General features: G+C 37.8%; 1 protein-coding gene across 1 annotated transcript; it reads left to right on the top strand.

The window, feature by feature from the left end:
- Nucleotides 1-18,133: 18,133 nt before the first annotated feature.
- Nucleotides 18,134-67,989, top strand: LOC131848638 (cadherin-87A-like). Its single transcript, XM_059198560.1, has 44 exons — nucleotides 18,134-18,161; nucleotides 18,964-19,082; nucleotides 20,181-20,267; nucleotides 21,138-21,269; nucleotides 24,129-24,251; nucleotides 25,913-26,047; nucleotides 26,772-26,964; nucleotides 27,872-27,984; nucleotides 28,590-28,787; nucleotides 33,353-33,505; nucleotides 34,334-34,521; nucleotides 35,255-35,417; nucleotides 37,376-37,525; nucleotides 37,943-38,110; nucleotides 38,780-38,903; nucleotides 39,672-39,863; nucleotides 41,075-41,310; nucleotides 42,200-42,353; nucleotides 42,998-43,195; nucleotides 44,513-44,752; nucleotides 45,580-45,770; nucleotides 46,297-46,483; nucleotides 47,142-47,359; nucleotides 48,262-48,459; nucleotides 49,358-49,517; nucleotides 50,140-50,275; nucleotides 51,147-51,334; nucleotides 52,247-52,423; nucleotides 53,384-53,500; nucleotides 55,462-55,761; nucleotides 55,814-56,972; nucleotides 57,093-57,649; nucleotides 57,719-57,824; nucleotides 57,949-58,179; nucleotides 58,212-58,523; nucleotides 58,656-58,934; nucleotides 59,067-59,411; nucleotides 59,536-59,760; nucleotides 59,879-59,992; nucleotides 60,613-60,770; nucleotides 63,381-63,486; nucleotides 64,858-65,047; nucleotides 65,686-65,799; nucleotides 67,463-67,989. Exons 1-44 carry the CDS (start codon nucleotides 18,134-18,136, stop codon nucleotides 67,535-67,537), a joined length of 8,937 nt encoding a protein of 2,978 aa, XP_059054543.1. The 3' UTR covers nucleotides 67,538-67,989.
- Nucleotides 67,990-72,089: the final 4,100 nt, after the last annotated feature.

The following is a 72,089-nucleotide window of genomic DNA, read 5'->3' as shown; positions in this document are numbered from 1 at the left end:
GAAGCTCTATGGTGAGTGTCAATTGTCATAGTTGTCATCAAAGAGTTTATACATCTGCTGTCATTGTTATTGGTGTAGAACTGTAGATTTGTATACATTGTGGTGTAACGTTGCTCTAAAGATATTTGCGTATTATATATACAATTTCTAAATTGGGTAATAATAAAATATACTGTGAAAACATAGAATACATGAAAACAGACAAATTAATCGTAATACATATAGTTACATACCGTGAGTACTTATTAAATTAAGTGACATAATAACCACATCCACCATGTCCCATATTTTACTAAAGAAAACAAACAGTGTTTACTACATAATCAAATATTTGTTCAATGAGACTACAAGAGGTACTAACCAAATGGGATGGCAGAGATGTTGATAAAAAATAAAAAATTTTGATGTGCAAAAATGACAAATTTTCCAAAATTGTGAAACCAATCTTTATACTCAGTTCCCAGGCGTTTTTCAAGAGTATAAAAAGGAGTGAAAGTGTCATTGGTTCTGAATTAGTTTGCAGAGTAAACAGGCAGATTATAAGAAGAGTTAATTTTTGTGGTATACCTACTATAGATCACAGTTTAAACTTGTAGTAGTACTTATATAAGAATATAAGATAATTATAAATTTACATGTAAAATTTCTCAATTATACATCCACTTCATTAATATGATTGTTTTATTTTAATGCAATATTGAAATTTTTAGAAATATTTCCACATTAAAGTGCAGTACATTAGTAATACTTCGTTTCATTAGTTTAATGCAATTATAACCTATGTCCAGATTAATAATAGCAAATAGTAAAGCTGAAAATTTCAAAGTGACATGGTATGTTGTCTACATGTCCTAATTTATTTATTAAACAATAGGTTAATAATTTGTGATGTACATATTTTTATTTAAAAAAATAATGACTAAGGATTCCTATTTTTTTTAAATGTTAGTATAATATAAATAACACATGATTATAAAATATTTAACCGTTAAGATATAACACATAACACTTGGAAAATAGAACATTAAATATAGTAAAATCATATCCAGTTAATGTAATCCATACTAAACATTATGTTTCTTATATAAATGGAATGGCAAACAAGGTGATGGCACATCTGGTAGTAAATGGAAAATGTCACCTATATACATGAACAACACCATAGACTATTACACCATTATTAGATACTCTGCTCTCTCTAAACTCATTATTACTATTCCACAGAACTAAGAATTCATGCCTGTACCCTATACTTTTTCAGCCATATCTCACCTTTCAATCTAAATATAATTTTCAATGAAAATTACATGGCGGTTGAAATAGTTGCCACAGAGGTACCACATACAGACTTTAACTTTAATAAACTTTGTACAAAGTCTATCTTGGAGCAGTTGAATAAGTGTCATTATAGAAATACACATAACAAACAAGATATTTACCTTATTATGAGTTGCATGTAGCAACTCATTACAAGTGTTGGCAACCCCTTCAGAGATCTTCTTGGGCTGTGGTTTACGGCCACGAAGTTCTTTCTTTGGACGACCAACATTTCGTTTCATTTCCATCTACAAGAATATTTTTTATTAGAGTTTATGATAGTTTGCTATATATGTAACCAATAGGTTAAGCTTCTGTCACTGTCTTGATGAATCGAAAAACATTGGATAGTCATAATATATCATATCATAGCAACACATTAATGTCTGGTTGCAGGGATGGTGCTCCAGTGATATATCACTACTCTAAGAAGCTTTTGGATTATTAAATATTTTGTTTTTTGCAAAGGTGTTAGTACATCAATTCTCCTAACTGCCTGTTAGAATATTTAACATTTCACAAGATTGTCATTCCTCTACTCCATCATTGGAGTGGTCAACCACATTATCAGTGTTTTATTCAACTCTCAATGTCTATGCGTTAAATAAAGATTTAAAAATCAACATTTTTATAAAAAGTAATCACTTAAACTCTCAATAGTAAAATATGGAGCATAAAACTTTTTACTTAAAATACGTACCTTTGTAAAAATAGTAAAAAGTATTCCAATAAGTAAGTAGATAATCTAATTATATTATATAACTAAAATCATAAATAATTAATAAAAATAATCACTTACCCTTGTAATATTCTTCAACTTCAACAAGTTTTAACACTTTTAACCAATTCTGTGTCAGTTATTTGATCGCGTTAGCGCCAAATTAAAATTTTCTCCTTCGATTTCCCGCTCTTTTGTTTTTTTTTATAACAATGTATTTTAAAATTCGAATCCATTCTTCTTTTTGAAAATTATCAGAACTGTTAATATTTTTTTTTATTTTCATTTTAAAATAGTTATTGACTTTTAAATTAATTAACAATTATTCTTTTAGACAAATATTTTTGAATTGTATTCTAAAAAATATTTTTTCAAACACAAATATTTATTTTAATTGAAATTAAAATGGATTTAACCTTTCTTAAAAATTATTGTTAATTTACAAGCTATATTATGTAATAAAATAAATGTAACTAATAAAAAAAAAGATATAGGTAATTCCAATTCATCCATCAATAAATATGTCTATATTATATTAAAAAAAAAATACTCAACAAATTTGAACGTTATGCCTGAACAGTAAAATTTATTTTTCATTTAATTTACAAATTAAGCAAACAAATTCTCTCATGAGACCTATAATTATTTTATAGTCTGTACTGTTCTGTTATGAAGTGCTGTGGTCACGAAACAAAACTTTATTATGTAATATTATCTTATCTGTGGCTGTATCCATGTAGTGGGCTTAAGGACAGGCATTAGACATCTGTAGAATTTATTACCTGTACCTACTCTCATTCTACCGTTGTTCCACTTAATTATTGTTGTGTGTGAAATTATCTAATAGCTATCATAGATGTTATTTTTTTTCATTTCACATTTCTTAATTTTTTTTCTAGTTTATACAGTAATTTTTATTTGAACTACGTGAAGAACACACTCATGTTCGTTGATAATCTAATAAGAAACATTAATAATGTAAACATCGCCTTCATACATACTGCTGTAGTTTTGTCATTATGTTTTCATACTTACCTGTAATCGAGACAATCGAAAGAATAAATCTACCACATATGCTAAATCAAACTTTTTATTACCATAAAAAAATATCTTAAAATGTATGTACTTAAATAATTTCTTCTGTTACTGTATGTGAATATATTAAAAATGAAATAAAAATATATAGAAATTAAACTGCCTAAAAACATGGTTAATAATATTAAAGTTTTTTATTTATACTTAATAATTACCCAACATTTAATTAAGGACGTAACCACCTACTTTCTTTATTTCACGCTGTTATTTATTTAGAGTTTCCATTCCTCAATAGAAGTCAGTTCGCTGCAGGGATGATTGGTGCCACAAAACTGAATTTTAAAAATATTTTAAAATTGTCATAACAAATAAAGTATCCTAATTAGGCCGCCATCTTGGATTTTTCCTTTTTAAATACTGTGCACTTTGGTGATAGAAACATTTCATACAAACATTGTACAGAGCCGAGGTTACATACACCTAGGAGTTCCTTAGTACGGTTTACTATAAAAATCGATGTATGGTGTTGCCAGGAGATTTTGATAAAAACCACCTAGGACCCTTTGAGGGATAATTTTGGACCAATGCTCATCACTGTTTTGTTCAAATTGACGAAAAAAAATTCCACGTTTTTTTACTTTTCTTCGAAATTACCCCAAAAAAGGGAAATTTTTTTGGACCAGGTAATATTTCCCACCGAGAGTTTCCATTGCTGTATAGAAGTCAACTCGCTGCAAGGTTTAGTGGTACCCCAAAATTGAATTTTTAAAAGTCCCTAAAAATGTCGACATAAATTAAGTACCATAACTCGGCCGCCATCTTAGATTTTTACTTTTTAATACTTTTGACATATTCACCCTAGTGACAGAAACATTTCGTTCATACATTGTATAGAGCCTCGGTGACTCCTTCTAAGAAAACTGATGTACGATGTTGCCAGATAATTCTGACAAAAACCACCTAAAATCAATAGAGGGATTGTTTTTGACAGATTTTCATCGTACTTTTGTTTGAAATGTCCAAAAAATATTTTCCCACTTTTTAGGACATATCTCAAAAATTACCCTAAAATCGGGGAAAATTTTTATACCAGGTAATACTTTGTGTTGAGACACATCATATCTCCATAGAAGTCGACTGGCTGTGGGGTTGCCAAGTGTCCTAAAACTACATTTAAAAATATCCCAAATTTTCTCCGAAAAGCAAAACTCCCTTATCTCTGCCGCCATTTTGGATTTTTACTTCTTAATACTTTTGACGTATTCACCCTAGTAACAGAAACATTTCGTCCATACATTATGTAGAGCCTCGGTGACTTCTTCCTGTACTATTTCCCTAAGAAAACTGATCTGAGGTGTTGCCAGATAATTTTGACAAAAACCACCAAAAATCCTTAAGGGGATGACTTTTGACAGATTTTCATCATTCTCTTGTTTGAAAAGTCGAAAAAAAAATTTCCCACTTTTTAGGACCTATCTCAAAAATTACCCTAAAATCGGGGAAAATTTTTATACCAGGTAATACTTTGTGTGGAGACACATCATCTCTCCATAGAAGTCGACTCGCTGCGGGGTTGCCAAGTGTCCTGAAACTACATTTAAAAATATCCCAAATTTTCTCCGAAAAGCAAAACTCCCCTATCTCTGCCGCCATCTTGGATTTCTAAAATTTCATAATTTTCCCTAGGGGCCGGGTCCTTCGGCTATCCGACGCCGCACAGTGCGTTGAGCTAGCACACTCGTAGGTACCCTATCAATTTCAGTTTTTAAAGCTATACCTCAATTTCAAAATTTGTCCCATGATGTATGGGTGTTGCCAGCAAATTCTGACAAAATCCACCTAAACCCCTTCAGGGGACGATTTTTGGTAGACCAACAAGACTTTTTCATTTAAAATGTCGAAAAAAATTTTTCCCACTTTATGGGACTTTTCTCCAAATTTAACCCAAAATCGGGGAAAATTTTTAGCCCTGGCAAATCTTCTTACTGGGACTTACCCATGTCAGTAGGTGGCGTTTAGCTACGGGGTTGCCATGTGCAGCAAAAACGCGATTGAAAATATCCCAAAATTTTTCCAAAAACTAAATCTCCCATAGCTTGGCCGCCATCTTGGATTTCTGAAATTTCATAATTTTCCCTAGTGGCCGAGTCTTTCAGCCTCCCAATGCCCTACAATAGGGATCGGTAGCATCCCCGCAAGTACCCTAGGAATTTCAGTTTTTGGAGAGACACCCCAATTTCTATTTTGGTCATACCATGTATGGGTGTTGCCAGCAAATTCCAACAAAACCCACCTAAAACCCTTTAGGGGATGTTTCTCGATAGGCCTTGATGCTTCTTTTGTCAAAAATGTCGAAAAAATTTTTTCCCACTTTTTGGACCATTTCTCCCAAATTACCCCAAATTCGGGAATTCTTTTTAGCGCTGGCAATACTTTATACCGAGACCCATCATCGCCCCATAGAAGCCGACTCGCTGCGGGGTTGCCCTGTACCTAAAAAATGACTTTGAAAATAATCCGGATTTTTAGGACCAATTTCACACGCCCCCAACTCGGCGGCCATCTTGGATTTTCGAAATTTCATAATTTTCCCTAGAAGTCGAGTCCTTCGAGTTTCCTATGCTCCACAACCGGTGTCGCCAGTACCCCCGCAACTACCCTGGGAATTTCGGTTTTTGAAACCCTAGAAAATTTTCAACCAGTTTTTGGCAATTTTTTCGCGGCCATCTTGGATTTTAATTTTTTGTTTTTACGCCACATTCTGGGTCCCGCCGAGACGTGCCAAATCACTCTTTGAACGGAATCGATCCGAGCGAAACTGTAAAAGTTAGCCGCCATCTATGTCCGCCATCTTGGATTTTCCCAAATTTCGGAATTTTCTCGTGGTCACCCTAGCCAAAGGAACATTTCCCCCATACATCGTCACGACCCCCCGGCACTCCTTCTGGGAGAACAACTATGTCAATCAGTGAGTGAGTCACCGTAATGCAGCTTTATATATTATAGATAGTAAGGAGTTAGGAAGTAAGTATGATTGCTAAGAGCCGAGCTAGTCTAGTACCCATAACACAAGCTCTGCTTACCGTGGGACTAGATGGCGCTGTGTTAATTGTCCAGGACTATCTATCTTTTATTATATTGAATTGTCCTAATACATATATAATTTTGAATTTAAATGAAGGGAAATTTAAGATACATGTAAAAAATACACTTTGCGCTAAAGCTTATTATAAAATAAACGACTACTTGAATGACTACAATGCGTAGACTTAATTACAATTTTAACTTTTGTCATGAGGTATATAACTATCCCATTGACATAGATAATGTAATAAACACTAAAGAAACTTATCCTAAATTTAGTAATGACATATTGTAATTTAAATATTGTAATGGGTGAAAACTGTGATTGGTACAGTTTATGCTGTAAATAATATAAACGACGTAGTTGAGTAACTTGAAACAGTCATGCTCGCTATAAAGTTCAAACTTGTGGCGGCGTGGTGGGCCGGGTCGATGTGCTCCTTCTAATATGGTTGAGTGCAATGATGGCTGGCTCATCCGTCATACTCGTGAACGGGGGCTGCTTGGGGGGACTGGTCTGTTCAGATTGCGATCACTGATTAGATTTTTTTGTTTTTTTTTTCTATAGCATATGGTCACTCTTATCTCCCAAATTTGAATTTAAATGAAATTGTATTATTGTAAATATGTACAACATTAAAAAAAAATACGAGCTGAGTTTCTTGTCATCTCGAAATCATTCCGAACTGACGGTAGATTTGACATATCATAAGAGTCTGTAGTAGACCTACATGAATAAAGATATTTTGAATTTGAATATATACCAGTTGATACTGCAGATAACAATCGCAGCTAACCTTGACACGTAATAATGTTTTAATCATAAAATCAGTTAAGTAAAACCATGAGCGTTATTATTACGTTTTCGTAACATTGACATTAGAAATTGTTGCTTTTTATTACGTGACCAAACGTGGCAGAAAACAGCTCAATTCTGACTAATGCAATAATTGTAACTATTCATTGTACAGTTGGATAAGATATTCGTGATTTATCACTATTATTTACGAATATATATATATAAACCTTCCTCTTGAATCACTCTATTTATTTAAAAAACTGCGTCAAAATCCGTTGCATAGTTTTAAAGATTTAAACATACATTGGGACGGACAGACATCGACTTTGTTGTATAAGATGTAATGATAATGAATTTATTCAAAGTAGGAGATTATTAGTAATCTTGGCAAATAAACTCATAGCTAGCTATGTACTATGTCAGGTTGACCTCCACGCGGTTTCCTCTGAAAAGCATAGTGGTATATTCTTGGTGAATTTGCTACGATGGCCTGGCTGATCTGACCTCATATTCATCGTGTAATTCTCCACTGGTGCCCCGCCAGCGTAAACCGTTAGCACAGGCGGGTGCACCATTCCATTATCATCAATATAAAAATATTCATAGTGTGTAGGAATTTTTAGAATGTGACTAATAGTAAAACTTGATTCAATGTTATAAAATTAGTAATGTTGCAGTTAGTTTTGTGTTGTTTTAAGCGTACATTATATAAATAACTATCATACTACTATTATATACAAAATCTATATATATATATATATATAAATAAAATTTGAGTGTCTGTTTGTAATATTAAAACAACCGTTTTTACTACATGCACCTAAATACGGTTATATGAATATAAATAAGGTACATACACCAAAATAACATTTTTTTACAATTTTTGTCTGTCTGTCTGTTTGTTCCGACTCTCTGAAATGGTTGGACCGATTTTACGGGACTTTCTTTGGCAGGTAGCTGATGTAATAAGGAGTAACTTAGGCTACTTTTATTTTAGAAAAATAAAGTTTTATTCCACGCGGACCGTCGCGCGTACACTATAAAAATCTGTGGATTTTGCCAAGTTGAAGGAGGTCATATCCTATGTGGTTGTAGCCCACTCATGCATAAACGAAATATCCTCCTTTAGAAAGTTTCCACTATCCTGAAGAGATAAAAACTATAGCTCCTAAGAATATAATTCTTGTCCCTGACAGGTTTAGGTGGTGAACTCAGAAGTAAGGCGGGCACAATAGATCTATATAGGTCGCACTGCTACAGCCCAAACCCTTCAATAAAACAATATATAATAAACGCGAAAGTTTGTGAGTATGGATGGAATCCATCCATCCAGCGAGCACAGCTAATATTGAATTAAAACCGCAAGACAGTATTCAGGGACGGATCTACCTATGGGCTTATTGGGCTGCAGCCCAGGGCCCCAACGACACAAAGAGCCCCCAGTCCCCACTGAAATGATATTTAGAATATAAAAAAATATCTAGAATGTTAAAAAAAACTATCATAAGGTTGGCAACCCTGCAATTAACCATGCAAGTGCGCGTCTATCGAAAGGAACGGGGAATTTCTGGTCGCTTGTTTTTGGTCGGTTTTTTTTTAGTTGAGTATTGTAATTAGGACCCTAAGTAGATTTACCCCAGGGCCCCACAAATTCACGATCCGCCCCTGGCAGTATTAGTAGGTTTTTAACTTCTTAAATACTACAAAATAGAAATAAAAATAATCTTTATTCAAATAAACTCAGTATAACTACTTTTGAATAGTCATATTTTTATTCTATCACTCTTTCGGAAAGCAGATTCATCACAAGAAGTATGAGCGAAACTTGTGTGTTGCTCTTTTGAATAGATGTTTTTTTTTTAATAAATAAATTCACAATAACAAGAGGTATGCGTTATCAACATGGAAACTGCTTCGCACTCATTATTAGTGCAATCAGATGATATTGTTAGCGCTATAGATTTTAAGTTTTTTCTACAAAAACATTATTATCAAGTGTTTTATACATCATTTGAATCTTTTTTTAAGGCAGATTTATAACAGACTCTGGTATTTTGTTGTAAACTTAAACCTTACGCAATTGCCATAAAACGAATTACTAACTTTAGTTAAGCGACATAACTCTTTTGAAATTGTCTATAGATGTGTTTTTTTAATAAACAATTATAAAATAACAAGTAAGATGTATGCGATACATAGAAACCGCTACGCAGTAATTCTTAGTGTAATCAGATAATGTTGTCAGCGCTATGAATTTTAAAAAATTTTTTCAAAAAAAACATTACTAAAGGAATTGTTTTATACGACATTAGCTTTTGCCCGCTTCGCTCGCGTTAATTTATCCCGTTAGTGGTGGAATTTATCAAAATCCTTTCTTAGGGGATGCCTACGACGCAGTAACTTTATGCATGCAAAGTCTCAGCCCGATCGGTTTAAAATTGACAAAATTTCATATAAACTTTCATCCCCTATTTTATCCCCTTGGGGGTAGAATTAATCAAAATCCTTTCTTAGCGGATGCCTACGTCATAACATCTACTTGTATGTTAAATTTCAGCCAGATCCGTCCAGTGGTTTGGGCTGTGCGTTCATAGATCACTATGTCAGTCACCTTTGTGTTATATATATTTAGAATTAAATGTTTCTTTTTCTAATTTCTAAATTTTTTCAGGCAGATTTAGAAATCATATTAATAACTATGCTAGTTAGAACTCTTTTAACTAGCATAGTTATTATACATAGTTATATTCTGTGATGGACCTACATGAATAAAGCTATATTTGATTTGATTTGATTTAAAATTTGACTATAGACTATAGTATGTTTATTAGTACTTAGTTACATCATCATGCGTGTTTCCGTCTCGTATCCATCCACGAACATACAACAAACTGGTTTCTACTACTATCTACATAATTTGAAACGGTTATTTTATTTATTTAACACTCGTCCGTTACTTCTCTGTGTGAATTGTTTGGCTAGCTTAGTTACGCTCAAAATTGTCTGTGATTCAGTGAAAGTCCTTTTGATTAGATTCAGCTATTTTTTTAAATATTCCATACCTACATATCATAATTATTAGTATAAAACAAAGTCGCTGTCGCTGTCTGTCTATATGTATGCTTAAATCTTTAAAACTACGCAACGGATATTGAAGCGGTTTTTTTAATAGATAGAGTGATTCAAGAGGAAGGTTTATATATAATATATAATACATGTACACTCGTGCGAAGCCGGGCGAGTAGCTAGTTATAATTAAAAAACTATCAAAGTCTGATTGTTATCATTTCACAGGTATCTGGATAATTCTTAACAAAACTTCACGTGATGATATATAATGTATATTTAATGTCCCATAAGGCCAGCCTCATAGGACATTACCTATTTATTATCGTGTCTATAGCATCTAACCAAATAAATATGACAAATAATAATAACAAAATCGAAGCGATAATTGTCTATTTAAAAAAGAATCAATTCACTACAGTTCCGCTATTTTCTACCTCACGGCTCACTTCTGTAATTTGCCGTATATAATCGCTCTCAATGTATTGTATAGTTTATTAGAGACTAGCTGACTAGCACGACTTCGTTTGCACTTATTTGACATTTATCATAATATAATTATATTTGCATAATTTGCATAATATATTCTTAAATTATAGACTATGTGTTATTTTTTTTTATACCACTTAGGTGGCAAACAAGCATACGGCCCATCTGATAGTAAACGGTTACCGCAGCCTATGGACGCCTGAAACACCAGTAGTGTCACATACGCGTTGCCGACCCTTAAGAAACCTTAATATACCCTTCTTGAAAAACCCCCATGCTGTAGTCTCTCGAGAAAACCTCGACAGGTAGTTCATTCCACAATCTAAGTGTACGCGGGAGGAAGCTCCTCTGAAACCGCACTGTCCGAGACCACATAGGTTCCAGCGTGTGGGGTTGAATTCCCTGTCGATGGCGAGCGGTGCGATGGTAAAAGGTAGCCGTTTTTCTGTTGTATAAGCTATATAGCTGTAAATTTTCATTACATTATCATCTGAACGGGAATAGTTTTTGAGTGAAAGACAACAAACATCCTGAATGGGTGGATTTGTTGTCTTTCATGGAAAAAGTACAGTAAAAATGAAATATCCATATTAACAAACTTTCGTCTTTATAATATTAGCAAGATTCAAACTTTAAACAATTATTAATAAAAAAAAAAACAGTCTATACTGCTATTTTTATTTCATTATTACCGAGAACACTTCACAAAGAAAATGATAATCTGAAATCATATTTTGTCATTTTTATACTAAGTATTTAATACACATTTTTTTATTAAAAAAAGAGGAGAAATGTTGAATATGATATAACATTACATTATACTCGTTACAATATTATACTTAAATATAAAAAATCGATACTAATGTTACAGATATAAAAAGTCTCCGACTATCTGTCTTTTTGTTTGTTACATTTTCACAACCAAAGGACAGAACGAAACTCAATAAAATTTGTTGTCAAAATATATTGCATAAGCGAATAGTCAATCATTTATAAAAAAGGCAGACAGAATCGTGGATAATAACTAGTAATGTAATTTCCCAATAAGATCAGGTATACATACATAAATATGCATAATTACATCACCGAGTCGATATGAAATGAATAGTTGCACGCTCATAATCTTTGTCGCGGGTTAACGAGGTCAAACGAGACAGACGACCTTACACCTTAATAGATCGCTAACAAACCGTTAAAACTGCGTTTAATTAGTAACAACTGAATGACAAACTAGTACTTGATTAATAATAGTAGGTTTGACAACTGAGTCAGGCATTTTTAGTCACGTTGCGTTCATTTGTTAACTAACTTTCGTAACCAGTTATGAACAAAGGTATATCCATCCAAAAAACTGTTATAGTATTATTAATAACACCACGAATAATAGTTAAAACTTGGTCTAATATGACAAGTTTCTAATAAAAAAAGAATCATTAAAAACGGTTCACGTGTAAAAAACTAACGAGGTAACTTATAAATAATTTTCTTAAAAAAAAAACAGTTTCAAAAAAAAAATTATTAAAAAAATGGGACCAATCTAAAAGTATATATATTTACTTATTCAAATAAAAAAAGTTTTATTAGAATGGGTTTATAAAGGCCGGAGATATGAAGGGATAAAAATAAAAAATACAGCTAATCGAGAACTTCCTCCTACTTTTTTAGAATCGGTTAAAAATATAATAAACAAACAATACATACAGTACAAAACTACTATATAAATTACTTCAAATTTCGAAATCGTTGCTTTATATATTATATTATCTGTGCTTGGAACAAAACATGTATTTTTATATGTTTTATTATTAGTAGTTTTGTACTGTATGTATTGTTTGTGTACTGTATTTTTAATTTTTATCCCTTCATATCTCCGGCCTTTATAAACCCATTTATATTAAAACAGTTTAATTTTTTAGCATTCTTTGCTGGCAATTGGTTGTTAGTTAAATAAAGATATATATATACAATATAACATATTCGAATTGATTGGTGTCTGTTCATTTATTGACTACAAATTGAGATCAAAACATTTCTGTTATATCTCGGCAAAATGCTAATGAATATAACGGTTGTAGTTCTAAATAGTGAACATTTTGTGTGTGGGTGAAGGCAAAGCGAGACGTAGCTTTAAACTACAAATCAATTCTGTTAATAATCATACAGTACAGCATACAGTACAGCATACAGTACAGCATAGCTGTACGCGCTCGTCATCCTACTGCGGCTGTAATATTCTGCATCTGTGACGCATTAGGTTTCCTTTTTTTTTTCGGACAACTCTAATGCTGTTGGCCGCAGCTGGCCTTTACAGCTTCACCGGACGTTAGGGGGCGAGTGCAGATGGCACTCCAAACCCGCGGAAGGAGTTGTGGAGCGGTTGAAGGCCAGCTCCTGCCTGACGGATACGACTTTAGTCTGAGGGCACCACTAGAGGTTCGAACCTCGGCTCAGGCCGTCTTAATTTCGATGCCCGTTCGAATTGGTCGGGGGATCGATCGGAGGGGACATTAGGTTTGCGCGGGAAAACTAAAAGACTACAAGAAGGCTTCTGCTTGTGGAGAATGATAAGATGAACATGAGCCCATTGTAACAAATTCACTAGGAATTTGTCACGTATCCCACGAACCAGGAGGAACTCCGTGGAGGTCATTACATGGTACATTGCTAGCAATAGGGTCATCAATCAACATTATTAAACAATCTCCAGTCACCCCAATTATATAGATTTAATATACTCAGTATTGACCGTGACTTTGATCCAATTAGAGGTCGAACTCTCGTTATCTGTGACCTACGCTTAATAATTTTAACGCTTAGGGGACTCGATAACATATACATACATACGATCACAACATTGTCTGATATCGAGTTATACAAACAACATTAAACAAAAACAATATTTTCAATTTTACAGGTTTTTAAAGGTGTGTTCTTGATATTTTGTTATTTTATTACTCAACTAGCTGTTCTCGCGAATTCGTCCGCGTGGAATTTAACTTTATTTTTCTAAAATAAAAGTAGACTAAAGAACTAATACTTATTTTGTTCGTCTTAATTTATTCGTTCCATTAGGTACTGATAGGTTCAAACTAATACATTTACAACCCGTATCATCCCTTATTTATCCCCATGGGGGTTGAATTTATCAAAATCCTATTTAAGCCAACGTCTTCATCATAGTAGATCCAATCTTTAATTTCATTTCAAACTGTCGAAAATCAAGTCAGTTATTTATTTTATTTTATTTATTAACACTTTATTGCACCAGAAAGACAAACAATTAAACAAAGAACAAACAAGTAATAAGTAATAAGGTACAAAAGGCGATCTTATCGCTTAAGCAATCTCGTCCAGACAACTTTTGGGTAGAGGAGAGAAGACAGAAAGTGGTAGATGGCGCAAGAATGGACTAGAGAAATAAAAAAGGCATATTAATACTAAATAATAATGATTTACATATACTACTTACATATATATATATAATACAATTTATATACATATATACACACAAATATTATATACAAATACAAAATACACAGGAGTGTTAAGTAAGTAATAATGTAACACGCAATTTTGAATAAGCTAACTGGATGAAGAATGACAGAACAAGAGAAGTTTAGTTGGAGAGATAGTAACATTTAACAGAGTTCTTGATAACGGACAGTGATGGTGCGCTACGAATAGAGAATGGAAGTGAGTTCCACATACGAATAGCTAGTACGGAAAAGGATTTAGTATAGAATGAGGAAGTATGGATATGGGTTTTTAAACTGAGGTTAGTAGCACTGCGTAGCTCATGACTTTGTGCCTCACCGAGAAATAGGAATCAGTCACCTTTGAGTTATAATATATATTTATACTAGATAGATCTATATTATTTTGTTCAATTTCGTTACCAGTAGCATGTGTGAGATCACAAATGTTCAGTACGGAGACCTGACCACCGCTACTGAAAGCGTTACGACCTTCTCTATTAGTGATTAAATTAAGATAGTTACTAGAAATAAAAATTATTTATGTAAAAGTTTTCATATTAAATTAATTAATTAATGGTTTTATCTTCTTTTGGACCAAACCGCGACTAGGCTTCCGAGCTATATTCGAGCTTTATTCAATGCCTGATGATGCCTCGTTCAGAGGCGAAACACGTGTCGCGATATGGGTGTAGATTCAATAAAGGTCGGAATTTGATCACCAATAGAGGTCGTAACGGTAGTTAAATTTCCGCACTGAATATTTGTGATCTCATGCTAATGGTAGCAGAATTAAACAAATTTTGTTTTATACTACTAAGGTGGCATTGAAGCATACGGCCCATCTGATGGTAAATGGTTACCGTAGCCTATGGACGCCTGAAACACCACGGGTGTCACGTGCGCGTGCCGACCCTTAAGAAACCTTAATATACCCTTGAAAAACCCCATGCTGTAGTCTCGTGAGAAAACCTCGGCAGGAAGTTCATTCCATAAATCCAATAATTAATGTCCGCAAAATAAGACCTATTCGATAAAATATCGGTTAGTTTTAACTATTTTAATATAACGAACTCTTTACTTTAATCTATTTCTTAATATCAAAATTAAGTATTTGTATTTGTTTTGTTTCAGATCAGAACAATGAAGCTGCAATGGTGGCTCTTTCTTTGGATTTCAACATGCTTTTCTCCAGGTATAAATGCTTACAACTAAAAATGAATACTAATATAATGTAATAAGAATTCAAATTCAAAATATCTTTATTCATATAGATCTATTACAGACTCTTATGATATGTCGAATCTACCGTAAGTTCGGAATAATTTCGAAATGAGAAGAACTGACAAGAAACTCAGCTCGTATTCTTTTCAAATAAATGTCATACATGTTTACAAAAATACACAGTTATTAAAATTCAAATTTGGGAACATAGGGATAAAAAACACATATATGGAAATGTATTGAAGAGCTAGATGTACTTGACTGAGGCATTTTTTATATTTAGTAGTACTTAGTAGTCATCTCTACATTGTGTTATTGTAATCCAATTATTTTTTAGAGAAATAAACATTTACATTATTATACTTATTAAAATAATATAATTAAAATAATAATACAAAAATCTAATCCCACTAGTTGCTTGAATTTTTTTTAAATTATATCTTAAAATACATATCCATTCATAATTTAGCCACGCTCTTGTCGGTGGAGCACCACATTGAGGCGATGAACTGGATGAAATGCACTATATAGGCGAGAATATCTTCTCCATGCAACGCTATTTCTGAAACTACATCAAATCAATAAAAAATGTATATTTTCTATGTATTACACATACTACCATGTATTTGACACACACGTATACACTCATTTGTTTATTTCTTATTGCCGATCTAAATATCTTTCTTGTATTTTTATTATGATCGAATGGTTGTTCGACCAATATACTATAATTATTATTGTCTATGATCGCCGTACTAATAGTATCATCATCTGCTTCTTCTTTTACCCATTTATTTGTGGTCAGCGTAATATGTTTTTCTCTTCCATTCATCTCTGTTCGCAGTCATCTCGTTATTTACTCCCTTTCTCACCATATGATCTTTCACACAGTCCATCCATCTCTTTTTCGGTCTTCCTCTACCCTTATAATCATCCACATTCATATGTAACACCCTCTTTAGGATAGGATCTTCATTCCTACGCATTACATGCCCATACCACGATAGACGATTACTCTTTAACCTCTCCGACATCGGCGCCACTTTCATACTTCCTCTAATGTATTCCTTCTTTATCTTGTCTATTCTTGTCACACCATCCATCCATCTCAACATTCGTATTTCAGTTGCATGCAGTCGTCTCTCATCCGTCGCCTTTATGGGCCAGCACTCTGATCCATATAAAACAGCAGGCCGGATCATGGTCTTGTAAATTTTGGCCTTAAGTTTAATAAACTCGTGAGTCGCACGTCGTTGCCGGAACCTATCGCCACTTCATTTAACCAGAGTTAATTCTGTGCTTTATGGTTTGGTCTTTTCGCCATTGCTTTAGTGCCGTGCTAATAATAATGTTAATTTAATTTGCTTTGGCTACCACGACAGCGTAGTGTAGGGCTATAGTAAAATTCGGTTAGTTAAGTTTTTCGAAAATAAAAGTTGTTCTTTTATTATTTTTTGTACTGACAATTTTAACTAATTGCACTAGTTAGGAGTTGCGTTGCGGTTTCTATGTTGATTATCGCATGCCTTCTTCTTGTTATTGCATATTTTTTTTATTTAAAACTAGCTGTACACGCGACTTCGTCCGCGTCGTGTTAAACTTTAATTTACTAAAATGAAGGTTTTTTTTAAATAAAGGTAGTCTAAGTTACTACTTATTACATCAGTTACCTGCCAATAAAAGTCCCGTCAAAATTGGTCTCGCCATTTCAGAATTTATCCGGAACAAACAGACAGACAAAAATTGTAAACAAATGTTATTTTAGTGTATGTACCGTATTTACATTCATATGCAAGCAGTAAAAACGGTTATTTCAGTATTACAAACAGACACTCCAATTTTATTTATATGTATAGAGTATAGATGTATAGATAACAAACATATCACTTTCGTAAACTACAACCAAATAAACGACTATTAAGTAAGTTTACAGACTATATAAATAATTGAAATATAACCATACGTTTAAAAACAGAAAGCTTTCACTGACATTTATTTACGCCTCCAAACATTGTACTTGCTAAACGTGTTAACATTCTAACTTATCATAGGGTTACGAATGGGAGCAATATTGTAAGTCAAACTCAAGTATTTTAAACTCAAACTAAACTTGCTGTTCCCGCGATTTCACCCGAGTAAAGTGTCTGTATGTTATTATGATTATTTAAACTTTAGGCTACGGTAATCATTTACCATCAGATAAGCCGTATGCTTGATTGCTGCCATCGTAGTATATAAAAAAACCTGACATAGTACAGTATTAGGAATGAGGTTCTTAAATTCGCATTACTAACAATCTCCTTACGGAGGGAAAGAAGATTGTTAGTGTGTGGACTCATGACCCCATTACTAGCAATATACCATGTCAGTTTGACCTCCACGCGGTTCCCCCTGGAAATCATCGAGATAAATTCCTGGTGAAATTGACACGATGGGCTAACTGACCTGACCTCATGTTCATCTTATCAGCATCCACTGGTGCCCCGCCAGCGTAAACCGTTAGCGCAGGCGGGTGCACCATGCCATTATCATCTGCAAAAAAAAAGTACTAGGAATGAGGTTATTAACTCCACATTATTAACAATCCCCCTCTCCTCAAAGTAAGAAAGTAAGAAAGAAAGAAAGAAAGAAAGAAAGAGAGAAAGAAAGAAAGAAAGAAAGAAAGAAAGAAAGAAAGATAGAAAGAAAGAAAGAAATAAAGAAAGAAAAACATTTATAGACAACCATTACTACATTTACACATTTGACAAAGGTACATTTTACATATATATACATACATATGCACACACACACTCATATACATACATACATACACACTTAGAACGTAAGTATAAAGTTATGATAGATAGATGATAGATAAAACTTTTGCGTTAAAAGGTACAATAAGATGAAGATAAAAAAATTACTGACTTTTTAATTAGGTCAATCATGTCAGACGACCTAAATGGCGAGCTACGTATGTTTATGTATTTTTTAATATAAACTTCCTTTTGTTATTTAGGTGGTTACTAAGATTTAGTAGATTATTTTCCTGAAATTCCCACGGGAACAAGTAAACCAATTTTATTGTAAACTTAGAAACTGTTCATTCACGTGGTAGTCATATTGCATACATATAAATAGTTCTTGCATCGTCTGTTGTGCAAAAGCACACTTCATTATCCCTTTTTTCAAATTCAAATTCAAAATATCTTTATTCATGTAGGTCTATTTATTACATACTCTTATGATATGTCAAATCTACCGTCAGTTCGGAATGATTTCGAGATGAGAACAACTGACAAGAAACTCAGCTCGTATTCTTTTCAAATAAATGTTGTACATGTTTATAATAATACAGATTCATTTTAAATTCAAATTTGGGAGAATAGATTGATCAGAGTTATGTTAATAATTTTGTTTTTATCTATACATATATGTATAGCATATAAATAAAATTGTAGTGTCTGTTTGTAACATTGAAATAACCGTTTTTTACTACATGCAATGTAAATACTGTACATACACCAAAATAACATTTTTTACAATTTTTGTCTGTATGTCTGTTTGTTCCGGCTAATCTCTGAAATGGCTGCACCGATTTTGACTGGACATTTTTTGGCAGGTAGCTGATGTAATAAGGAGTAACTTAGGCTACTTATATTTTAGAAAAAAAAAAACTCCACGCGGTCGAAGTCGCGGGAACAGCTAGTATAATAAATATTTAGTGAATTAAAAGAAAAATATTACGGAAGCTGATGTTCATGATTTATTGACAGGTTCCTCGAATATGCTGCCGGTGTTCATTCAGGACATGAACAATTTGGCGCTGTCGGAGACCACGCCCGTCGGAGCTGAGGTGTACACTCTGCAGGGGACAGACCCTGAGGGGTTCCCAGTGAGTATAGTTTCCCACATGTATATATACATGAAGATAATATTTTCAGGAAGGTGTTACTATGAACGTGGATGGTTAAGGACAGAGGACGGACGAAAAAGACATGAATGGACTGTGTGAAAGATGATGTGGTAAGAAAATAACGAGATGAGTGCGAACAGGGATGAATGGAAGAGAGAAACATTACCGCGACCACAAATAAATGGGATAAGGAAGAAGTAGATGATGATGAAGTACAGGCAGGTCCTTGTACTCACGGCATTTTAAGTTCTCGAAATACGCGACGTAAATCGAAACGACGTATGTCGAGGACTGCCTGTATAACATATATATATATTATATTAACTGTAAATGGTACTTAGTTGTTCACTACTCGACTATCAAGACCTAAGTGTCCTCTCAAATGTATTCTCTCCCCAGTACTCGCTATTGCCCCACCACCAATGTGACATGGCATGCCATAGACTAGCCACAGACACCGGTATTCATTCTAGTAGGTAGTAAAGGTGTGCAGAATATGGCGCTGCTATCTACACAGCATAACTTAGTGGCGCCCTCTATCAACTTTCTTACGATAGCGGCAACAACCCACATTTTATCCTATTATTATAGCAGTATTTATAGCAAACCATGGCATATATAACCTTAGGGAGGTTAGCTGGGAGAGAATGCCATACGTAAGGTCACCTGTTGTACAAGTATTTATCTTCAATAAAGAATATGCTATATATATATAATCGAGCGCAGTGATGGCTGGCTCATCCGTCATACTCGTGAAACGAGTGCTGCTTGTAGGGACTGGTCTGCTCTTATCACTACGGCAGATTTAATCTTATTGCATATTTATATTTGACCCAAAAAATTAGTGCTTGTTGGTAGTTTGTATTCACACGTTTCGACTTGTAAATGTAAACTTACAAGGATTATTTAAAAGAGCAACACACAAGTTTCTTGCTCGTTCTTCTTGTGATGAGACAGCTTTCCGAACGAGTGGTAGATAAAAAACAAATTGTTATGACTATTCAAAAGTGCTTAAATTAAGTTTATTTGAATAAATGATTTTCTATTCTAATAATGGATAAATATTTCATCTTTCAGATCAAATACGGTTTAGTTGGAACGGATAAATTCGTTGTCAACTCTACTACCGGTGTCGTTACACTGAATCGACCATTGGATAGAGAAGTAAGTACTTAATTATAATTTGTACAATATAATAATCATAATAATAACAATAACAACCCTGTACAATCCACAGCCACAGAAGTGGGAGAGAGACTTGTTAGCAATGTGGTCTAATGACCCTATTGCTAATTTTAACTTACTGGGGAAAATATTTTTAGTTGCGATTAAATCAAAAGAAAAACGATACACGATAAGTGATATGTTTTTTTTAAATACACATAGAAGTCACCTACACCCATACAAACAATCATGCTCATGAATGTTTGCACCGTACGAGGTATCGAACCCGCAACATATTTGGAAAGTAACACGGTGAGCTACACCGCGGCCGTCACTATACTTCCACGCTGTCTAATTTTTTTATGATTATGTCTTTGGTGACGTCATACTCTGCCGGTATAGAATGAAAGAAGGGGGATGAAATATGGTCAGAAGAGTGTTAACCTAAATTCATGTCCGGTCCTGTATGACGGCCTCGGTGGTCTAGCGGTTTAGCTCACTTTACTTCCGATAGTCGCGGGTTCGATTCCTCATACGGTGCAAACATTTCTATTCGTGAGTATGAGTGTATGTATCGGTCTGGGTGTTTTCTATGTATATTATGTATGTATTTACAAAAAAAGTATTCCATTATCATCCTTAAAAAAATATATATGTATATGTATTGGTAGAAATGAATAAATGTCATATAAAAGTGTATATATTTGATTTATTATTCTTAAATAACACTACAAAAATATTGCCAATATTCTGATTTTCTTATCTCTTGCTTACGGACTACGAACCTGTGGAGCAGAATCATGTCTGCATTTCCCGACCATTACTAGACCATAAAATACTCTTTCTGATCATCATAATTTTACTTCGCAGGTGGAAGATACGATCAAGTTCCTAGTATCGATAGAAGATCAGAACCCAGATCGTGCGCAGAATCAGGTCCTGTCACAACCGGTCACCGTCATCGTATTGGATGAAAATGACAATCCACCGATATTCAAAAATGTAAGTTGTATTGTGTAAGACCTAAATATTTTAGGAATATGGTAATGGTTACAAATCTTTAAAATTTTCACTCTGTCCCAAAAATATTTTAAAGAAAATTTACAAGACTACAGCATGGGGTTTTTAAGAAGGGTGGGTATATTAAGGTTTATTAAGGGTCGGCAACGCGCACGTGACACCCCTGGTGTTTCAGGCGTTCATAAGCTACGGTAACCATTTACCATCAGATGGGCCGTATGCTTGATTGCCACCATTGTAGTATAAAAAGAAAATGGTTTTTTAACAAAGACAGTGTGAGGGTTGCCATTCGCGTAAAAAAGTAAATAAGTACCGATGACGTAATCATTATCTAGACTCCCCTACCCCCCCAAGTCACCGAAAAAAACCAAAGCAAAAGACCCTCCCCCCCCCCCTAGTGCTTACGTAATACTTGAACGGCCCCTGATCCTCCGACACATGTATTTTATATTCTATTCTATACGTAATACATCTCATATTTCAATGCAGCGAGGTACGTTGTTTTTACCGGTTCTTTAAGCACATATATTTTGCGAAAGGGATATCTAACTATAACAGAATATTAATAACATAACTGTTTGCATTCATGCGATGCTAAGGGAGTCACGCATTTTGAGTTTCTGCGTTAGTAAAACATCTTGTAAAAAGTCTTATAGGGTTAGATTCCTCAGTGGATGTTTTGTCTTGAAAGATTTGATTATTTATATCTGTTACGCCCAATTTACACTCAGCCCGAGTGGGAAGGGAAGTGAGCAGCGCGAGAGTGTAAACACGAGTGGAAACACTTCCCATGCCATTGGCGCTGCCACTCGCGGTGCCCGGCGCTCCCTCGATTGTCGGTATTTCGTGCGCGAGTCAAAGGACTGGCAGCGCGAGTGGCAGCGTGTTTTTACATTCAACTCTCGCTCAGTTGTCGCCCGGCAATATTTCCGGCAGCGCGAGTGGCAGGGGCAGCGGCTGAATGTAACGTAGTAGCCGCGACTACGTTCGCTTACTACTCTATGGATTTATATTATTTTGTTTAATTCCGCTACAATTAATGTGTGAGACTACGAATATCCGGTGTGGAAACCTGACCAGCGCTACGACCTTCTCCAGTGGTGATCAAATTCCGACCGTTATTGAGTCTACACCCATATCGCGACACGTGTTTCGCCTCTGAACGAGGCATCATCAGGCGTTAATTGGAGTTCGGGTACAGCTCGGAAGCCTAGTGTTGACTCATCGGCGACCAAACCGCGACAAGAGTAACTTAGGCTACTTTAATTAAAGTTTCTTAAATAAAAGTAGCCTAAGTTACTCCTGATTACAACAACTACCTGCCAAAAAAAGTCCGGTCAAAATTGGTCCAGCCATTTCAGAGATTGGCCGGAACAAACAGACAGACAGACAAAAATTGTAAAAAATGTTATTTTGGTGTATGTACAGTATTTATAGACATGCATGTAGTAAAAAACGGTTACTTCAATATTACAAACAAACACTCCAATTTTATTTATATGTATAGATGTATAGATGTTATTTTGGTCACCGAATATTCGTAGTCTCACACATGTTAATTGTAGCGGAACTAAACAAAATAATGTAAATCCATCGAGTAGTGAAATGAACTTCCGCAAAATAACACCTATTATTAAAAGAGCAACACACAAGTTTCTTGCTTGTTCTTCTTGTGATGAGACAGCATTCCGAATGAGCGATAGATTAAAAAAAAAATGTTATGACTATTCAAAAGTGCTTCCATGTAAGTTTATTTGAATAAATGATTTTCTATTCTATTCTATTCCTAATTCGATTAAATATATAAATTCGCTTCGTCATCAAAAACACTATCGCGATTAGTAGTGGACAGTTTTTCTTAGATCCTTTGAAGAAGAATAAGTCTTTTATACATATCATTGGGTAACTTCAACAGTTTACCTAGCGCACGCAACTGATGCCCCCAAATATGAATAATTTTCCGTTTTAGCAACATTTTTCACTGATGCTTCACTTCTATTGGTCGTATCGTAATGTTATATACTTAGTTTAAAGCCTTTCTCGACAAATGGACTATCCAACACAATAATTTTTCAATTCGAACAAGTACTTCCTGAGGTTAGCGCGTTCAAACGAACAAACAAGCTCTTCAGCTTTATAATATTACTACCTACTCGGCCCGGCTTCGCACGGGTGTACATGTATCTAAATATATATAACTCAAAGGTAACTGACATAGTGGTCTATCAACGCACAAAGATAATACATGTACAATGTATTATCTTATATACAAAATTCTCGTGTCACAGATTTCGTTCGCATACTCCTCCGAAACGGCTTGACCGATTCTCATGAAATTTTGTGAGCGTTTTGAGTAGGTCTGAGAATCGGCCAACATCTATTTTTCATCCCCCTAAATATTAGGGGTAGTCGACCCCGAGCTGATGTAATCAGGAGTAACTTAGGCTACTTTTATTTAAGAAACTTTAATTAAAGTAGCCTAAGTTACTCTTGTCGCGGTTTGGTTTATTTTTTAGACAATATTTTTAGTTTCTATTTTTTTATGATACAACATACAAAAATACATACAATCCTAAATTTTCACCCTTCTATCATCAACCCCTATTTTTTTATAGCATTATTAATTTATATGGCAAAACAACGTTTGCCGGGATAGCTAGTATACATATATAAACCTTCGTCTTGAATCACTCTATCTATTAAAAAAACCGCTTCAAAATCCGTTGCGTAGTTTTAAAGATTTAAGCATACACGGAAAAGCTAGTTTACAATAAAATTATTGTGTTAAAATCCGGGTAATAATATAAATTATGTATATCATAATATGCTTCCAAATTTCAGAGTCCATACGAAGTTGATGTTCCAGAAGACGAAGACGTTGGTAAAACAATCCTGACCAACATTTATGTAGAAGATAAGGATTCAGTTGGTGATAACTTAGAAGTTGGGTGTATGAGCGACCAGGTAAGAATGTTTTTTTTAAGCTATAATGGAAAGGTGCACATGGTTTAACGGTTTACACTGGCGGGGCAGTAGAGGTCTGGTCAGTTAGCCATCGTGACAAATTCACCAGGAATTTATCACGAGCTCCCGGGGTACCACGTGTAGAATAACTAGTCAAATCTCACTTTCTCTATAATTAAAATTTCTTTAATGTCTTGTTTCGTCATACATGTATTTTTTTATATATTTTATTTATGTATGTGTATATCTTATATATAAAATTCTCTTGTCACAGTTTTCGTTCCCATACTCCTCCGAAACGGCTTGACCGATTCTCATGAAATTTTGTGAGCGTACCTACTCAATAAGTAGGTCTGAGAATCGGCCAACATCTATTTTTCATCCCCCTAAATGTTAGGGGTGGTCCACCCCTAATTTTTTTTTTATTTTAAGGCAAAACAACGTTTGCCGGGACAGCTAGTTGTTTATATATACATTATGTATTTAGTATGTATATGTATTTAGTATTCATATAATATTTAACTCTCTGTTTTAGTGCGCCACCTACCTTTCCCTCACCTAATACTTTTATCTCCCTGGTTGTCTGTAAGAGATCGCTTTGAGCGATAAAGTCGTATTTTCGCATATTTTCCTTTTTTAATTTGTTTTTTTTATGCGCAATAAAGAATTTTTACTATTTTTTTTTTATTAATAACATGAGATGGTACATTGTTAGCAATATTAGTTCATATTATCATATCATATCATAACAATCCCTTTCTTCCCCTGGTGGGCCGGGTCAATGTGCTCCCTCTAATATGATTGACTGCAATGATGCCTGCCTCATTCGTTGTACTCCTGAACAGGTGCCACTTGTGGGGACTGCTCTGTCCAGTTTACGGCTACTGATTAGATTCTTTGATAGATAGATCTTCACTGATATATCTCTTTGACAAAATGGCAATAGCATATGCTACAGTATAATGTAAATTAAATATTGTAATGGGTGAAAACTGTGATTGGTACATTTTATGCTGTAAATAATATAAATGACGTAGTGGAGTAACTTGAAACAGTCATGCTCGCTATAAAGTTCAAACTTGTGGTGGCGTGGTGGGCCGGGTCGAACTGCTCCCTCTAATATGGTTGAGTGCAATGATGGGTGGCATCCGTCATACTCGTGTACGGGTGCTGCTTGTGGGGACTGGTCTGTTCAGGTTGCGAACACTGATTTGATTTTTTGATTTTTTTTTATATAGCATATGCTGTTGGTCACTCTATTCTCCCAAATTTGAATTTAAATGAAATTGTATTATTGTAAATATGTACAACATTTAAAAAATAATAATACGAGCCGAGTTTCTTGTCCGTTCTTCTCATCTCGAAATCATTCCGAACTGACGGTAGATTTGACATATCATAAGAGTCTGTAATAGACCTACATGAATAAAGATATTTTGAATTTGTACAGCATATGCTAGAGGTCACTATATTCTCTCTAATCGAATTTAAAATTTAATCTATATTTTTGTAAACATGTACAAGCTCGTTTGAAAAGAATAAGAGCTAAGTTTCTTGGCAGCTCTTAGGTTGAAAGTACTTCGAACTGACGGTAGTTTTGGCATATCATAAGTCTGTAATAGACCTACATGAATAAAGATATTTTGATTTTTATGTTCTAGTGGAGTGAAGCGTGCGAGACTTTTGACGTGGTGTCTCTGAACTCGTCGTCCAATCATTACACCGGTGCTTTGGTGCTGAAGAAGAAACTCAATTACAACGAGAAACAGTTCTACCAGTTCCAGTTGTACGCTACTGTGAGTATACCCGGTATATTTTACTAGCTGTGCCTGCGGTTTTACTCGCGTGGCATTTACAGCCTAGTTGTCCTATTATGATGTATAAGCTATAATATTGTAAAGTAAATAGAGCCATATTATTGTAAATACAAATTTTGCCTATTCATTTTTATATAAAACTAGTTCACCCTGCAAACGTTGTTTTGCCATATGAATTAAAATCGCGATTAAAAAATAAGTTGCTGATAGAAGAGTGAAAATTTAAAACTGTATGCATTTTTAAATGGCACATAATAAAAAAATAGAAATATATTTTTTTTTACGAAAAATGAAAATAAAAAAATTATCGGGTGAGCCACCATTAACACTTAGGAATTAACACTAGTTATAAACCTATTCTCAGACCTATTGAATATATGTATAAAATTTCATCAAAATCGGTCAAGCCGTTTCGGAGGAATATAAACACGAACCTGTGACATGACAATTTTATATATTAGACTAGCTACTCGCCCCGGCTTCGCCCGGGTGTACATGTATTATACGTATAAACATTTCTCTTGAATCACTCTATCTATTAAAAAAACACTTCAAAATCCATTGCGTAGTTTTAAAGATTTAAGAATACATGGGGACGGACAGACAGCGACAGCGACTTTATTTTATACTATGCAATAATGATGATAAGACATTTTTCTCAAAACTTGTAACATGTGATATAATAAAAAAATGCTATTACCAGGATGGTACCCTCAACTCAACAGCCCATGTGGAAGTAAAAGTGGTGGATGTTCAGGACTCTCCCCCTGTGTTCAGTGGCTCTCTTACTGGAGCTCTATCTGAAGATACACCAGTTGGTACCCTCGTGTTGACCATCAAAGCCAGGGATGCGGATAGAGCTCAACCACGGGATGTGCGACTGGAATTAGTAACTAGTAAGTATTTAGTTTTAAATTATATTCATGTTTGTATGAACGGATACAAGGCACCCCACGGGGCACGATCTTCAGCCCTTCTCTTGCAGTTACTCCAGTATGTCGTCGCTTCACCTAGCTCGGGACGTCCTACAGTACGTTTGCCAATTCGCGGTCTCCACTCTAGAACACGTCTAATCCAACGAGCATCGGTTTTGCTACAGATATGACCAGCCCACTGCCACTTCAACTTGAGAACGAAGAGCTATGAATTAAAGGCGATAAAAAATAACTTATGTTACTCCTCTTATTATAATTATAAATGTGTTATATATATAATAAATATAAATTTGTGTGAAATATCCATCTATCCATCCATGGATAATCATTACCTTTCGTAATTATATGTCTAACTAGCTGTTCTCGCGTGGAATGTAACTTTATTTTATTAAAAAAAAATTTGTAACATAAAAGTAGCCTAAGTTACTTTTTATTACATCAGCTACCTGCCAAAAAAAGTACCGCAAAAATCGGTCCAGCTATTTCAGAGATTAGCCGGAACAAAAAGACATAAGTAAAATGCTCTTTTCTATTTAACAAATAAATCAGTACTATTAAATATATACTCGTAATATAATAAATCTGAAGAGTTTCTTTGTTTCTTTGTTTGAACGCGCTAATCTTAGGTACTACTGGTGCGAATTGAAAAAATATTTTTGTGTTGGATAGTCCATTTGTCGAGGAAGGCTTTGAACTATATAACATTACGCTACGACCAATAGGTTGAATGAAATGGAGCTGCTACTGCTGCTAGAATGAAAGATATTGCAGAAGGTGGGGAAATGAATCGAAGACGAATATATATATATATATATTCAATGTAGTATAGACGTAGTATATATATAGTAATAATAATATCTGTTCTCAGATCCGTTAGACTTCTTCCTTCTGGACAGCGTGACGGGAGAATTACGTACAGCCAAACCTCTGGACAGAGAAGCATTAGCTGATCCTTCATCACCACTAAACCTGACAGTTAGAGTGAGTAACTAACAGTTTTAAAACAATAAGGCTTTAATTTACCTAAAAAACATTTAAATTATATTGAAATTGCTTATTTAAATTATTAACCGGGTCTTAACACTTAAAGAAATTCAAGCAAAGTTCAGTAGCATCAATAGTCAATAAGTGTACGGATACCGTGAGTGCTGTGTGTCGCGAACTTTCGTTAAATTATCTAGTGACGGTAGATGAAGAAAAAACTGCTGTCACCTATCTACATTGACATCGCTGTTACTCCAGTCAGCTCGTGACCACGGCTAGTGCAACCTAGTCGAAACGTCGAGAGAGGTAAATACCTTTATTTGCCATAAAATTATTCGTGTTAAGACCTGGTTAATAATATAAATTGATTGCAAATTTGTATTCATGAGAATGATTGTTTGTATCAGTGTGGGTGTTTTATAATGTACTAGCTTTTGCTCGCGGCTTCGCTCGCGTTAATTTATCCCTTAGGGGTGGAATTTATCAAAACACTTTACATTACTCATTTGTAATGATTTTGATACATTTTTTTATATATTATGATGTGTGATATAATAAATGTTATTTTATTCTAAATTAAATACGGGCTTATCTTGTTAAAGGCAACGGAAGTAGTGAACGGCGTACCCCTAATCTCGGAGCTGACCTCAACCCTCGCCACAGTCACCGTGACCATCAAGGACGTGAATGATGAACCCCCTCGCTTCAACAGACGGGAGTATATGATAGAAATTCCGGAGAGTCTCCCAGTGGGGACGCCACTACCCAATTTGGACATGGTGGTCACAGATACTGATGTTGTAAGTTATTACTATATATTTGACTAGCTGTGCCAGTGGTCACTCACTTAAAATTTAGCCTATATGTTAATCTGATGTATAAGGTATATTATTGTAAAATTTCATCAAAATCAGTTCAGTAGTTTTTGCGTGAAAGAGTAACAAACATCCATACTCATAAACTTTCGCATTTATTATATTAATAAGATTTTATTTTGTTACTCAATTTGCTGTAGCGCGATTATCAACTCACTACTATAGCTATATATATCACATGCTGTGTCCACGGCTTCACCCGCGTTAAATTTCAATATAAAATATAGCCTATGTGTTATTCTGATGTATAATCTATATTACCGTAAAGGTTCATCAAAATCCGTCTAATAGTTTTTGCGTGAAAGAGTAACAAACATCCATACTCAAAAACTTTCGAGTTTGTAATATTATTATTTGATGTGACGAGGTGTCGCTTCATAATTTATTTGTTTATTGTATTATGTAGGTAGTGAGTATACTTGCGGTTAGGTCATATAGCCCATCGTGACAAATTATCAGAAACTTAACACGACGGTTTCCAGGGGGCGCTACGCATATCTCATGCTCATTCTTGTGTTCCGAATGAGCTGTAGAACCAGTGGAGGATGATAAGACGAGCATGAGATCAGGCCGGTTAGCTTATAGTGACAAATTTACCAGGACCTTAACATGCTCCAGGAACAACCGTGTAGTGGTTAACAAAACATAGTACATTGCTAGCAATAGCAATTTTATTTAAGACTAGAGGGTGCGTGTTTGCGCGGGCCTCAAGAGGCCCGCGAGGCGTTGTCGTTGATTTTTTTTGTGAAGACGGTTTTCTTTTCGAATAGACTTGGTTGGCAAGTAGAGTTGTCTGTTTTGATACGATTAGGTGACTTCCTATTGTAACAGTGAATTTTTGTTTCACGTGTACCATCCTGTGGCGAAACTTTGTATTGTAATGGTCACAATAGAAAACCTAACCTAACCTACCTTTCTGCTTACTATATTATTCTGAGGCCATAATTTCTACTGTAAGAGTCGCAACACAAAACCTCATATTACCTACCTTTCTGTATTAGTATACAGAAATGTATGCTTAGTGTTGCCACCTAATTTTACAAAAAATCGCATGAAATTTATTGCAATGGTCACAATACAAAACCTCATATTACCTACCTTTCTGTATTAGTATACAGAAATGTATGCTTAGTGTTGCCACCTAATTTTACAAAAAATCGCATGAAACTATTAAGATGAGATTTATTATAGATCCCCGTCACTCTTATGTTAGAATGTCGAAAAAAAAAATTCCCACATTTTGGGTTTGCAAAATTACCCAAAAATCGGGGAAAATTTGTAGCCTAGATAATATTTCGAACCGAAATCTACCATAGCTCAATAAAGGTCGACTCGCTGCAGGGAAGCCCGGTACCCCAAAATGTATTCCTAAATTTATCATCAGAGATAAATTACTTAAACTCGGCCGTCATCTTGGATTTTTCCTTTTTGAATATTTTTAATTTATCCACTTTGGTGACAGAAACATTTGTCCATACATTGTACAGAGCTAAGGTGACTCCTTCTAGTAGTTCCTTAGTACTGTTTACTATGAGAATTAGTTAATACTTCGCACCGAGAGTTTCCATTCCTCAGTACAAGTTAATTCGTTGCAGGGATGATAGGTGCCACAAAACGGAATTTTAAAAAGTTCTTAAAATTGTCATCATAGATAAAGTATCCTCACTCGGCCGCCATCTTGGATTTTTCCTATTTAAATACTTTTAACATATACACAGAGCCCAGGTTACATACACCTAGGAGTTCCTTAGTACGGTTTAGTATGAAAATCGATGTATGGTGTTGCCAGGAGATTTTGACAAAAACCACCTAGGACCCTTTGGGGGATGATTTTGGACCAACGCTCATAACTGTTTTGTTCAACTTAACGAAAAAAAAAAATTTCCCACGTTTTTTTACTTTTCTTCGAAATTACCCCAAAATCGGGAAATTTTTTTAGACCAGGTAATATTTCCCACCGAGAGTTTCCATTGCTCTATAGAAGTCAACTCGCTACAAGGTTTAGTGGTACCTCAAAATTGAATTTTTAAAAGTCCCTAAAAATGTCAACATAAATTAAGTACCCTAACTCGGCCGCCATCTTAGATTTTTACTTTTTAATACTTTTGACATATTCACCCTAGTAACAGAAACATTTCGTTCATACATTGTACAGAGCCTCGGTGACTCCTAGTACTATTCTCTAAGAAAACTTGGGGAAAATTTTTATACCAGGTAATACTTTGTGTTGAGACACATCATCTCTCCATAGAAGTCGACTGGCTGTGGGGTTGGCAAGTGTCCTAAAACTACATTTAAAAATATCCCAAATTTTCTCCGAAAAGCAAAACTCCCCTATCTCTGCCGCCATTTTGGATTTTTACTTCTTAATACTTTGACGTATTCACCTTAGTAACAGAAACATTTCGTCCATACATTATGTAGAGCTTCGGTGACTTCTTCTTGTACTATTCCCTAAGAAAACTGATCTGAGGTGTTGCCAGATAATTTTGACAAAAACCACCTAAAATCAATAGGGGGATGACTTTTGACAGATTTTCATCATTCTTTTGTTTGAAATGTCGAAAAAAAATTTTCCCACTTTTTAGGACCTGTCTCAAAAAATACCCCAAAACCGGGGAAAATTTTCATACCAGGTAATACTTTGTGTCAAGAGACATCATCTCTCCATAGAAGTCGACTCGCTGCGGGGTTGCCATGTGTCCTAAAACAACATTTAAAAATGTCCCAAATTTTCTCCGAAAAGCAAAACTCCCCTATCTGTGCCGCCATCTTGGATTTATAAAATTTCATAATTTTCCCTAGAGGCCGAGTCCTTTGGCTATCCGACGCCACACAGTGTGTTGAGCTAGCACACTCGTAGGTACCCTATCAATTTCAGTTTTTGAAGCTACATCTCAATTTCAAAATTTGTACCATGTTGTATGGGTGTTGCCAGCAAATATCGATAAAATCCACCTAAACCCCTTCGGGGGACGATTTTTGGTAGACCAACAAGACTTTTTCATTTAAAATGTCGAAAAAAATTTTTCCCACTTTATGGGACTTTTCTCAAAATTTAACCCAAAATCGGGGAAATTTTTTAGACTTTATAAACCTTTCTACTGAGAGTTATCCAAGTCCGTAGGAAGAGACAAGCTTCGAGGTTGCCATGTGCAGCAAAAACGCGATTGAAAATATCCCAAAATTTTTCCAAAAACTTAATCTCCCATAGCTTGGCCGCCATCTTGGATTTCTGAAATTTCATAATTTTCCCTAGAGGCCGGGTCTTTCAGCCTCCCAATGCCCTACAATAGGGATCGGTAGCATCCCCGCAAGTACCCTAGGAATTTCAGTTTTTGGAGAGACACCCCAATTTCTATTTTGGTCAAACCATGTATGGGTGTTGCCAGCAAATTCCAACAAAACCCACCTAAAACTCTTTAGGGGATGTTTCTCGATAGGCCTTGATGCCTCTTTTGTCAAAAATGCCGAAAAAATTTTTTCCCACTTTTTGGGACATTTCTCCCAAATTACCCTAAATTCGGAAATTCTTTTTATCGCTGGCAATACTTCTTACCGAGACCCATCATTGCCCCATAGAAGCCGATTCGCTGCGGGGTTGCCCTATATCTAAAAAATGACTTTGAAAATAATCCGGATTTTTAGGACCAAATTCACACGCCCGCAACTCGGCGGCCATCTTGGATTTTCGAAATTTCATAATTTTCCCTAGAGGCCGGGTCCTTCGACTTTCCTATGCCCCACAACCGGTGTCGCCAGCACCCCCGCAACTACCCTGGGAATTTCGGTTTTTGAAACCCTCGAAAAATTACAATTTTCATTTTCATTTTTCACGCCGCCATCTTGGATTTTATTTTTTTCTTTTAACCTGACATGCAACCGTTTGCGGCCCGCTACGAACTACCGCTTGAACGAAATCGATCCGACGGAAATTGACAAAGTTCAGCCGCCATCTTGGTCCGCCATCTTGGATTTTCCCAACTTTCGGAATTTTCTCGTGGTCACCCTAGCGTGGGGTACACTTCCCCCATACATCGTCACGACCCCCCGGCACTCCTTCTGGGAGAACAACTATGTCAATCAGTGAGTCACCGTAATGCAGCTTTATATATTATAGACTAGCTTTTGCCCGCGGCTTCACTCGTGTTAATTTATCCCCTTAGGGGTGGAATTGATTAAAATCCTTTCTTAGGGGATGCTTACGTCATAGTAGCTTTATGCATGCAAAGTCTCAGCCCGATCGGTTTAAAATTGATAAAGTTTCACACAAACTTTCATCCCCTATTTTATCCCCTTGGGAGTAGAATTAATCAAAATCCTTTCTTAGCGGATGCTTACGTCGTAATATCTACCTGCATGTCAAATTTCAGCCCGATCCGTCCAGTGGTTTGGGCTGTGCGTTGATAGATCAGTATGTCAGTCACCTTTGAGTTATATATATTTAGATTTTTTTTATTACCTAACGTTTTTATTTTTATTTTCCCCAGGGTCTGAACTCTGCATTCTCCTTACGTCTGTCTGACGAGTTTGGAGCGTTCATAGTGGAACCATCCACAGCTACCGGCAGTGCATCTGTCACGCTGCGACTTAATTCTACCCTTGATTATGAAGACCCTAACCAGAGGAAGTTCATATTAGAGGTACGCATTTATTTCATAATCACCAACTGCAAAATATTTTATTCATACTATTTCTGATATACTTGGTCTCGGTGATCTACAGTTTATCACACCACTTTACTTATCAATACAAGTAAAGTGATGTGCTAAACTGCAAACTTTTATTCCAATAAACCTAAACTAAACTAGGTCAACAATTTTTCATTAGTTGGTGACTTCGGTAAAAGTGGCGGTACTATCTGTCTCGCTCATTTATGGCAAACATTTCCACTATCCATCTCTCTCATCATTTTGCCGTAAAATTAAGAACATACCAAGAGCATGTACGAATAAAAAAACTGAGTAAAATGGGTTAGCAAAAATCGGGTTACTTGAGGTTTTTTTTTGTACGAAACTAACAAGTATTGTACCATTTTACAATTCTAATTAAATGCGCTAACTTTTCATGGCACGTGTCAAGGTATTAAAGTAGATTTTTTTAAAGGAAGGCCTCTCAATGTTGACAAATTTTGATTATTTTAAATTCATGGTTTAATAAAAAGTCTTAATTCTAGAAAACTTGTGGCAATAAATTTTGACTGTGGTTCTAGAAATGTTATTTAGGGTTACGGTTCTAAAATTTAAATGAACAAAAATAATAAATATTAACCACAATAACCGAAAAACAGTTTGACCAAATTTCTAGGTTTTTCTTAAATGCCGTTAATTTTCTAACTGCATGCGATGGATTTTTTTCTGATTCTTCTCATGATGGTTACAATCAATCCTGTCACCCCGTCTCTGCTTCATCTTGAGTTCTGGGACTCCCTGTACGCATCGGTTTCACTTGGTACCTCGTACACCTTTCAGGTGATAGCTGAAGAGCTCCACACAAACCCTCGTCTGTCATCTAAAGCTAGTGTGACAATCACACTAACAGATGTTAATGATAATGCCCCTGAGTTCGCTGAAGAACCGTACTCGGCCAGCGTGGCTGAGAATGCGCCTGAAGGGACCAGAGTTGCTGTTCTAAGAGCAACCGATAGGGATACTGGCAGGTAATATATTTTTGTAACTCATTATAATAAGGTTGAGTTATTTAATGTAACTTATTTTATTATTAATGTGTATAAGCCCTCTCTTCTAGATTGTCTGTTAGTAATTGCTTATATGTATATATAATATACCTAATATTAAATTATATATTTAAGGCCATCTTATATATATAATATATTATTATATATATAAGATGGCCTTTTCTTATTAGTTTTCTATTTACTGTTTTCTTATTTGTTTCTTCTGTGTACACAATAAAGTGGTAGTGATATATCCGCAAAAAAAATTGGTTTGTTATTAAAATTGTTATTAATTCTACAATTATTAATTGTTTTTCATCAATATGTAGAAAAAAGCACTGGTTCTAATATACTTCCCTGGGGAACACCTGTATCATTACGTTAAAAAGTCTATTTATATAATACTGTTTAATATAGTTTTCTGCGGCTGTATGTATGTATGTATATATAATGCATTATAAACATGACAGTCTCTAGCGGTTTCATACACCGCCTTACTTCCGATGGTCGAGGTTTGATTCGCTAAAAGCTATTCGTTAAAAGACAAATATTTGAATTCACGAATATACTTGTTTGTTTTCTACATATGTATGTATGTATGTACAAAAAACATCTATGTATTTATATCGTTCTAGTACCCATAACACAAGCTCTGCTTATCTTGGGACTAGATGGCGCTGTGTGAATTGTTGTGAAATTATATTTTTATTAACAGATTTGGTACTGAAGGGATAGTCTACGAATTGTCCGGAAACGGCGCTGAGTTGTTTAGAGTGGATAATAGAAGTGGCGTGATAACAGTGGCCGCCTGTCCCACGCCTGGACTACCGCCCTGCCTGGACTACGAGACTAGGAAAGACTACTTTTTACAAATGAAGGTAAATTGCACGAACTGTCGAGGTTTCCTTTAGAGACTAGACTTGTAATATTTCTGTCAACACTCGGCACCCTTCTAAATATTTACGTCGCCACAAAACTTAGATTTATGTAATATTTCTGTCAATACTCGGCACCCTTCCTAATATTTACGTCGCCACAAAACTTAGATTTATGTAATATTTCTGTCAACACTCGGCACCCTTCTAAATATTTACGTCGCCACAAAACTTAGATTTATGTAATATTTCTGTCTACACTCGGCACCCTTCCATATGTTTACGTCTCCACAAAACTTAGATTTAAGTTAAGTGTAAGCCCGTGTAAGTACGTGTTACTAGTAAGCCATGTACTCTCTGGATGTAGAGGATTGTTTTTTTTTATTGTGGATCATTATGAATTGGTGCATCCACCTGCGCTAACGGTTTACGCTGCCGGGGCACCAGTGGAGGATAAGATGTATATGAGGTTAGGTCAGTTAGCCCATCGTGACAAATTCACTAGGAATTTATCACGATGGTTTCCAGGAGGAACCGCGTGGAGGTCGACCTAACATGGTATAATGCTAGCAATGGGAATTACTAGTTCCCATTACCATCAATCCCCTTCCCTTAGGAAGAGAATATGAGGCAAGGAACACCAATATCCTAAATATGAGGAGAGGTCAGGTCAGTTAACCAAATCGTGGTAACCGTGAAGGTTAGATAGTAAATCTTCTAAATAAATCATCTGTTAAATCATATTCAAATATCATTTATTCATATATGTTAGGGTTCACATCGATATTGTCGAAAAATCTGATATTTTATATTAAAAGAAGGTAGTTTCATTATTACTCGGTATCGTTAAACTAGTTGCATATAACCCCCACTCATATCTTCTCTGTATAAAAGGGAGGGTTTTTGTAGGCCGCGGCACCCCTCTGATCGATCCCCCGTCCAATTCAAACGGGGATCGAAATTACGACGGCCTGAGCCGAGGTTCGAACCCCTAGTGGTGCCCTCAGACTAAAGTCGTATCCGTCGGGCAGGTGTTGGCCTTCAGCCGCTCCATAAGTCCTTCCGCGGGTATGGAGTGCCATCTGCACTCGCCCCATAACGTCCGGTGAAGCTGTAAAGGCCAGCTACGGCCAACAGCATTAGAGTAGTCCGAAAAAAAAGGCCGCGGAATTCGGTCTTTGAGCACAGGATATGCTGGTTGTATTTTAATTGCTAAAATGAATTGTGTTAGAGACATAGTTAAATTAATGTTATATAGTTATTATTTTATTATAATACATACTTTTACTAGTACATAGAGTTGATATATCTAACATATAGGACATTTTAGCTCAGTTTTAGTCAAGTTTTTACATTATAATTTTTTTTCCCTACCGTATTTAATGAGCAAAGCCTAATATATTAATATTGTTGATTAGATTTCATCAGCAATTAGTCATATATATATATAGCAATACTGGAAAGGGCATTGTTAGTAATGTGGACTGATGATCTTATTGCTAGCAATGTACCATGTCAGATCGACCTCCACGCGGTTCCCCCTGGAAACCATCGTGATAAATTCTTGGTGAATTTATCCCGATGGGCTAACTGCCCTGACCTCATGCTCATCTTATCATCTTCCACTGGTGCCCCGTCAGCGTAAACCGTTAGCGCAGGCGGGAGCATCATTCCATTATCATCCACAAAAAAAAATACTGGAATGGGGATTGTTAGTAATGTGGACTGATGATCTTATTGCTAGCAATGTACCATGTCAGGTTGACCTCCACGCGGTCCCCCTGGAAACCATCGTGATAAAGTCTTAGTGAATTTATCACGATGGGCCAACTGACCTGACCTCATGCTCATCTTATCATCCTCCACTGGTGCCCCGCTATCATTCCATTATCATACAAAAAATATATATTAATAATCCTCTTTATCTAATCCTCCTACATATATATAATTCTCTATCGCAGGCGACAGATAACGACGGCAATGGACAGTCGACAGTGATATCCCTTCAGATAGCTGTTACGGATTCCAATGATAACCCGCCGGTGTTCACCACGCCTGTCTACAAGGCTTCCATAGATGAAGATGCTGTCAAGTTCGAACCTGAACTACAGGTATTTCATTCGCTTTAAATTTCATTATATAAATTTCAATACAAGATATAACCTATATGTTATTCTGATGCATACTTAAGCTATATTACTGTAAAGTTACATCAAAATCCGTTTATTAGTTTTTGCGTGAAGCTTTTATTGGCGCAATCACTAACTCTTTTGAAACTGTCTATATTCATTCTGGCATAGATGATATTTTCATAAATGTATTGAGAAGCAACGGTGAGGATATTTGATTCCTTAAAACACTCTCGCAATGACTCCCTGGAACCCATACCATAAATGGAGCGAATGGCCCTCTTTTGTAAAGTAAATATTGTATTTATATCAGCTACAATAAAAAAATATAATATTTATTATATTTGAATACTTTTTTTATTAATATAATTAATGTAAATTACTTGTATTATTTACCAGGTACAAGCGCGTGACGTGGACGTATCATCAGAAATTCATTACTCGATCATCGAACCTGAGACCCATCCATTCTGGATCGATCCACTCAACGGCAGGATACTGGTTCGCTCGGAATCAGGTGTGGTGGCTCCGCCTGGTGACGACAATCATATAATACTTACGGTTTTGGTGAGTTAAATTATATTTTTATTAGAAATAGAAATAATATTTATTCAAATAAACTCAATAGAAGTAGTTTCGAATAGTCACAAGAAGAACGAGTAAGAAACTTGCGGGTTGCTCTATTAAATAAATCTTGTTCTAAGTAAATATACATTAACAAGGATTAGGCATGCGTCAATCAACATAGAAACCACTACGCACTTAATCTTTGTTTAATCGGATAACATTGTCAGCGCTATGAATTTAAACTTAAATTTTTTTCTACAAAATTGATTTGTCGTAAATATTGATTATGGAATTGTTAATTATTGTTTATTTCCATAAATAAATAATCATTATTCAAATAAACTTAATATAAGCACTTTTGAATAGTCACAATTTTTATTCTATCACTCAATCGGAATGCAGACTCATCACAAGAAGAACGAGTAAGAAACTTGTGAGTTGCTCTATTAAATAAATCTTGTTCTAAGTAAATATACATTAACAAGGATTAGGCATGCGTCAATCAACATAGAAACCGTTACGCACTTAATCTTCGTTCAATCAGATAACATTGTCAGCGCTATGAATTTAAACTTAGATTTTTTTCTACAAAATTTATTTGTCGTAAATATTGTTTATGGGAAACTCGTATAGGTTTTTTTTTTCGAAAATATCTATTTATCATTACAGGCTACAGATGGCGTTCATAACGCAACGTGTAAAGTCGAGATTGCTGTCCGAGACGTGAATAACCATGCTCCTGCCTTCGACCTTGTAGAATACGACGCCAATGTCTCCGAAGACGCACCTATTGGTGAGTTTTTTTTTATGTAAACGATGCAAATACCATTCAACTTATTAATATTATAAATGCGAAAGTCTATGAGTATGGATGCATGTTTGTTACTCTTTCACACAGTAACTACTGAACGGGTTTTGTTCAAACTTTATAGTGATACTAGCTGTTCCCCGGGATTTCATCCGCGTGAAATGTTACTTTCATTTTCTAAAATAAAAGTAGCCTAAGTTACTACTCATTACATCAGCTACTTGCCAATAAAAGTCCCGTCAAAATCGGTCCAGCCATTTCAGAGATTAGCCGGAACAAACAGAAAGACAAAAATTGTAAAAAAAATTATTTTGGTGTATGTACGGTATTTATATTCATATGCATGTAGTAAAAAACGGTTATTTCAATATTACAAACAGACACTCCAATTTTATTTATATGTATAGATAGCTTATGCATTGTATATAGGAGACTATGTCTAAATTTAAATTAAAATCCCGTGTGTATACAACTATTGCCATGCACGCTCGTCATTCAAGTAATTTGTTATTTATATTGTATTTTTTACATTGTACTGAATAAAATATTTTTCTGTCTTTCTTTCTTTCTTTCTTTCTTTCTTTCTACTCGTTTAGTGAGTGGCTTTGCTCAGTAAATAAGATTTAACAGATGTTTTGAATTTATTTAAGGGTAATTCCAGTATATCCTTTTGTATCTTATTGTAAATTTTTATACCAATTCCCATAAAATATTATTTATGTTACAATAAAGTATATATTATTAATTTTTTAGGTACGGAAGTGGCAGCGGTTCGAGCCACAGATAAAGACAGTGGTGTGAATGCAGATATAAAGTATACCATACAGAAAGGTGCACTGGACTCGTTTGCTATTGACAACATCACTGGCGTTGTGACAGTCTCATCAATGCTGGATTATGACAAACGGGACACGTTTAAAATACAAATCATCGCTGCTGATATGGGTAAGTCTATCTATACATATATTACAACGCCCTCGGTGGTCTAGCGGTTTACCTTACCGCTTCACTTCCGACGGTCGCGGGTACAATTCCTCTCACGTACCAATATTTGTATTCAGGAGTATGATTGTTTGTATCTGGGTGTTTGTATTTACAAAAAATATGTATGTACTTATAGTTTTTGTTCAACAAACAGAGTACGAACTCAAATGTATATCTGTTTTTTGTTCTGGCAATAGATTATTATATTATTTATATCAGTTGTCTAGTACCCATAACACAAGCTGTACTTAGCGAGACTGAGACTAGGTAGTGCTGTGTGAATTGTCCAGGGATATAACACTGTACAAAGCAAGAGTAGATAGACCGTCTAACGGCTGTTATAAATCAGTTGGGAATTAATGCTTCCAATACAAATAAATTAAACTAATACATTAAAACAAAACCCGAAAACAAACAGCTGTACAAAATTTACCTCAGTAGGAATAGAATAGAATAAGAATAGAAAATCCTTTATTCAAATAAACTTAATTTAAACACTTATTCTGTAAATACAAATTATACTTTAAATACTATAAAATGGTTTGATTACGTGGTTATCGGCATATAATAAGTTATTTATTTATTTATTTATTATTTATCTGGCTTTATTTCTTATTATTATTTCCTCCTTTTTTTTTATCGAATATGTAATATTATGTTAAGTAGTATGTATGATTTTGTGCTGTGTAAAAGTAAATGTTAATAAATGAAATAATATGCACCCTGGGAAGGTATGTGACATCTGAGATACAGTATAATTTTATACTAGTTCAGATGGCACAATTACACTTGTATGTTAAAATTATTGACTCTTATGTACAACTTAATTATGTAACACAACCTTTAACTGCAATAAATATTATTATTATTATTATTATTACATATATATATATATATATTTATTATATCTCCCTTTTTACGGGGATAATATATTCGCGGGCCTTAGCCAAGCATGGATGAGTTATGTGATGATTATTATTATTATTATAATTTACTTTTAATTAGTCATAACAATTTTTTTAATCTACCGCTCATTCGGAAAGCTGTCTCATCACAAGAAGAACGAGCAAGAAACTTGTGTGTTGCTCTTTTAAATAATCCTTGTAAGTTCACATTTTACAAGTCGAAACAAATAGGGAAAATTAATTTAAAATCCTTATCCATTCCTGCAGGTATGCCTAGTCTTACCGGCACCACAGAACTTACAGTCCACATATTAAACGTCAACGACAAGAAACCTTACTTTACCCCGAGTATCCAGCGGGCGGAGGTGTCAGCTGACGCGGAGCAGGGCACCCTGGTGCACCACCTCCTCGCTGTGGACCCTGATATAACTGACGATGGACAGCTGGTGTTCGAACAGGCTGCAGATAAGCTTATAAAAGCTGTCGATAAAAACGGCAAAGAGGTTAGTATTTATTCAAAGTAAAAAATCATTTATTCATATAGGAATAGAATAGAAAATCATTTATTCAAATAAACTTAACTTCACTTTTGAATAGACATAACAATTTGTTTTTTATCTACCACTCGTTCGGAAAGCTGTCTCATCACAAGAAGAACGAGCAAGAAACTTGTGTGTTGCTCTTTTAAATATACTTAACTTGGGTCTAGATGTCTGTGTGAATTGTCCTGAGATTATTATTATTATTAATTCGCTACCATATCTCACCATTCAAATAGCTTATGTATACACATATAGACATATTAGCCGCTTATGAACGTAATTTTTTTTTTTACATTACATTTTAAAAAAATTTCCTACCGTCCAGTTCAGTATATATTGTTTGTATACACCTAGCGTTTGAACTTAGCTGCCATAATAACTTTAATGCCCCAATTGTGAGAGAAATTATAGGACTTGTCACTGATTGGGTTTAAATACATCGGTGGAGCATGAAACTGAGGATTCAAAAACTATTGGATGCTCCACTTTTTCTCTTTCAGCATATATTGGTACACTGCTGGACGTATGCCTCTTGCATAATTTTGCACTTAGTTCTATCTGTGGCGCATCTTGTTCAGGTCAACCCTGCCGTCTTCCTGACGTCATCAGACCATCCCGGATGCTCTCCAGATGGGGCTATAGTGTCAGAGTCCAATAATTAGCTCCTTGGCAGTTTAATTCAAACGGGGATCGAAATTACGACGGCCGTAGCCGAGGTTCGAACCCCTAGCGGTGCCCTGACTAAAGTCATATCCGTCAGGCGGGAGTTGGTCTACAGCCGCTCCTTAAGTTCTTCCGTGGGCGGCAACTAGTTTGAATAAACATTCTTTCTTTCCTGTTCTATCGTCAGGTGTCAGAAGAAGGTATCTTCGGGTCGTGGTTCTCAGTTAACTACAACGGCACTGTTACCGTCTCCCAGCACTTGGATCGCGAGAGGGCTGCAGTGTTGACTCTACCCGTCAGGGTCACTGATGCATCAGCTCCTACCCTGCAGCAGACTGATGGTGAGAGACTTACAAAATTTGCAGTAATAAGTACTAGGATAGTAGGAGACTGTAGGAAGTTATTTTTTTTTATTATGTATGATAATGTAAAGGTACACCCGCCGCATGTATTTTTGTAAATTGTTCCTTTAACATAATAACTTTCAAATGAAAATTATGATGAGAATAATAATTATAGTGGGAATAAGAATGAACATGAGAATGAGAATCTAAAATTCTGAATGGGAATGAGATCGAGAATGAAAATAATTTACTTTTACTTTTGACTGAGAATAATAATTATAATAAGAATGAGAATCTAAAATCTGAATGGGAATGAGAACGAGAATGAAAATAATTCACTTTTACTTTTGACTGAGAATAATAATTATAATAAGAATGAAAATCTGAATGGAAATTAGAATAACAACGAGAATGAGCATCTGAATGAGAATGAGAACGAGAATGAAAATAATTAACATTTTTACTTTGAACTGCAAAAGCAACAACGCTTTTGCAGTTCAAATTCTGTCAGATTAACTTATCTTACTATAATAACTATATTAATATTAATCATTAATATTAATACTAATAACTTATATTAATAAACTTGTCGCCCAGTAACATACATGAATAAAGTTAATTTAATGTTTTAACATTTCTAGGTGAATTAATAATCACAATAGTGGATGTGAACCGTCACGCGCCCACCTTCACTCAGCCGGCGTACGTGGAGAGACTAGTGGAGGAGCAGCCAGTTGGTACCGTCCTCAATACGTACACAGCCACTGATAAGGAGACTCCGATATCAGCTATACTGATTCAGCCATCCAGTCCGTACTTTGAAATAGATAATATTACAGGTACGTCATCTTAAGTTATTAGTGTTTATCTTACTAATATTATAAACGCGAAAATCGAGTGAGTGTGGATGGATGGATGTTTGTTACTCTTTCACGCAAAAACTACTAAAGTAAGTAATTAATTCCAGTCAGTAAAATGACATTTCCAGTGTTGCAGGTTTTTAGTCCCAAATAAATAGTGATGTGGTAGAATCGAGTTTTAACAATTAAAAGTTAGTCGAGATTAGTTTTTTTTTTATTCAATATCAAATTGCCTTTAGGGGCCGTTCAAGTATTACGTAAGCACTATAGAGGGGCGGGGGGTCTTTTCTTTGCTTATTTTGGATGACATGGGGGTGGGGTAGTCTGTATGATGATTACGTCATCGGTCGTAATTTACTTTTTTACACGAATGGCAACCCTCACATTGTCTTTGCTAAAAAAACAATACATTAATTGAGAGATGTTTACGTAAGCATGGGTGGAGGGGGTAAGAGCTTTGCTTACTTTTGCTGACAACGGGGGATGGGGGGTAAATAATTGTGATAAATCTGCTTACGTAATACTTGAACAGCCCCTTATATAAATAAAAATTCTAGTATTAATTTCTCTGAATCTCCTTTTACATTTTTTCCCAGCTTTTGTAATAATGTTGTAGTGAGAAATTTTAATATGCTGGTAAGGTCCATATTCTAAAATTGTATTATTTAATACGATATGTATTAAATATTAAAAATTAAAAAAAAAAAGGTTTTGATACCTAATAAAATGAAGCATGACTAAATGTCTAAGTCTATTGATTGCTGAACATCACAATTGTAGCGGGTCACCCTTTTTTGTATCAGTGACAGTTGCACTTGTCATTTTACTGACTGGAATTAATAATCGTACTTTAATTAGATTAAAAAAAACTTCACAATAATATAACTTATATAAGCTATACTGTAAATTACATCTAAATCCGTTCAATAGTTTTTACTTGAAAGAGTAACAAACATCCATCCATATTCACAAACAAACAAATACCATACTAACTGTACCCGTGACTTCATCCGCGTGGAATTTAACATTATTTTTCTAAAATAAAAGTAGTCTAAGTTACTCCTTATTACATCAGCTTCCTGCCAATAAAAGTCCCGTCAAAATCTGTCCATCCATTTCAGAGATTAGCCGCAACAAACAGACAGACAGTAAAAAATATTATTTTGGTGTATGTACCGTATTTATATTCCTATGCATGTAGTAAAAAACAGTTATTTCAATATTACAAACAGACACTCCAATTTTATTTATATGTATAGATTAGTAAGATAACTGTGAGCATGTTTGCAAATACAGGTGTAGTGAAATCGACACAACGAATCGATTACGAAACGATCCATAATATAAATTTCACGCTGGTCGCCATCGACTCCGGAGTCCCGCAGTTGTCTACCACCGCTCTGGTGACCGTCGAAGTGGTCAACATTAACGATGAGGAGCCAGTGTTCGCCGCGGAAGCATATGACGCTACCGTCCCGGAGCACAGCCCCCCTGGGACTAGGGTGGTCACAGTCAATGCTGTCGATAAAGATGAAGGTAAGTAAACATAGTTTTTATTGGACTAGCTGTACTCGCATAAAATAGTAATCTTGACCAAATAATTAAATATTTTTTAATAAGCTAACCCAAAAAGCCAAAGATAAGACTTTCATCGACCTAGCTTTGTAAATGACGTATTTCCATACCGACTTTCATCATCATCATCATCATCGCAGCCCGGAAGACGTCCACTGCTGGACATAGGCCTCCCCCAAAGATCTCCGACTTTCATATCCTATTTTATTTTAAGGATACAATTTTAACAATTTCTGAATGCTATATTTATTTATATTTAATCAATAACCTAAAAAATAAATTTCTAGCTTCTAGCTTTAAAAATGACGATTTTTGCATACTACCTTGCATCTTCCCTTTCAACCCCTCTTTTGCATTAAAAATTAGCCTATGTCCTTTCTCAGCATCTATACTATCTGTGTACCAAATTTCATTTAAATCGGTTAAGTAGTTTTGGCGTGAAAGCGAGAGCGACAGACAGACAGAGGTATATAGGGTAATATTAGGTAAGGATAACCTAGTGTTTCCCAACCTTTTTAGTGCTATGGGGCATGCCTTACTTTAGCTTTTCCAAATTTCTATTATTATTCAGGACTATTATTATTATTACTGCTGTTCTTTTTCTCAACTTTTTTGTTTGTTACACTTTGTGGCGTATACTAAACATTACGGGCCGAACCGCACGGCCGTGCGTGCTTGTGTTCATGTGTGCGTGCGTGCTTGTGTGTGTGTACGTTGTGTGCATCTAAATCCAATTTGTTACTACTTGATTAATGCGCTTATTTAAAATATATATATTATTACTATAGGAGTATTCGGCGATGTAACGTACAGCCTCTCCGGTGATTTGTCATCATTGTTCACCATCAACTCGACCAGCGGTGTGGTGACCGTAGCAGAGGACGCTGTGATTGACCGCGAGAACACCACGGACATCTGGCTGAGGGCTGTCGCGAGTGATAGTGCGCCGGCGCAAGTCAGGAAATCTACTAGTGTACCGGTATGTAGAAAATTCGTAAAAGAAAGATAAACTTCTCGTATTTTGCCATACGCCACCAATAAGTAGCAAATTCATGGAAGAAATCCTACTCAATTTTGCCATAAGCAGTCTATACAAGTAAATAAAATTGTAGTGTCTGTTTGTAATTTTATATTAACAGCTTTTTACTAAATGCATATGTAAGTATATACGCTACTTATAAAAAAAATATTAAAAAAATTTTTTGTCTGCCTGTTTGTTTGTTCTTGCTAATTATTGAAACAGCGAAATCGATTTTGACGGGACTTTCACTCGCAGATAGCTAATGTTTTATGGAGTATCTTGGATGATTTCAGTTTAGAAATTTTATTAATTTTAAATAAAAAAAAGTTAACTTCAGCAACTGAGCAAAATTTAAAAAAAAGTTGTGAAACACTCTTAACAGTACAGTTAATTTTTATCTACAGATCAACTAATTTGTCTTGAAAAACATATGTATATAATTTTATATCAATCTATATATATATTTACCTCTTTACAATTCTAGATCCACATAAAAGTACTGGACATCAATGATAATCCACCAGTCTTCAGTCAGAAGGTATATAAAAGTACAATAGCTGAAAACCTTCGTTTGGACCCCCCAGCTGCCATACTGCAAGTGTTAGCAGAGGATAAGGACGAAGGTGTCAATGGAAGAGTGGAATATAAGATTGTAGAGCAGAGTGAGACAGGTAAGATACACATACATAGTAGCTGTCCCTGCAAATGTTGTTTTGCCATTTAAATTAACTAGTTGACACCGCAGACTGATTTGCTATGTTCAGGCGCAGTTGCACTAATTTGTGGCCCAAATATTATATTTTATATAGCAACACTGCATCGTCAGATTTCAGCGGGCCAGAGACAAAATTACGACGGTTACAGTTCATATTCTAAATTCGCTAACAATCATATACGCATTATCACATTCAACCACTGTAAACCAATTTTCAAGTAATTAAAAAACTAGCCAGGAATCTTCGAGTTTGATTACACCATCAAGAGCCTCTTCTCGTTAAAAGGCGTAAACAGCCATATTAATTAAAATCGCTATTAAAAATAGGGGTTGATACTAGAAGGGTGAAAATTTAAATAATAAATCTTGTTTAAAAAAAAAGTTACCCCTTCTCACTTAAGGGTAAAAATAGATAGTCGCTGATTCTCAGTCCTACTGATTATGCGTATAAAATTTCATAAAAATCGGTTATTTCTATTTGTCCGTACATCATCAGTTACATCCTTCTATACCCAACACCTATTTTTAATAGCGATTTTAATTTATATGGCAAAACAACATTTGCGGGTTTAATATTAATTTTAGACATTATCAACCCTTAATATTTTCCGCAGGAACATTCTCCGTTGATCCCACAAGTGGTATAATATACCCAGCTCAACCAGTCAGAGGCAACACCTCTTACCACCTGACGGTGACAGCTACAGACGAGGGTGGGAACGGAATCCATTTTGATACAGCAAGAGTAGACATCACCGTACTCAGTGTTAACAAACATAGCCCAGTGTTCGTGGAACCACCTGCAGAGCAACGGCAGTTGGAAATACCTGAGGTCAGTCATTATAGTATTTTTTGTTCGTCGATTGAGAAAACACCTACTGAACCTAGATAGGCATAACCTGAAAATAATGATAGGGACAATAACGGACCACTGTCCCTTAAACACCTGTACACAATATGTGCTACCAACAGTCCCCTTTGTCGGGGCTGCTTTGAAGCCGAACGGCTGCTCACGTAATCCTGGAGTGTGTAGCAGTGACCATACAAAAAAAACAAATCCTCGGAACCGTGAGTAAGCCTGTGAAGACAGCAGGTGACTTCTGCGCTTTTGGAAGGATCTTGGATGGCTAGTCTCGGCTCTACACGTACAACGGTCCATATAAAAGTGGAGTGGGGGAGGGGGGCGCGGGGAGGGGGGGGGGGGGTTTAAAATAGAAGATAGCTCAGTTCTTTAATAACAGTTTATAGCTGGGGCGATCTCTTGAAAGCTTGACTCCACAATAACTGATGCAGAAGCTTGACTACACTCACCAGTATACAGGAATTTATTTTTCACTCCCTAAGGGCTAGCACAAACTGTTATTAATAATTTAATTTAGTAGTTCCAGTTGAATCACTGCCGCCATTATTGCATCTCGGTACAAAGTAGTTTCGTTTCGTCTTGACAGCGCCTGAGACGTGTAGCGCCGCTATGAGTCGATGAGGGATCAAGTTTCTTGTATCGGCACGTAGATGGCACCGCTAGTAGCCAAGTTAGGATAATTGAGTGTATGTATATAAAAGCCAGTATATGTATATTTTGTTTTTTTTTATAGAACTGTACTGTAAATATCACATTATCATTGTACATCCGTGATACCACTTATACGCTAAAATATATATCTATATAGGCAAATGTTAATCTTTCATGAGGATTTTAAACCTTATTAATATAAATCATTATAATTATTTTAGAATGCAGCACAAGCAGACTACCTGATCACAACAATAAAGGCAACAGACGAAGATGATGGGGAAAATGGACGTGTCTCATACTACCTAAAGGTGGACAATCAGAATGTAGGGGAGACGCAGGAGTTTAGCCTGGACAGTGACTCTGGAGAGCTCAGGACTAAGACCTTCTTGGATAGAGAACATAAGTCTGAATATCAGGTTAGTAATGTTATTATCATATATTTGTTAGATTAATCCGAAGCTGGAGATAACTTGAGAAGTGGGGAGCATGCACATGTAATCCTTGAATATAGTATAGAATAGAAAGTTCTATAAACTTTTAAGCACTTTTGAATAGCATTTTTTTATCTATCTATTTTTAATCTACCGCTTATCCGGAAGCAGTCTCATCCGAAGAAGAACGTTCAAAGAAACTTGTGTGTTGCTCTTTTAAATAATTTAGTAACTTACTCCACTTAATTGAAATTAGAATATAGATATATTCTATTATTTCATACAGTACAGAAAAAGCATAAACATATAATGGGCGACGGTAATCACTTACCATCAGGTTAACCGCAAGCTCACTTGTCCCCTATACTATAAAACATTTGTAATGTGGACTGATGACCCCATTGCTAGCAATGTACTACGTCAGGTTGACCTCCACGTGGTTCCCCCTGGAAACCATCGTGATAAATTCCTGGTGAATTTGTTACGATGGGCTAACTGACCTGACCTCATGCTCATCTTATCATCCCCCACTGGGGCCCCGCCAGCGTAAACCGTCAGCGCAGGCGGGTGCACCTTTCCATTAACATCCATAAAAAAATTACCCGTCAGGGACAAGAATTGAAGGATATTCTCAGTAGCGATGGCTTTTATCTCTTCAGGATAGAGTGTAAACTTTCCAATGGAAATATTACCTCATCCCACCAGTCGAAAATGATCTCGACTGGTGCCCCGGCAGCGTAAACCGTCAGCGCAGGCAGGTGTACCATTCCATTATCATCAATAAAAAAAAACACAAAGTCTTCTGATATCTCCGGATTCGCTCTCAAAAATTAACTGTTACCTCTTATTATTATTTTACTTACATAAGATAATTTCTTTTTAGCTGGTAATAGTTGCAGTGGATAATGGTACTCCTGCGCAATTTGAGAGCCTGCGTCTGCTGACTGTGGTGTTGGCGGATGATAACGACAACATTCCAAGGTTCCAACACGCGCAGCACAACTTCAGCATCAGGGAGAACTTGCCACCTGGTGTTATTATTGGTAAGCTAGAAGTAACTAGCTGTTCATATGCATATTCACTTCTAATCAATTTTTTAAGTAACTATACTGTTCTTCTCGGCTTCGTTTGCTGTTTTGAAGAAGAAATCGTTTATCTGTCCTCGTGTTAAGAAGCCCAAGAAGGGTTGACATCAGGCAGGGGGCCGGTCATAAAACTGAAGCCAAAACCATTCTCTCGTAATATGAATGATGATAGGATTAATATATAGACGGCGTCGATGGTCTAGCGGTTTAGTATACCGCTTTACTTCCGATATTCGCGGGTTCAAATCCTCGCACGGTGCAAACATTTGTATTCATGGGTATGATTGTTTGTATCGGTATAGGTGTTTTCTATGTATATAATGTGTGTATGTACAAAACAAAAGTATCTAAGTGTTTATATCAATTGTTTAGTACCAATAATATAAGTCCTGCTTACCGTGGGACTAGATGGCGCTGTGTAATTAACACAGCGCCATCTAGTCCACAGTTATTTATTAATTTATATATGTGGAATTATTTTATAATGACATCGCATTGAAATAACAAATACTTCACACAAGCGGACGTCATACAAAGTATTTTGTATAAGAAATAAAAATTACATTATTTATTTTTATAGGATCCGTCAAAGCCACTGACAAAGACTCTGGAGAAAATGGCAAAGTGTACTACCATGTACTGGATGGTAATGAAGATGGCGCGTTCACAGTGGACAGAACGCAAGGCGTCATTCGAGCTAACATAAGTTTTGACAGGTAAGATGAAACTACCTTCACAATTTTATCCGGTGAGATAGGACCAAAAAATAAAAAACAATTAAATTCAAGTTTTAACGAGGTACATTTTATACGTTGACATGATGATGTTATGACGATTATTTGGTTTATTTGGTACATGCTTCATGTATGTAGGGCACTGTTACTAACGGCATACGCTGGCGGAGTACCAGTGGAGGAAGATAGGATGAACATGAGTTCAGGTCAGTTAGTCTGTGGTGTATAGTGCATCAACCATATATGTTTTTTTACGCTTCAACATATCTGATGGCAAGGATTTAGACTGGCTCCCTGGTAGCCCCAGCACCGGCCCACATAGTAGCATCGGAATTTATCATGATGGTTTCCAGGGGGAACAGCGTGTATATCGACTTGACATAGAACGTTGCTAGCAACGTGGTACTAGTGCCCATTACTAACAATCCCCCTTCCCACCCTGTTTCGGACTGACTTTTTAGCGATGATAATGTAATGGTGCACCCATCTGCACTAACGGTTTACGCTCGCGAGACATCAGTGGAGATGATAAGATGAACTTGAGGTCAGATCAATTAAGACCATGGCAATGAAATGACTTGGATATTCTATTCTTTTCTATTCTACATAGAACATTGCTAGTAACGGAGTCCTAATGCCCATTGGAACAGGGCACCAGTGAGAGATGATGTCAGATCAGTAAGCAACAAATTCACCATGAATTTATCATGATAGTTTCCAGGGAAATCCGCGTGTAGGTTGATCTAACATGGTACATTAGCAATGCGATCATTAGTCCACATTAGTGACAATCCCCTTTCTTCCCTAGGCGACTGTTGCACTCGGCAATAAGTATGTATTTACTAATTTCTAGGGAGAAGAAATCTGATTATGCCTTAACTATATACGCAAGCAACAATCCTCTACTAGAGCACAGTGTGGCCATATTCAATTCGCTGGAAAATACCACAGAAACAATGAATAGCGTGACCAATGTCAGTGTGAAGGTGTTGGACCAGAATGATAACGAGCCTAAGTTCGAGCAGAAGGTTTACTATGCTGGTAAGAATAGAATAGAAAATCATTTATTCAAATAAACTTACATCGAAGCACTTATGAATAGTCATTACATTTTTTAATCTACCGCTCGTTCGGAAAGCTGTCTCATCACAAGAAGAATGAGCAAGAAACTTGCGTGTTGCTCTTTTAAATAATTTTATTATTACTTTACATTTTTAAGTTTAAGTGTGTGAATACAAACCACCAATTAGCACTAATTCAATTAAATACTGAAATAGAAAAAATATTGAATATATAACCAACTGGTTAAACAATTAATAAGAGGAAATCAGTCATAGTGATTAGAGCAGACCAGTCCCTACAAGCAGCACCCGTTCCCGAGTATGACGGATGAGCCAGCCATCACTGCGTTCGACCATATTTTAGGGAGCCCAATGACCCGGCCCACCACGCCGCCACAAGTCTGGACATTTTAGTGAGCATGACTACTCAAAACACTAGAGCACGTCAAAGCTACTTACAATTGCCATCTGATAGTTATTGTATTCACATTTTACATAAGAATGCATGCGGCAATCAATACAAAAACCGCTACGCTTTCATATTTCTAAAATCAATCAATTAAATCAAGAAAGCAATGGTAAGTAGTAATTTCCTACACTAACCTCTGCTCTCAGAGGCGTCAAATGTTTACTTAAGTAGTTCCTTAGTGTAGATTTAAAAAATGTCCTATTGTCCTAACAATTAACTTTAATGACAGGCCAACGGCTCATGAATATAAATATTTATACCGTGCGAGGAATACAACCCGCGACCTTCGGAAGTAAGGCGGTATTCTAAACTGCTAGACTACAGAGTTCGTCAAATACTACCCACATAATTTTACAAATTGTAAAATAACTCAATAATTGTTTGTTTAAAGTAATAGGATAATCATTAAATTTGTGTCATTAGGTGTAAAGCACACAGCGCGCATCAACGAACCAATCATATCTGTGATGGCTGAAGACCCAGACTTGGATGAGAACGGTACCCTCATATACATCGTGGCTGCCTCAAACCTATACAAATTCGGGGCTTCTAAATCTAGCGGCAGTGTGGTACCATCACCGTTCAATATAAGTCAAGAAGGTAAGATATGTTTAGTGAATGATGATTTTGGCAATTCCGACTATGTTATCTATTTTTTTTTATACTATGATGGTGGCAATCAAGCATACGGCCCATCTGATGGTAAACGGTTACCGTAGCCTATGAACGCCTGAAACACCAGGGATATCACGTGCGCGTTGCCGACCCTTAAGAAACCTTAATATACCCTTCTTGAAAAACACCATGCTGTAGTCTCGTGGGAAACCTCGGCAGGAAGTTCATTCCACAATCTAAGTGTACGCGGGAGGAAACTCCTCTGAAACCGCACTGTTCTGGACCACTTAGGTTCCAGCGTGTGGGGATGAATTCCCTGTCGATGGCGAGTGGTGGTAAAAGGTGGCTGTAGGCATTATGTCGAACAATTCCTCAGAACACAGTACGTTGTATAGTCGGTAGAACACACGACGACGACCTCTATATAATATGGGCCAATTATGGGCATAAATTCATTTAATACAGGATACTATTGGCCCATATTATAAACCTCCTATTACATGAAATAATGATCCTTACTTATATTATATTATAAATGCGAAAGTAACTCTATCTGTCTCGCGTTCACGTCAAAACTACTTAACCGATTTAAATGAAATTTGGTACACTGATAGTCTCGACCGTAAGAAAGGACATAGACTACATTTTAATGCAAAGTAAGGGTTTCAAGAGACTGAAAGGGGAGTTGAAAGTTTCTATGGAAATATCGTCATTTTTTAAGCTAGAACCTTGAAAATTATTTCTTATGCTGTTGATTGAATGTAAATAGGACATTCAAATTTTATATAAATTTTTATAAATATAAATTGTCTCTGGTCACGGCACTTATGGTAACCTGCCACGGCAAGCCGATACACCATTCCCTTCGGCCAGTCTTTCATGAAGGTGGGCAGCATGATGGAAATTTAAGGAATGGAAATCTATAAATACAAACAAATGCTACAGGTGTCCTCATGACGGCTCACTACATGTCGGAGTACAATCAGGATCGGTTCGTGCTGGACATCATTGCGCAGGAGCTCGCGCCACCACACCGACAGGCTAAAGCACAAGTATTTGTGAGTTTATTTTTCATATAACTAAAATTTAAAACAAAATAACGGCCTTGTTGGTGGTATGTGGGAGGCTGCAGTATAAACACATAAACACTACGTGTCCGTATGGCATGTCATGCTATGTCTTGGAGGACAAAGTTATTATGTCTCCATATCCTTTCTGTCTGACTATCTTACCATACACTTCAATCAAAAAATATATTACAAAGCAAGTTCTTAATACTAATAATAATCTCAAGACAATTCACACAGCGCCATCTAGACTAAGCTAGCTGAAGCTTGTGTTATGGGTACTAGATAACCGATACCAATACATAGATAATTTTTTTGTTCGTAAATACATACGTACTATACATAGAAAACACCCAGACCAACACAATCATACTTATGAATACAAATGTTTGTGCCGTGCGAGGAATCGAATTCGTGACTATGGGACACAGTCACCTAGATACAGCAAAATAATAATTGCATTTAATAATGTCTAGTAAGACAAATTCAATATTGTCTACTAGGCACTGCTGTGTCTAAACTGTGTCACCCCACCTTACATTTTCCTATTGTTATTTAGTATATAAGATCATTATTTCTATGTACATATTGTCAGTTTATCATCATCTGTAATATACATCGTCTCGACCAACAACATCTTATTATTTACCCGCAACAGTGACCATCGGACGTAAAGCGGTGTGCTAATCGCTAGACCACCGAGGTTGTTGGCTAGCTACTAAAGCTACTCAGTTACTAAAATAGATAAAACAGTGGTATCAACATAAACCATTTTTATAATTACTCCATATAGTATCCTGTAAAAAGGTTTTTGTTCTCTGCATTTATTTGCATTTACCGAGCCACGTTATTTGTGAATGTTATAGAAATAGAAATTGAAATAATCTTTATTCAAGTAAACTCATTACAAGCACTTTTGAATAGTCATATTTTGATTCTACCACTCATTCGGAATGCAGATTCATCACAAGAAGAATGAGCAAGAAACTTGTGTGTTGCTCTTTATAATAGATGTTTTTTTTTTATATAAATAATTAAAGATAACAAGTAAGAGGCATGCGATAATCAACATAGAAGTCGCTACGCACTCATTATTAATGTAATCAGATAATATTGTCAGTGCTATAGATTTAAAGTTTTTCTATAAAAACATTATTATCGTTAACGAATTCTTCAATTTTATAGTAAGCTTTTTTGCAAAGGAACTGTTTTATTTGACATTTAAATCTTTTTTCTGGCAGATTTATAACAGACTCTGGTATTTTATTGTAAAACCTTACGCAATTGCCATAAAACGAATTACTAACTTTAGCCAAACGACATTTAGGTAAAATCAGTTTGTTATTGTTACGTAAGCTTTTATTAGTGCATCACTAACTTTTTTGAAACTGTCTATATTCCTTCTGGCATAGATGATATTTTCATAAATGTATTGAGAAGCAACGGTATAGGCTATGTAACATCACGCTAGGATCAATAAGACAGTCTGATAAACCACAAGACGACCGAAATGTTCATATGTGAATTAAATGACCCGTACACGAGCCGCTCGTCTTCCGTATTACAAGCGACCGGTTATAATCTGTGAACTAAGATTCTCTACGCTTTCCGTTTACTACAAGCGACTATTTTACTATTATGTGAACTAAGGTCATCTCTTGTACACTCGCCGTTGCTTCACAAGTACATTTCCATAACTTTAATGTATGTCAGGAGAATAAAAACATTTTAATTTTCGACACGAGTGTAATGGGATCGTAATTACCACAATTATCACAATAATAAAAAACAATATGTATAGTAATGTAAACAGATCAAAAGCCGCCAACCAATAATCAATATTACAACGCGTCATTAACTACAAAACGAAACAATATCGCATTGTAGAAATTGAACCGCGCCATCTAGTGACAACTATGTAAACTAACTTTACAAAAGACGATTAAACATCTCTAGTGAAACCGGTTACACGATCGCATGGTGGTGTCCGATCAGCGCGTCGCTCGGCGCCGCGCGCGCTGCTCGTGCCCGCGCGCCGCCTGCCGCTAGTACGACACGTGTATTTATGTGGTCAACCGCACTACGGCGGCGCGCGCGCTCTAGTGCCCGCGCGCCGCCTGTGGCACGCCGACACGCGCTACGACGACTGGTCATCTCAGCACTACGACGACTGGTCATCCGCACGTCCGCAGCGCGCCGCCTGGGTGATACGACGACGGTCGTCGCTGATCCGCATGGTGGTGCGCGCCGCCTGCCGCTCGCCGACACGCGCTACGACGACTGGTCGGCGCGACTGGTCGTATCTCAGCACTACGGCGGCCGCGCGCGCTGCTCGCGCGCGCCGCCTCCGCTAGGCACGCCGCGCGCGACGACTGGTCAGTATCTCAGCACTACGACGACTGGTCGCGCGCCGCGCGCGCTGCTCGTGCCCGCGCGCCGCCTGCCGCTAGTGCACGCCGACACGCGCTACGACGACTGGTCAGTATCTCAGCACTACGACGACTGGTCAGTATCTCAGCACTACGGCGGCCGCGCGCGCTGCTCGTGCCCGCGCGCCGCCTGCCGCTAGTGCACGCCGACACGCGCTACGACGACTGGTCAGTATCTCAGCACTACGACGACTGGTCAGTATCTCAGCACTACGGCGGCCGCGCGGGTTATCTCAGCACTACGGCGGCCGCGCGCGCTGCTCGGGCCCGCGCGCCGCCTGCCGCTAGTGCACGCCGACACGCGCTACGACGACTGGTCAGTATCTCAGCACTACGACGACTGGTCAGTATCTCAGCACTACGGCGGCCGCGCGCGCGCGCGCCGCTCGTGCCCGCGCGCCGCCTGCCGCTAGTGCACGCCGACACGCGCTTCGACGACTGGTCAGTATCTCAGCACTACGACGACTGGTCAGTATCTCAGCACTACGGCGGCCGCGCGCGCTCGTGCCCGCGCGCCGCGCGCCGCCTGCCGCTGGTCAGTGCACGACACGCGCTGGTCAGTATCTCAGCACTACGACGACTGGTCAGTATCTCAGCACTACGCGCCGCGCGCGCTGCTCGTGCCCGCGCGCCGCCTGCCGCTAGTGCACGCCGACACGCGCTACGACGACTGGTCAGTATCTCAGCACTACGACGACTGGTCAGTATCTCAGCACTACGGCGGCCGCGCGCGCTGCTCGTGCCCGCGCGCCGCCTGCCGCAAGTGCACGCCGTCACGCGCTACGACGACTGGTCAGCTCGCGCGCGCTGGTCAGTATCTCAGCACTACGCGCGCGCGCCTGCCCGCGCGCCGCCTGCCGCTAGTGCACGCCGACACGCGCTACGACGACTGGTCAGTATCTCAGCACTACGACGACTGGTCAGTATCTCAGCACTACGGCGGCCGCGCGCGCTGCTCGTGCCCGCGCGCCGCCTGCCGCTAGTGCACGCCGACACGCGCTACGACGACTGGTCAGTATCTCAGCACTACGACGACTGGTCAGTATCTCAGCACTACGGCGGCCGCGCGCGCTGCTCGCGCTGCGCGCGCGCCTGCCGCTAGTGCACGCGCGCGCTACGACGACTGGTCAGTATCTCAGCACTACGACGACTGGTCAGTATCTCAGCACTACGGCGGCCGCGCGCGCTGCTCGTGCCCGCGCGCCGCCTGCCGCTAGTGCACGCCGACACGCGCTACGACGACTGGTCAGTATCTCAGCACTACGACGACTGGTCAGTATCTCAGCACTACGGCGGCCGCGCGCGCTGCGTGCCCGCGCGCCGCCTGCCGCTAGTGCACGCCGACACGCGCTACGACGACTGGTCAGTATCTCAGCACTACGTCGACTGGTCTGCTAGTGCACGCCGACACGCGCTACGACGACTGGTCAGTATCTCAGCACTACGACGACTGGTCAGTATCTCAGCACTACGGCGGCCGCGCGCGCTGCTCGTGCCCGCGCGCCGCCTGCCGCTAGTGCACGCCGACACGCGCTACGACGACTGGTCAGCACTACGACGACTGGTCAGTATCTCAGCACTACGGCGGCCGCGCGCGCTGCTCGTGCCCGCGCGCCGCCTGCCGCTAGTGCTCGCCGACTCGCGCTACGACGACTGGTCAGTATCTCAGCACTACGGCGGCCGCGCGCGCTGCTCGTGCCCGCGCGCCGCCTGCCGCTAGTGCACGCCGACACGCGCTACGACGACTGGTCAGTATCTCAGCACTACGACGACTGGTCACTCAGCACTACGGCGGCCGCGCGCGCTGCTCGTGCCCGCGCGCCGCCTGCCGCTAGTGCACGCCGACACGCGCTACGACGACTGGTCAGTATCTCAGCACTACGACGACTGGTCAGTATCTCAGCACTACGGCGGCCGCGCGCGCTGCTCGTGCCCGCGCGCCGCCTGCCGCTAGTGCACGCCGACACGCGCTACGACGACTGGTCAGTATCTCAGCACTACGACGACTGGTCAGTATCTCAGCACTACGGCGGCCGCGCGCGCTGCTCGTGCCCGCGCGCCGCCTGCCGCTAGTGCACGCCGACACGCGCTACGACGACTGGTCAGTATCTCAGCACTACGACGACTGGTCAGTATCTCAGCACTACGACGACTGGTCAGTATCTCAGCACTACGGCGGCCGCGCGCTGCTCGTGCCCGCGCGCCGCCTGCCGCTAGTGCACGCCGACACGCGCTACGACGACTGGTCAGTATCTCAGCACTACGACGACTGGTCAGTATCTCAGCACTACGGCGGCCGCGCGCGCTGCTCGTGCCCGCGCGCCGCCTGCCGCTAGTGCACGCCGACACGCGCTACGACGACTGGTCACTCAGCACTACGACGACTGGTCAGTATCTCGACGACTGGTCAGTATCTCACTACGCCGACGCGCTACGACGACTGGTCAGTATCTCAGCACTACGACGACTGGTCAGTATCTCAGCACTACGGCGGCCGCGCGCGCTGCTCGTGCCCGCGCGCCGCCTGCCGCTAGTGCACGCCGACACGCGCTACGACGACTGGTCAGTATCTCAGCACTACGACGACTGGTCAGTATCTCAGCACTACGGCGGCCGCGCGCGCTGCTCGTGCCCGCGCGCCGCCTGCCGCTAGTGCACGCCGACACGCGCTACGACGACTGGTCAGTATCTCAGCACTACGACGACTGGTCAGTATCTCAGCACTACGGCGGCCGCGCGCGCTGCTCGTGCCCGCGCGCCGCCTGCCGCTAGTGCACGCCGACACGCGCTACGACGACTGGTCAGTATCTCAGCACTACGACGACTGGTCAGTATCTCAGCACTACGGCGGCCGCGCGCGCTGCTCGTGCCCGCGCGCCGCCTGCCGCTAGTGCACGCCGACACGCGCTACGACGACTGGTCAGTATCTCAGCACTACGACGACTGGTCAGTATCTCAGCACTACGACGACTGGTCAGTATCTCAGCACTACGACGACTGGTCAGTATCTCAGCACTACGGCGGCCGCGCGCGCTGCTCGTGCCCGCGCGCCGCCTGCCGCTAGTGCACGCCGACACGCGCTACGACGACTGGTCAGTATCTCAGCACTACGACGACTGGTCAGTATCTCAGCACTACGGCGGCCGCGCGCGCTGCTCGTGCCCGCGCGCCGCCTGCCGCTAGTGCACGCCGACACGCGCTACGACGACTGGTCAGTATCTCAGCACTACGACGACTGGTCAGTATCTCAGCACTACGGCGGCCGCGCGCGCTGCTCGTGCCCGCGCGCCGCCTGCCGCTAGTGCACGCCGACACGCGCTACGACGACTGGTCAGTATCTCAGCACTACGACGACTGGTCAGTATCTCAGCACTTACGGCGGCCGCGCGCGCTGCTCGTGCCCGCGCGCCGCCTGCCGCTAGTGCACGCCGACACGCGCTACGACGACTGGTCAGTATCTCAGCACTACGACGACTGGTCAGTATCTCAGCACTACGGCGGCCGCGCGCGCTGCTCGTGCCCGCGCGCCGCCTGCCGCTAGTGCACGCCGACACGCGCTACGACGACTGGTCAGTATCTCAGCACTACGACGACTGGTCAGTATCTCAGCACTACGGCGGCCGCGCGCGCTGCTCGTGCCCGCGCGCCGCCTGCCGCTACACGCCGACACGCGCTACGACGACTGGTCAGTATCTCAGCACTACGACGACTGGTCACTCAGCACTACGGCGCGCGCGCGCGCTGCTCGTGCCCGCGCGCCGCCTCCGCTAGTGCACGCCGACACGCGCTACGACGACTGGTCAGTATCTCAGCACTACGACGACTGGTCAGTATCTCAGCGCGGCCGCGCGCGCTGCTCGTGCCCGCGCGCCGCCTGCCGCTAGTGCACGCCGACACGCGCTACGACGACTGGTCAGTATCTCAGCACTACGACGACTGGTCAGTATCTCAGCACTACGACGACTGGTCAGTATCTCAGCACTACGGCGGCCGCGCGCGCTGCTCGTGACCGCGCGCCGCCTGCCGCTCGTGCACGCCGACACGCGCTACGACGACTGGTCAGTATCTCAGCACTACGACGACTGGTCAGTATCTCAGCACTACGACGACTGGTCAGTATCTCAGCACTACGACGACTGGTCAGTATCTCAGCACTACGACGACTGGTCAGTATCTCAGCACTACGGCGGCCGCGCGCTACCACCGCGAGCACGCACACGCGCTACGACGACTGGTCAGTATCTCAGCACTACGACGACTGGTCAGTATCTCAGCACTACGACGACTGGTCAGTATCTCAGCACTACGACGACTGGTCAGTATCTCAGCACTACGGCGACTGGTCAGTATCTCAGCACTCCGGTGGCGGCTGACACGTTGTAAAGTTTTCGAGAATAACCCCAACAGTTTATCTGAACCTTAGCAGCTCTGAGAAACACGTATATTCATAATTTTAATGTTATATTATTGAAAATTATAATTGAAATTGTAACAAAATATATGTGATATACTCATAATACTTAGATATATACTTATAAGCTATATTATTGTAAAGTTGCATTGAAGTCCATCCACACTCAAGAATTACCACATTTATAATATCATTAAGATATAACACTTGTAACCTACCCCCAAATAATCTATATTTTTTTATCTAAAAACCAATTTTCTTCTACAGGTGTGAAATCCACCTGCACGCGGTAGACCCGACCTCGTACCAAGTTCTGCCAGTAGAGCAAGTTCTGGAGACAATCGATTCTAAATATGATGAACTTAAGGACGTGTACCAAGAATATGGGGTTGAGACCCTTATCGCTGCTAGTGCTACATCCAAAGGTATGTATTTTAAGTTTTTTTTATGTACTTGAAATGTCATACAAGCTGTCGGCTAATAATCTGATGCGTGAAAGAGAAAAAGAATTAAGTAAAGAAACAGGTAGACAAAGAAAATCGACTTCGCTTTATACAATTATATTTCTCTGAATATAAATAGAATAGAATAGAATAGAATAGAATAGAAAATCATTTATTCAAATAAACTTAATTTAAGCACTTTTGAATAGTCATAACAATTTGTTTTTTATCTACCACTCGTTCGGAAAGCTGTCTCATCACAAGAAGAACGAGCAAGAAACTTGTGTGTTGCTCTTTTAAATAATCCTTGTAAGTTTACATTTACAAGTCGAAACGTGTGAATACAAACTACCAACAAGCACTAATTTTTGGGTCAAATATAAATATGCAATAAGATTAAATCAGTCGTAGTGATAAGAGCAGACCAGTCCCTACAAGCAGCACTCGTTCACGAGTATGACGGATGAGCCAGCCATCACTGCGCTCGACCATATTTTAGGGAGCCCATTGACCCGGCCCACCACGCCGCCACATGTCTGGACATTTTAGTGAGCATGACTACTCATTCCACACGACCACGTCACAGCTACAAAAATTACTATATGGTAGTTACAGTATTCGCACTTTACATAAGGATGCATACGGCAATCAATACAAAAGCCGCTACGCTATCATATATCAAGAAAGCAGTATGAAAATTAAAATTATAACGTTGTCCGCAAATAAACTTATTCTTGCTATATATTGCTATCATCTATAAATTCATCTATCTTATAATAGGCTTTTTTACATAACATTTGTTTAATATAAGATTTGAATTGCCTCTCTGTAAGATTTAGCGTAGACTCTGGCAGTTTATTATAGAATCTTACGCAATTACCATAAAATGAATTACTAACTTTGTGTAGACGGCATTTAGGTAAAATTAGCTTATTTTTATTGCGTAAGTTTCTACTTGTACAGTCTTTAAGTTTCTTGAAACTATCTAAGTTTTTCCTTGTACACATAATATTTTCATAAATGTACTGTGAGGCAACGGTGAGGATATTTGATTGTTTAAAGCATTGACGTAATGACTCTCTAGAACCCATACCATAAATAGAACGTATGGCTCTCTTTTGTAAAATAAATATAGTATTTATATCGGCAGCTTTACCCCATAGCAGTATGCCATATGACATAATGCTATGGAAATAACTAAAATATACAAGTTTTGCCGTCGCCACGTCTGTTAATTGCCTTATCCTTCTAATTGCATAAGCAGCAGAACTAAGTCTACTGGCTAATTTTGAAATATGGGGCCCCCATTGTAACTTCGAGTCCACTGTTATTCCTAAAAAAACTGTATCATTAACAAAAAGAAATATTGTTTCGCTGATTTTATTTATAATAATAATAATAATCTCAGGACAATTCACACAACGCCATCTAGACCCTAGTTAAGCTAGCTAAAGCTTGTGTTATGGGTACTAGATAACTGATACATATACATAGATATTTTTTTTTGTAAATACATACATATTATACATAGAAAACACCCAGACCGATACAAACAATCATACTCATGAATACAAATGTTTGTGCCGTGTGAGGAATCGAGCCCGCGACCATCGTAAAGCGGATCGCTAGGCCACCGAGGTCATCAAATTAAGTTTTGAACTAAATGTATATATATTTCTTATTTATTTATTAACACAAAAATTGGATCACGTAATATTCAGACATTTGTAAAAAAACATTTTTACACAACAATACAATATTTATAATAATAATATATCAGGACTCATGCCTTTATACAGGATGTCCCAAAACGTTTGAAATTTAAATTTCGAATAAAACGGAAATGGCGTGCGTGATTAGAGCACCAACGATCTTTCGGAGTTCAGCCGCCAGGAGCGTTTTACCGGAGCGTACCCTGCTTTTTGTATATATATGTACACTGACTCAGTACCAAAGTTGACCAATATCTTGTATTTGCTGTTATTTCATTAGTGTTTCCCCAAAAGAAAATTTTGTACAATTAGAGAACTTTGTTTTGTCTCATGTCTCAATATATAGAAGGATACCACTTTGAAGGCTATACAACTTAGTTTTTTGTTGTGTTTATGAAGGATAAGGCTTGATACCTTAGTCCTTCAGAATGGCAAAGCATGAGTGACATCAGTTCTGTCACAATATAATGTAATGCCATATTGTTGTTCACGTATGAGCGAAGTTCCATCAAGTGGGATGTCACCTCATTTACCATTCCAATTCAGGCCTCGGTGGTCTAGTGGTTTAGAACACCACCTTATTTCCGATGTTTGCGGGTTCGATTCCTCGCACGGTGCAAGCGAGGAATCGAACCCGAAAACATCGGTAATAATTGTATTCATGAGTATAATTGTTTGTATCAGTCTGGGTGTTTTATATATATATATATATATTACGTATGTATAAGTTGTAGGTACGTGTGTACGTATATTAGTTGTCTGGTACCTATAACAGAAGCTAGCAACCGTGGGACTAGATGGCGCTGTATTAATTGTCCAGGGTTATTTATTTATTATATTAATAACAAAATACATTATTTTTTTTTGTGTTTATTTTCAGCTCCGGACAGCTTCGATCCAGCGCTGGCAGCGCTGATAGCGTTACTCATAGTGCTGTTCACCGGTATAGTCACATTTATCGTGGTCTGCGCGTGTTTGAAACACTGGTTAGTTATAATTTTTTTTTTATTGCATTGTTTGGGTTATTGTCAGATGTGTAGCACCTGTAGCACTGCGACCTACATAGATCTATTGTGCTCGCCCTTTTCAGAGTTCGCTACCTAGACTCGTCAGGGACAAGAATTGAAGGATATTCTTAGGAGCGATGGTTTTTATTTCCTCGGGAAAGAGTGTAAACTTTCCAAAGGAGATATTATGCATGAGTGGGCTACAACCACATAGGATGTGAAGCGGCGTTTCCTCTTCAGTTTGGCAGAATCTGCAGATACTTATCGTGCATAATAGGCCTAGTTTAGCCATATGCTTGTTTAATTTGCAGTGTCCTGTGAGGGCCCTAGTCATCATGCATATGTTGTTTTTACTCAATACCAGTAGTCTATTGGAGTATTTGGTCGAGAAGCCCGATATTAGGTCTTTTGAATGTGTTAATCCTGGCATTTCTTGCCAGTGATTCAGTGCTTCTCGTTTGGTTATTAATTTGAGATGTCCCAGTTTTAGGCAACGAGGCACACCACAGAAGGGTTCGGGGCCCAGTTGGACGGTTTTTGCCCCCAACTTTGCCAGATGGTCGGCATTCTCGTTGCCTTCAATATTTGAATGCCCGGGGACCCATCTCAGTATAATATTATTTCTGCTTCCTACTTCATTTAGTAGCAGGATACAGTTTCTAATACTGGTTAGTTAAATCATATATGTACGTATTCGATCTCGCTGGTCTGGCAGTTTAGCATACAGCTTTACTTGCGATGGTCTCCACGCAGTCCTCGCACGATGCAAACATTTTTATTCATTAGTATGATTGCTTGTATCGGCGCTACAGACAGTCACCTTTGTCGGGGCTGCTTTGAATCTGAAGAAACGGCGGCTAACGTAATCCTAGAGTGCGCAGCAGTGGCCCAACAACGAAAAGAAATCCTAGGAACGGTGAGGTCGCTCCGTGAAGCCTGTGAAGACACCAGGAGACTTCTGCGCTTTTGGGAGGAGCTTGGCTGGCTACTTTAGTATTCTGGCTCTGCACGCACAACGGCCCGAATAAGAGGCTAATTGCGGAGACTGGAGTCCAACAAACATAACCATAACATAAACTAAGTATTTCTGTCAGTTGTCTAGTCTAACACAAGCTCTGCTAAGCTTGGGGCTAGATGGCGCTGTGTGAATTGTCCAGGGTTATTATTATTATTATAGGATCGATAACGCGGACGTGACACCCCTGGTGTTTCAGGTGTCGATAGGCTACAGTGACCGTTTACCATTAGATGGCCACCATCGTAGTATAAAAAAATATATCCATATTGTAATAAGATCCGGCTCGAAGGACCAATTTTTTATATACTACGTTTTTTTGTCTTATCCAATAGGGTAATACCTCCACCATCGATGCCGTCCAGCAAAGGCGACAGTCTCGCCCGGCGGAGGATACTCGAGGAGTTGAGTACGACGGAGAACCCGCTCTGGCTGGAGACGAAACTGCGACCCTACGAGGAGCAGGAGCTCACCATGAACGTGTTCGGAGATCAGAACGAGCAGGGAAACGCTGATCAGCCACAGGTTTGTAGTCTATACAAATAAATGAATTTTACAAACTGAAACTTTTCAATAAAGGCATTTCAAGAAAGTGTATACGATACTTACATAAAAAAGACATTTAAAAATTTTGACTGTCTGTTCTTGCTAATCTCCGAAACGGCTAAACCGATTTTGACGAGTCTGTCACTCGTAACTTAGGCTACTTTTATTTTAGAAATTTAGTTCTGGGTCTATGTATATTATGTACGTATTTACAAAAAAAAAAACAATTATTAATACCAGTTGCAACTACCCATAGCACAAGCTCTGCTTACAGTGGGTCTAGGTGATGCTTTTAATTTTCCAATGTTATTTATAGAAATTATTATTTTTATGACGATCTGGTCAAGATCGCTGGAAGGCATTGGATGCGAGCAGCGCAGGACCGATCGTCGTGGAGATCTTTGGGGGAGGCCTATGTCCAGCAGTGGACGTCTTCCGGGCTGCGATGATGATGATGATGATGATTTATAGAAATATCTATACACTGTAATATGCAATATGTAATTAAGAAACATATAATTTAGTGGATAGGAAATATAGAAATAATAGATAGGTAAGAATATTTATATAGAGATAGTGTAATTTACTAGCGTTCTTAAAATCTTTGTTCTATACAGACGGACAATACGTACGCAACGATACAAGGCAGTCGGACTACAGAGAGGTTCGGTGATTACGCGACTCTCGGTGGCGATTCGCCCACCCCACTAGAAGCTGCGTTGGGTTTCCAGGTATGGTATATGTTTATCAAATTTAACGCAGTCATTTATATGGCAAATACAGAAAAACAAGGGACCTTACCACGTTTATAATATTTATATATCGGTGGCAGGGTTGCCATATAAGGGTGGTTCTTGTTAGGCAAATGGTACGACATTTGAGTGTAAATGTCATTTGGTCCCGTTTATTATTATGCTTATATACTACTTACTTACTAAGTAAAGAAAGAAGAAAGAAAAACATTTATGGACAACAATTAGTGATATAAAAAAATACATACATTTACACATTTCACAAAGGTATATTTTATATATATATATATGTATATACTAGCTATCCCGGTAAACGTTGTTTTGCCTTAAAATATTTAGGGGGATGAAAAATAGATGTTGGCCGATTCTCAGACCTACTCATTACGCTCACAAAATTTCATGAGAATCGGTCAAGCCGTTTCGGAGGAGTATGGGAATGAAAACTGTGACACGAGAATTTTATATATAAGATATATACGTATGCACACACACATATACATATATACACATACATACACACTTAGAACAATTATCAAAAATATATATATTTATATATATGGTTAATTATATAAATAACTATACGGTATAATAAATAAATATATGGTTGGCAACATGGCTGACACTCAGCATACGCCGTGACAGCTAACTGTCACGTATTGTGTATTCTGTGCCTGCCATTACGAGTACATTCATCTTTACATTCCTTGCTTCTATTTTTTAAGTTCCCAATATTTCGGCCGGTATCTCCAGGTAGGTTTTTGTAATAGATGATAATGGAATGGTGCACCTGCCGGCGCTAGCGATTTACGCTGGCGGGGCACCAGTGAAGCATGAGATCAGATCAGTTAGCCCATCGTGGCAAATTCACAAGGAATTTATCACGATGGTTTCCAGAGGGAACCGCGTGGAGGTCAACCTGACATGGCTAGCAATGGGGTTATTTGTTATTAGTATTAGTATCACCTTCCAGCAATGGTATTTCCGAACCGATACGTTATTGAAACCTTCAAGAAAAGAGCTTATTCCTTTTTAAAAGGCCGATAACGTGCAATTCCCCTGGTGTTACGGGTGGTCATGGGCGTCGGTAATCACTTACCATCAGGTGAGCCGCATGCTCGTTTGTCCCGTGTTATAACAAAAAAAAGTTCACATTGTAAAGCATGAGGTCAGATCAGTTAGTCCATCGTGGCTAATTCAACAGGAATTTATCACGATGGTGTCCAGAGGGAACCGCGTGGAGGTCAACCTGCCATGGTACATGGCTAACAATCCCGTTACCCTTTTCTAGATATGTTCATATCTGCACTAATAATGAGTAAAGCATGGAATATTGATACAGAGATAGATCTCCAAATTGTATTGGGTGAAATAGAGTATATTTGTCTGTCGGTTTAGCACACCGCACTTCCGACGGTTGCTGGTTCGATTTATATTACAAAAAAAATTGTCTAATACTCATAACACAAGCTCGTCTTAGCTTGGAACTAGATGGCGCTGTGTCACTTGTTCAACGAAAAAAAAAAATCAAATAAGTAGCATAAATATTAACGTAATCGATAATCGGTAACGAAGTCTCGTGTAGCAACTAAATTTATACAAGTTTCTTATTAAATTACTAAGTATATAATGTATTCCTTCACAGGGGAGTACCTTCAAACCACCATCACCAAGCACACCGGAGCCTCCGCCACGTCCGTCAGGTTTGGGATCACTATGATGTGTGGTAGATGACTAACGTGAAATACGTGAAACTCTAATATCAATAATGTGAAACACGTGAAACTACTGCATCACTAACGTGAAACACGTGAAACTACTACATCACTAGCGTGAAACACGTGAAACTACTCCAAGACTAACGTGAAAATGCAAACTTTATATCATATTAGGTAATTACCTATGAGATTTATACGAACATAGACATTTTAGTGTTGCGAAACGAACGTTTTAAGACATGTCTATTATTATTAAATCTAATCGAAATGACCAACGTGAAACTGCACGAACTATATGAACGTATAAGTAAACTGACTTCTGTGAATTACACGAATATAGACTTTATTAATATGAATTAAAGAACATTTTAGGTTATGTATATTATTAAATTAAATGTAATTAATGAAAGGGAAAATCGTGACGACATATGACTCACGTGAACTGTATGTGTTTATATATAATCCTTATGAAGTTCCTGTGTGATGATGATGTTGGAATTCATAATTTTCCTGGAGGAACATTTAGAATTATACGAATATGGATTTTCCTGAAGGAACATTTTAGTCGTTGTATTATATTATTAAATTTAAATGTTGTGTACAATTAAATTTTAATTTAAATATTGTACAATATTATGTTAGCCACATTGAAATACTAAATATAAATATAGTATGAAACAATCATAGTCAATATATATTCAAGTGTACGATATATTTTATATATTTTATGCTACGTTTACATTCAGCCGCTTCCCCTGCCACTCACGCTGCCGGAAATATTGCCGTGCGACAACTGAGCGAGAGAGCTGAATGTAAAAACACGCTGCCACTCGCGCTGCCAGTCCTTTGACTCGCGCACGAAAAACCGACAATCGAGGGAGCGCCGGGCAGCGCGAGTGACAGCGCCAATGGCATGGGAAGTGTTTCCACTCGTGTTTACACTCTCGCGCTGCTCACTTCCCTGCCCACTCGGGCTGAGTGTAAATTGGGCATTGAATTTAAGGATTAAGTATAGATTTGATAAAATCACTCACTCGTTACGTCAAAGACTGGATGTAGATCTGTTCAGAGAATTGCATTATTATATAGTAATGTAAATTCAAATGATAGAATTATTTAAACAGAAAAATAGTTAGTAAATTTATTATTGTACTTATTTTTATGCTGCGTTTTCACCATGACATCGTTGGCAGAATTTCTAGGTATCCTAATATACATTTGCTTATAATGAAACATTGAAATGAAATGAAAATTTTTGCTCCAAGAGAGATTGTTGTAGTACCATGATTAGGTTTTTAAAATGAAAGTTATATAACATTTTATATATTTATATACTTTCATAGTATATACATATAGCGTATATTTTTATATACTTAATTATTAATTGTATACAATATACTTTAAGATATATTTTATTATTTAATATTTTACTAGGAAATATGTATGTTGATGGCGTATTACAACTTCAGCATCGAAATACAAAGACTGCCGTAAATTTATTATGTTACCAATATATTGTTAAAATTAATAAAATGGTATAAATATATATATATATATATATATAGGTAATACGTCGGCAACGTCCATCGTAAGTAATTAAAAAATGCTTCCAAATGGAAGCCATTTCGTCAAGTAATTTGTGATCACAACAAATTATATAAATAAAGCTGAAGAGTTTATTTGTTTGTACGCGCTAATCTCAGGAACTACTGGTTCGAATTGAAAAATTATTTTTGTGTTGGATAGTCCATTTGTCGAGGAAGGCTTTAAGCTATATAACATTACGCTACGACCAATAGGAGCGGAGCTGGAATGACAAATATTGCAAAAGGTGGGAAAATGAAACACAGACGAAGTTGCGCGGCTCACCTAGTTATGTATAATTAGGTGATTGTGAAGTTTACTTTGAAGTATTTATAGATATTTTATTTGATAATAAATTAAAATATTGATATATTTTTTTGGATTCATGTCATTAATTTAATTTGTTTCAGTAAGTTATATTTACGCATACCCCAAATCAGATTTATTTTAGTCGAAACTCGGATATTTTGTTCAATAAATTTTTGTAGTGCATAATATATATTTTGACTTTTGTCTCATTTATATTAGTGCACCGTCAACAATCTTTCTCTGCGCCACTCATGATTGCCTGGTAGATTACGCCGCAAGGTATTGAGTCCGCTATATGTACAAATTTTTGTGCATTGAAGTTAATAAATAGTATAGAATTTTTAGGAATAGGGGAGCTGCCTTTTCGGACAGTGGCCATTCTAGCCGATCAGTTCCATCAAGCATACATACACAAATGTGGTATTAAATGTCTATCTTAGCCAACAATAATCAAGTAATAATTTTTTTCATTTTTGAAATGTATTAACTTAATATATAATATTTCATTTTGTAATTAACTCAACTGTGTATTTATAGATTCTATTGCCATATTTGTAAATTACGTTGTTTGTACAAACCGAATCTTTAATTGTTAAGCATTATTTAAGAGGTTTTGGTGTTAAGCAACATTCAAAAGTTCAGCATAATAAAAATAGTTTAATATAATAAAATGTAAGTACAGTAAGACCCCGCTGTTTCCTTAATTTTAACCCGGGGATTCGGAACATAACGGAAAGGAATCGAGGAAATAGTTCAAATAACAGCAGCTAGTCTTTATAATAATGAGCTTGAGGAATTCACTGAGCGAGAAGAAAACAAAAATATTGATAATAAATATTCCGAAGAAATGAAAGAAAGATATCGTTTAAGGCTGTATCGCTTAGCGCTGGACCTTTTTTTTTAATTGATGATAATGGAATAAAAGGAATGGTGCACCCGCCTGCGCTTACGGTTTACGCTGATTGAGCACCAGTGGAAGATGATAAGATGAGCAAGCGGTCAGGTCAGTTAGCCCACAATGACAATTTCACTAGGAATTTTTCATGATGGTTTCCAGGGGAACCGCGTGGAGGTCAACCAGCAATGGGGTCATAAGTCCACATTACTGGGGGGAAGAGGATTGTTAGTAATGGGAACTAGTAACTCCCATTGCTAGCAATGTACCATGTTAAGTCGACCTCCACGCGGTTCCCCCTGGAAAACATCATGATAAATTCTAGGTGAATTTGTCATGATGGACTAACTGACCTGACCTCATGTTCATCTTATCATCCTCTACTGGTGCCCCGCCAGCGTAAACCGTTAGCGCAGGCGGGTGCACCATTCCATTATCATACAAAAAAAAAGTCCACATTACTATTAATCCCCGCCCCTAACGTATTGGAACGTATCCCCCGAGTTAACCTGGGTCTTACTGTACATCTGTCTGCATGCGGCTCACCTGATGGTAAGTGATTACCGCCGCCCATGAGCACCCGCAACACCAGGGGAATTGCAAGTACGTTGTCGGCCTTTGAAAAAGGAATAAGCTCTTTTCTTGAAGGTTTCAATATCGTATCGGTTCGGAAATACCATTGCTGGAAGGTGATTCCACAATGTGGTTGTGTGTGGCAAAAAGTTTCTAGAAAACCGTACTGTGGAAGACCGCCATTCATCCAGATGATCAGGATGGTATTTTAGTTTCTGGCGGGTGGTACGGTGGTGAAACTCAGCAGCTGGTATTAATCCGAACAATTCCTCAGAACACTCCCCGTGATATATGCGGTAGAAAATGCAGAGATGCTATGGAGATGATATGGAGGATAATACGAGATAAACTATTATTGGATGACTTTATGAATGCAATAAAACGTGAAATATTTATTGTTAGCATGTCTGTATGTCTACTAATCTCAGAAACGTATGTGATTAAAAATTGACATATAGATATATTAGGTTTAAAATTCACAATATTTTTTTTACAAATTCAGACAATTAATATGAACTAAGTGCGTTGTAAAATGAGTCAATGTGTTAGTATATATATTTTATTGTAAATATTACATGTTTTTTTATACCTAAAAGTATTACAGATAAAGAAAATATCTACGAATAATAAATAACTTTTTGTAAAATGTGTTTTATTCTGGTTAGGATTTTTTTTATGGATGATTATGGTATGGTCACCTGCCTGCGCTAACGGTATAAGCTCACAGGTGAGGAGGATATAATAAGATGAGCATGAGGTCAGGTCAGTTAACACATCGTATACCTGTAAATAAGTTTTAACAAAATGGCTAAAATCTAAAAACTATGACGAAATTGAAGCTATTTTGTACAGTTCTGGATGACAGCATGGTCTATGAGCAATTGGACTGTAGTCACAATGTACTATATATACAATATATATACAACACACACACACAACACACACACACAACACACACACACAAAACACACACACAACACACACACACATACACACACAGTCTTTTACAGTAGAAACAAATTCTTAATATAATAATAAATAACCGTAGAAGAGCGTGATCTCTTCTGAGCTGAGAGCGTAATTATGCTTATGCTGCCGCAGCCCCGGCTTAAGGAAATATATAAATAAGAATATGTGATTGTTAAAATGTAAAAAAAAAATTGTAAAATATCTATGTTAATGAAATAAATTTA

Source organism: Achroia grisella, unplaced genomic scaffold (assembly GCF_030625045.1).
Source record: "Achroia grisella isolate CSIRO2021 unplaced genomic scaffold, CSIRO_AGI_Agris_v1 utg567, whole genome shotgun sequence".
Classification (NCBI taxonomy): Eukaryota; Metazoa; Arthropoda; class Insecta; order Lepidoptera; family Pyralidae; genus Achroia; species Achroia grisella.
The sequence above is the reverse complement of the archived record's forward strand: the minus strand, read 5'-3'. Positions and strand labels throughout refer to the sequence as shown.

Coding starts and splice junctions, on each gene's coding strand:
- LOC131848638 (XM_059198560.1), top strand. CDS start 18,134: ATGTCAGACGACCTAAATGGCGAGCTAC. Junction 44,753..45,579: donor TGCTGTCGATAAAGATGAAG/GTAAGTAAACAT, acceptor TTATTACTATAG/GAGTATTCGGCGATGTAACG. Junction 63,487..64,857: donor TGCGCGTGTTTGAAACACTG/GTTAGTTATAAT, acceptor CTTATCCAATAG/GGTAATACCTCCACCATCGA.